This window comes from Phaseolus vulgaris, chromosome 11, assembly GCF_000499845.2.
Source record: "Phaseolus vulgaris cultivar G19833 chromosome 11, P. vulgaris v2.0, whole genome shotgun sequence".
NCBI lineage: Eukaryota > Viridiplantae > Streptophyta > Magnoliopsida > Fabales > Fabaceae > Phaseolus > Phaseolus vulgaris.
The window spans coordinates 52035115-52107203 of NC_023749.2; the positions used below are offsets into that span (position 1 = coordinate 52035115).

The 72089-nt window shown below is 33.0% G+C and overlaps 5 protein-coding genes and 1 pseudogene across 6 annotated transcripts; 2 read left to right on the top strand and 4 right to left on the bottom strand.

Annotated features, from left to right (window-relative positions):
- Nucleotides 1-7135: 7135 nt before the first annotated feature.
- LOC137824173 (albumin-1-like) lies at nt 7136-49754 on the bottom strand. 2 transcript variants are annotated; one of them, XM_068629667.1, is made up of 2 exons: nt 49672-49754; nt 7136-7557 (listed from the first exon to the last, which is right to left on the bottom strand). In XM_068629667.1, the coding sequence occupies exons 1-2, from the start codon at nt 49721-49723 to the stop codon at nt 7223-7225; spliced, it is 387 nt and encodes a 128-aa protein (XP_068485768.1). In that variant the 5' UTR covers nt 49724-49754; the 3' UTR covers nt 7136-7222. The 2 variants fall into 2 exon arrangements, with proteins under 2 accessions (XP_068485768.1, XP_068485759.1); XM_068629658.1 differs by lacking the exon at nt 49672-49754 and adding an exon at nt 7668-7803.
- LOC137821508 (uncharacterized) lies at nt 20857-23439 on the top strand. Its single transcript, XM_068626134.1, has 4 exons — nt 20857-20970; nt 21080-21412; nt 22822-22995; nt 23095-23439. The coding sequence occupies exons 1-4, from the start codon at nt 20919-20921 to the stop codon at nt 23424-23426; spliced, it is 891 nt and encodes a 296-aa protein (XP_068482235.1). The 5' UTR covers nt 20857-20918; the 3' UTR covers nt 23427-23439.
- LOC137824025 (albumin-1-like) lies at nt 26977-27593 on the top strand (annotated as a pseudogene).
- Nucleotides 49755-51689: 1935 nt separating the features above from the next.
- Nucleotides 51690-52319, bottom strand: LOC137830935 (albumin-1-like). The gene is made up of 2 exons (XM_068638351.1): nt 52223-52319; nt 51690-52118 (listed from the first exon to the last, which is right to left on the bottom strand). The coding sequence occupies exons 1-2, from the start codon at nt 52272-52274 to the stop codon at nt 51784-51786; spliced, it is 387 nt and encodes a 128-aa protein (XP_068494452.1). The 5' UTR covers nt 52275-52319; the 3' UTR covers nt 51690-51783.
- Nucleotides 52320-59504: 7185 nt separating this feature from the next.
- On the bottom strand, nt 59505-60120 carry LOC137830945 (albumin-1-like). Its single transcript, XM_068638378.1, has 2 exons — nt 60035-60120; nt 59505-59930 (listed from the first exon to the last, which is right to left on the bottom strand). The coding sequence occupies exons 1-2, from the start codon at nt 60084-60086 to the stop codon at nt 59593-59595; spliced, it is 390 nt and encodes a 129-aa protein (XP_068494479.1). The 5' UTR covers nt 60087-60120; the 3' UTR covers nt 59505-59592.
- Nucleotides 60121-65446: 5326 nt separating this feature from the next.
- LOC137809962 (albumin-1-like) lies at nt 65447-70487 on the bottom strand. The gene is made up of 2 exons (XM_068611036.1): nt 70350-70487; nt 65447-65764 (listed from the first exon to the last, which is right to left on the bottom strand). The coding sequence occupies exons 1-2, from the start codon at nt 70469-70471 to the stop codon at nt 65539-65541; spliced, it is 348 nt and encodes a 115-aa protein (XP_068467137.1). The 5' UTR covers nt 70472-70487; the 3' UTR covers nt 65447-65538.
- Nucleotides 70488-72089: the final 1602 nt, after the last annotated feature.

A 72089-nucleotide genomic window follows, 5' to 3' on the forward strand; every position in this document is an offset into this window, starting at 1 on the left:
ATAGACACACTGACGAACGTCTGGTAAAACTTTCAGACCAAAATACCCAATGAGTGAGGCGCAGTAAGTCCCAGACCGAGAGTGAACAACACTGGTTTTCCGAAAAGAAAAGGTCTCGTCTTTTCTTCCCCGTATCTTCTTTTTGTGATTTTTTTACGGACGTGCCTCTTTACCTGGGTGCAAACGACATATGAAAGTGCTTGGTTGACTTTTTTCAGCGCAATAGGGACGCAGAATAAAATTTCAGAAAGTAGGGCGAAATTTCACAAGTTTTGGTAGAGGATATAGCCTTGGTTTGCACAAAATTTCTGAAAAATTCTCTGGAAATAGTTTTTTCCTGAAATTCGACATAAGAATCTCCACTGAGTTTGGGAAAAAATGCGAAAATTTCAGGTCAAACGAATGAGTATTCACCGACGAAAAAAAAATCAAACATTTTCACACACAAACGAATCTTACTTTCAGCCATGGCAGTGATCGATAAAAAATTAATTGTGAATCTTGTGGGACTAATCTGGGGCTCAAATCTCAGCCAAAACTTAATAGACACCGTGACGAACGTCTGGTATAAATTTCTAACCAAAATACCCGAGGAGTAAGGCTTAGTGAGTCCTAGATCGAGAGTGAACAAAACTGGTTTTCCGAAAACAAAACGTCCTGGCTTTTTTTCCCCATATCTTGTTTTTGTCATTTGTTTATGGAAGTGCCTCCTTACCTGGGTGCAAACAATATATGAAAGTACTTGTGTGAATTTTTTCAGCACAATACGGACCCAGAATAAAATTGCAGAAAGTAGGGCGAATTTTCACATATTTTGGTAAAGGATAGCCTTGCTTTACACAAAATTTCTGAAAAATTCTCCTGAAATAGTTTTTTCCTGAAATTCAACGTAAGAATCTTCACTGAATTTGGGACAAAACGAGACAAATTACAAGTCAAACGGGTGAGTATTCACCCATGAAAAAAATAAAACAATTTCACACACAAACGAAGGTTCTTTTCAAACCTAGCAGTGATCAGTAAAAAATTTAGTGCCAATCTATTGGGAAAAATCTAGGGCTCAAATCTCAGCCAAAACTCATTAGACACAGTGTCGAACGTCTGGTAAAAACTTCCGACAAAAATACTCAAGCACTAAAGTATAGTATGTTCAAGACCGAGAGTGAACAAAATTGGTTTTTCAAAAACAAAAACGTCCTGGCTTTTCTTCCCCGTATCTTCTTTTTGTGATTTTTTTATGGACGTGCCTCCTTACCTGATTGCAAACAACATATGAAAGTATTATTGTGAATTTTTTCACCGCAATACGGACCCAGAACAAAATTGTAGAAAGTAGGGCGGAATTTGACAAGTTTTGGTATACAATAGCCTTGGTTTGCACAAAATTTCTGAAAAATTCTCCCGAAATAGTTTGTTCCTGAAATTCCACGTAAGAATCTCCACTGAATTTGGGACAAAACGCAATAAATTGCAGGTCAAACGGATGAGTATTCACCCACGAAAAAAATGAAACAGTTTCACACACAGACGAAGTTTCCTTTCAACCCTGGCAGTGATCGATAAAAAATTTATTTCCATTCTCTTGGAACGAATCTGGGGCTCAAATCTCAGCCAAAAGAGAATAGACACAGTGAAGAATATATGGTAAAAATATCCGACCAAAATACTCAAGGAATAAGGTATAGTAAGTCCAAGACCGAGAGTGAAAAAAATTGGTTTTCGGAAAACAAAATGTCTTGGCTTTTCTTCCCCCTATCTTCTTTTTGTGATTTATTTATGGACGTGTCTCATTACCTGGGTGAAAACAACATATGAAAGTACTTGTGTGAATTTTTTTAGCGCAATACGGACCCAGAACAAAATTGTAGAAAGTAGGGCGGAATTTCACTAGTTTTGGTATACGATAGCCTTGGTTTGCACGAAATTTCTGAAAAATTATCCTGAAATATTTCAGTAGTTTGTTCCTAAAATTCCACCTAACAATCTCTACTGAATTTGGGACAAAACGCGATGAATTTCAGGTCAAACGGATGAGTACTCACCCACGAAAAAAGTCAAACACTTTCACACACAAACGAACCTTCCTTTCAGCCCTGGCAGTGATGGATAAAAAATTTATTGCCAATCTTGTGGGACGAATCTAGGGTTTAAATCTCAGCCAAAACTCGATAGACAGAGTGACGAACGCCTTGTAAAAATTTCCGACCAAAATACCCAAGGAGTAAGGCGTAGTAAGGTCAAGACCGAGAGTGAACAAAACTAGTTTTCCAAAAACAAAATGTCCTGGCTTTTCTTTCCCGTATCTTCTTTTTGTGATTTGTTTATGGACATGCCTCCTTATCTGGGTGCAAACAACATATGAAAGTACTTGTGTGAATTTTTTCAGCGCAGTACGAACCCAAAACAAAATTGTAGAAAGTAGGGCGGAATTTCACAAGTTTTGGTAGAGGATAGCCTTGGTTTGCACAAAATTTCTGAAAAATTCTCCCGAAATAGTTTTTCCTGAAATTCCACGTAAGAATCTCCACTAAATTTGGGACAAAACGCAACAAATTTCAAGTCAAACGGATGAGTATTCATCCTCGAAAAAAATCACACAGTTTCACACACAAACAAAGCTTCCTTTCAACCCTGGCAGTGATCAATAAAAAATCTATTTTCAATCTCTTGGGACAAATCTGGGGTTCAAATCTCAGCCAAAAGAGAATAGACACAGTGACGAACGCCTAGTAAATTTTTTTGACCAAAATACTCAAGGAGTAAGGCATAGTAAGTCACCAAGAGTGAAAAAATTGGTTTTCCGAAAACAAAACATTCTGGCTTTTCTTCCTCGTATCTTCTTTCTGTGATTTGTTTATGGGCGTGCCTCCTTACCTTGGTGCAAACAACATATGAAAGTACTTGGGTGAATTTTTTCAGCACAATACGGACCCAGAAAAAATTTGGAGAAAGTAGGGTAGAATTTCACAAGTTTTGGTAGAGGATAGCCTTGGTTTGCACAAAATTTCTGAAAAATTCTCCCGAAATAGTTTTTTCCTGAAATTTCACATAAGAATCTCCACTGAATTTGGAACAAAATGCAACAAATTTCACGTCAAACAGATGAGTATTCACCCACGAAAAAAATCAAACAGTTTCACACACAAACGAAGCTTCATTTCAACCCTCTGCAGTGATCGATAAAAAATTCATTTCCAATCTCTTGGGACGAATCTGGGGCTCAAATATCAGCCTAAGCAGAATAGACACAGTGACGAACATCTGGTAAAAATTTTCGACAAAAATACTCAAGGAGTAAGGCATAGTAAGTCCAAGACCGAGAGTGAATAAAACTGGTTTTCCGAAAACAAAAATGTCGTGGTTTTTCTTCCCCCTATTTCTTTTTGTGATTTATTTATGGACGTGCCTCCTTACCTGAGTGCAAAATTGATATGAAAGTACTTGTGTGAATTTTTTCAGCGCAATACAGACCCAAAACAAAATTGTAGAAAGTTGGGCGGAATTTCACAAGTTTTGGTAGACGATAGCCGTGGTTTGCACAAATTTCTGAAAAATTCTCCCGAAATAGTTTTTTCCTGAAATTGTACGTATGAATCTCCATTGAATTTGAGACAAAACGCGACGAATTTCAGGTCAAACAGACGAGTATTCACTCATGAAAAAAAATTAAACAGTTTCACAAACAAACGAACCTTGCTTTCAATCCTGGCAATGATCGATAAAAAAAATTATTATTAATCTTTTGGAACGAATTTGGTACTCAAATCTCAACCAAAATCTAGAGTACAAAATTGTTTTTGGTTTCTTATTCTAAGTATATATTCATTTCACATATACCCTTACTAGGTGATAAATTCCCTTTTGCCTGAATCATGTGGTACATACAAAATAAAAACAAATATCTATCTCTAATACATTGATTTTCACAATCTAAGTGGGGATATCATATACCTAACATCATAATTATGTTATAAGGTTACAATTAATTGTCATAAGTTTTCTCATTTTATATATGTCATTGGAGTCATTAGATGTATTCAATTAATTGTTTCCATTATTTTACATGCATAATCAAATTGGAGATTTGATATTGAAAGTTAATTTAAAACTGAAAATGGAATTGATTTGAAAATTAAATTAGAGGCTATAACCAATGTTTCCACTTAAAGTTAATTATTTATTTTACAATTTATAATGTGGAAGTTAAAATAGTATTAATTAATATTTTATTTAACTAGTGTCAATCCCATCAACACTATATCTTAATAATTATTTAAATTTATATTATTTAAGATTATTTAGTCCTTAAATTTGATGAATATTTAAATTTTTTTATATATAATATCACTTAAGTCGATGCTATTAGTGGTAATTGTTCTTAAAATCAACTCGTGCTCAAACTCAATGTCTAGCATTGACTATTTTTTTTATTTGCATCAATCTTGTACTAATACTAAAATTACTTTTTTTTTGATATAAATTAAAATAAAAGTATAATTTTTATGTTATTAATAAAATAAGGAAAAAAAATATTTATTGTGATAACGTTTTTTAGGTTATCTTTGTACTATAATGTTCCTAGTCTAACAAGTTTTAACACATAATAAAGGATGAGTACGAATTTATACTATATATAATCTATTATATGTTAATATCATTTAAAGAATACATGCAAAGATCACTAACAAAATATATATATATATATATATATATATATATTTAGTGGAGGTTTTTCAACAAAGGTTAGTATAACTCCATAATTGGGTTTAATTACTAGAGATTTTAAATTCTAAAGATTTATTTTAAATCTCACTAAAATAATCTATATTTATTTTAAATTTTCTTTTTTCTTTTTTTATCACTTTCCTCTTCTCTTTCACTTAATTTCTAATTCTTTAGTTTCCCTCCTCACTTCCCTCTCCCTCCGATCCTTCCATGTCGTAATCATACAGTCTATGGTAAGGATTGTTATACGGGAAACCTGAAGGGAAAAGTACATTATTTTAAATTTTTTTATCAATAATAAAAAATAAATAAATAAATAGAGATCATTTCAGGGGTAGTCCAACCTTTATACCTAAATACTTAATACTAATCTCCTATTAGAACGTCTAGATGAATACTTCATTTAATATCATGTTAACTAATTAGGGTTGTTGATTCACTATAGGTTATCACGGGTCTTTTGTGATTTTTGGTGGCAGAAGATATAAAAGAAATTTATCGCTGTGAATTTTTTTTATAAGGGTTAAGACATTTTTTAAATATTTTTATTTTTTTTTTCTTGATAAAAAACTATAATACGATAAATTTATTCAATAAGACAGTGGTACAAATAAGGAGGATGAAACATCCTCTAAAAATATATTAAAAAAGGAAAAATTAGAACCAAAGTATCAAATCATGTAGAAACACACAACAATCTTTCTTGAAACAACATGAACATAACACCACTAGACATTATAAAAAACGAATGAACATTTATACTCCTATAGTTTTTCTTTCACAATGAAGTTATCCATTATAGAAATAGAAATAAAAATAACAGGACTCATAAGAAGGCATACGATTTGGAAATAGTAACCAATCATATAAATTTGATCCTTAACAAAAAAAAACCGATGGGAACCATATAAATCCAAAAAGAATTTCCCAATCCGAAACTATATATAACAAGATTCATCCAATGTATCATATGAAACAATGAAACTAGTAACCGTGTAGAACTGTTAATATATTTAATTTTTTATTTTTTATTATTATTGGGCTTTGTTTGTTTGACCCAACTTTCCTTTTTCTGTTTCAGCTAGATCTTAATCTTTTTCTTATATATACACCATGTATTTTACTCTCTAATAGACAAGTGAATAAAAGTTTCTTTTATATTTATTTTTCTCTACAATTAGGGTTCATCAAAACCCCTCTTTCTTCATTACGATTACGTGCGATTACGTACGCTACACTAAAGCATCACATCAGACAAGAAATATTCATCTTCATTTACTGTAATAAGAATCATAAACAATTTCGTAAAAATAATAATCCATTATTTACTTAAAACAACAACATAATGAACTATGGACAAAGTATAATCAATTATCAGTAAAAAAGGTGATGATTGATTATGTGCCAAGTATATGTGAATCATAATCGATTATCAATTCAAAAAATTCACAAAATCAATTAAATTCCAAGTATAATTCATTATAAACTAAAAAAACTCATATAATCGATTATGTGCTTCTCATACACACAAATCCAAACACGAAACACACCTTCAAATTCATCTTAATCTACATTTAACGGGTATGGAACCTTTTTCACAATGCATCGTGTAGAATAACAGATAATCGATGAAGAAATTGTTTGCATTAAATACAGTACCTAAGAACACGGTACTATATTCATAATAGTTTTAATAAAAATAAGAATAATTAATTAATAAGTTTTTAATAAATTTAAATTAGTTTACATCAATTATTTAATATGTATCTTGCGGCCTTGCAATAAAAAGAGAGCAATTATTTAGCTTCTTTGAAGCAAAATTATTTCGGTCAATTATGATTGCATTGGGACAAAAAGGAACCCCAACACAAAATCACTTTCACGGGGAACTATTTACTAATGTAGATAAACTATGATATTTATTGAGAAGAACTTTTGGCGTTAGAATTTGGATAGAACTGTTTTCACATCTCATTTTCATCAAAATTTGAAATAAATAGTTATTCGTCAATATCTTGAAAAGACATATAAAATATCAATATCTTCCAAAAGAATGAAGAAATTGTTCACGCAGAGTACGTAGTGAACATGTGCAATTTGGATGTTTGAGATTTCATACAAACACAGTATGATGAGCAATGCTACATAGGATGCAGGAGGCAATGGCGTGCTGGTTTTGAGGCCTTCACCACTGTTAATTCAACCTTCTGCTGCTGCTCCTTAAGCAACTCCATTATTATTTATGGGGCTAAGCTTTTTGTTATGCAGGTCCATTATTTTTCTGGGTTTCTAAGCGTATTGGGATCTCTTTATTAGTTTAAGAATGTGAGTTATGTGTTACTTTACAAAATATGCTATGAACTGACAACAGAAAATATCACAACATTTTCATTTCTTAAGTAAGTATGAGTAGGATGAAACACTTTCATTTTATTTATAGCAATAGATGCATCATGCATGCATGACTATGCATGACCACTTTTCACAGGCATACACATTACTTGGAGATTGCTCTAGGCATGGCCAAGAAGCCTTTAAGTTGATCAGAATCAGAGTTAAAGCACCAACCATAATCCATATAGTCATTGGGATAACGAGCACAGAAGTTTCCACTTCCTTTCTTCATGCATTCTTCATCTGACTGACATATGTTGGGATGTTCATCTATCATCTTTGCCACTGATGATGAAAGATGAACTGGATAAATGCAGAAACCAGCAACTAGTGCAACAGGGACACAACGACAGTCACGTGACCCGCATGGTGGCATCTCAAACGGTGAACAAGCACCTGAACAGTCTGCAGCTTCTATGTTCTTCATCGAAAACATTACTAAAAATGAAATTTTAAAAGTCAGAAGAAATGAAGTATGTATAATAATTTTGTGTAGATCTCAAATATATAAACAGAAATGAAATGATGAAGAATGGGAAGTTACATACAGGAAGTTGCAAGGAAGAAGAGAACCAGAGGAGCAAGCCTAAGAAAAGCCATTATTTGATTTTGCAGTTGTTATTCTGAGTTTGTGGTGTGTTACTGTGCCTTCTTGCATGTAACAATTTATAGAAATTAGGCCACTGTTCTTGGCAGTAAAAAAAAATATTTGATACTATTTATAATAACATGATAATATTTTTAAATTAAAAATGAATAAAATATTAATTTATTTTTACTTTTTCTGAGTTTTAATATATCAGCACACACAAAATTATTTTAAGCAGCAATTATTTCAGAACCAATCACGGAAAATTTATTGGTACAATTTTGTTTCGTTTGTTATAAGAGTATCAATTTTTTGATAATCAAAGAAATGGATGTGTCAAAGAATCAGTTGCTGATGAGGTAGTAATTTTAAAAAAATTAAGATTTGAAAGGATAACTTTTGCTAGAAATAGATTCAAACTATTCTTTTATAAGCTCTAGTTTTAATTCAGGTTTATATTTTAGACAGGTGCTCATAAACACATTTAATAGATTCAAAAGCTAAAAAAAAAGGATATTTGCCATTCGATATATAAACATTTTAATGAAAAACTTATCATAATATTAGAAAACTAGAGCTTAATTATAAAAACCCAACACAAAATTACGTGAGATTATATATTATGGGTGGTCCGATAAATAGCGGGTGGGATGATAGACCCAACACAAACACTCGTTAGGTTTGAAAATGACTCTGATACCATATTACGAAGTGGACTTTAAGTCTAACTCAGTCCTATAAAACCGACTCAGGAGATTGATGTTTGCACCCACTTATATATAATCTCTAGTCGACGTGGATCTCCAACAATATTAACTCTAGTTTTAATATATAAGTTATATTATTATTATTATTATTATTATTATTATTATTGCAAAAGTACAATGTATACTTTAAGTCTTTAGCACTCTAAAATATTTTAAGGTAAACTTATTCTCTGATCAAACTTTTCAGAAAATTTGCAAATATTTAAAATTATATAAAAAATATATATTTTAAAATATTATATAAAAAATTATAAACATATTTATATTATGTTTATATATTTATTTTGATATTTCATATACTTGTAAAACAACTCTTAGTTCTATACAGCTGACCACTTTTGGTTTATTTTGATATATATTGCCTTCATTCATTATTGCTTTCTCTATAGATTTGATAGTTGCTCCTCCATAAAGTATATAAAAGACTATTCTACAATGTATATGGTAAAGAAGATCAAGAGTTATTCTACATTGTAAGGATTTTTTCACATGCAAGTATTACAACTCTTATCAGATAACGTTAAACCTATATGTGGTATAGCATAGAATCTGTTGATAAATGGTTGGCATTAAATACAGTACCTAAGAAAACTTTACTCTCTTCATAATAGTTTTAATAAAAAAAAGAATGAAAAAAAGTTAGAAGTCATTTAAAAAAATATTTAAAAGCCATTTTTAGGAGAATGACTTCTTATTTTTTTTATCAAAATAAAATTTCTCAAATTAAAAACTTCCTGTCTATTTTTATGATTTTTTTTAAAATTGAATATTTCAACTTAATTTCAGTTTAAATAAAATACGTTCTCAGTACATTTTGGCGAATTCCATTTGAAAATAAATTAATTAGTAGATTTGTGGGTGTAATTAAAATCGAATATATATATATATATATATATATATATATTATTAATATAAATATTTAATAGAAAATTTTAATAATTTTATATGTGAGGAATCGATGTAAATAGTTTTTTTTATATGTATATCAATATATATTCAGTTAGAATATTGTTTGTTTGTGTTAATTCCAAATACAAACAAGTAAGAAGGATTAATCCTATTCTCAATTTTCTCAATTTAATTATCTTAATAATTTATTTTGTTTTCATACAAACTTAATCAGTCTCTTTTAAATTAAATTAATGTACACATTTTTATACTTAGTGAATGTTATAATTAAGATTTTAAATAACTATTCTTTAACGGTTCAACATAGTCTCTTGAGACAAATGATTATTTGTAACTCGGTACATTTGTCGAAAGAAGTCAACGAGTTTTTGACATCATTTCTAAGAAACAGTTTTATTTAAAATTTGAAATATAATTTACTAAGTTCTGTGAATATTTTGAAGTTTTTATTTATTTATTTTGATTAGTATAATTATTTTATTTAGCTTTTGTTTTTTTATTTGTTTTATTTAGTTTTTGTTTTTATTTTTTTATTTAGTTTTTTTAGTGTATTTATTTTGTTTAGTTTTTTTATTTTAGTTTTTAGTTTAGGTAGTTAGTTTTTTTCATTTTAGTTATTTATTTATAATTATAAATTTCTGTTTTAGTTTTATAGTCAGTTAGTTATTATTATAAGTTTCTGTTTTATTTTTTTATTTAGTTTTATTTTATTCTTAGTATTTTTTATTTGAAGTAAGTTTTTTTTTTATTTTATTTTGTAATTTTTATTTGAAGTAAGTTTTTGTTTTTATTTTTTTATTTTGTAATTTTTATTTTTCATAATTTTTATTTTAATTAGCTTTTTTATATTTCTTATTTTTTCTGAATATTTTTGTTATTTCTTTTTTCTTAGCGTCTATTTAGTGTTTTATTTTATTTAGTTTTTGTTTTATTTTATTTTATTTTGGTTTTAAGTTTTAATTTGTAATTTAGTTAGTTATTTATAATTATAAGTTTCTGTGTTATTTTTGTTTTAATTTTTTATTCTTAGTTTTTATTTTAAGTAAGTTTTTATTTTTGTTTTGTACTTTTTAGTTTTTATTTTTTTGAATATTTTTCTCATTTTGTTTTAATTTTTTTTTGTTTTAGGTAAGTTTTTGTTTTTGTTTATATTTCTTTTTTTTCTTCTTCTTCTTCTTCTTGTTTTTTTTTTTTTTAAAGATTAGTTATTAGTCCATGTTTTTCTCATTCTCGCTATGACACTAAGCTTATGTTTTCTTTTGGGGGTGGCACGGTAGCCGCAAACGGATGAGAGGTTCCATCCCTATTTGCCTCTATGCAAGGTTGAGGCTGAGGGTGTGGGTGAAGGGAAAGATGGGGTGTTTAAGATTTCTCTAATAAGTGAAGAGAAAGGAGAGGAGATTAAGATGAAAGCCACGTAGGATAGTGTGAAAGACGTTGGTATCCTTGCTTTTGCTGAACTTTATCTTACACACGAGAGCCTTACATGACATGCACGACACCATGAACAGTGGCACATCAATGGCACCAGATGCACATGAGATTCCTGACTTTGGTTCAGGAATCTCTTTGACCAGAGAGTTGAATGCGAATTTGACCCGAGTTGAATGTGAATTCAATGCATAATTCAGTTGGTGAGAGAGTAGATGCGTCCTCATTCACGTATATAATATGCTTGTGCGAAGCTAAGAAACCACAGAACAAATTCAAATCACCCTACAGACTTGAGCATTGGTTTAGGGGGCTTGGAGAGGCTCGTGAGTAAGCATAGTGATAGGAGAGTGAGTTTGGTTGTTCATCTGTGACCTCAGGTTAGGTTTCTGTGACTTTAGTTTCGTCCCTAACCGATTATCATTGAAAAACAATGCACACCATAATCGATTATGTGGTTAAAATTAGTGGATAATCGATTATGCCGATGACATAATCGATTATCTGTAATTTTGGCTGAACATAATCGATTATGGGGGTTGTCTAAATTTCAACATAATCGATTATCCTGGAGCATAATCGATTATGTTGAATTTATAACTGCAACCAAAGTCGGTTATGTTAAATGTTTTTTCAAATTTTTTATTTTCAGATTTTTGTTTTTATTTTTAATGAAATTTGTTTGAGGCACAGTTTGATTTTTCTTACAGTTGCATTGTGTTGTGGTGGTCTTCTTTCTCGCAGTTCAATTATCGTTTTGTTATGCTCTCTTTATGTATGTGTTTTTGTTTTTATAATGTATATTTTATTTTTGTTGGAAGGTTTAATAATATGTGTAGATAGTTATTATGTTTTGAACATTTAACTCTTTATAAGAAATAAATTATTTTATTTGAAAATAATATTTTTACATAATGGATATCGAAATGTTTAATGTTGAGTTTTTTTAGATTTTACATAAATTATTAATGTTATAATAAAGAAGATTATAAAAAATGTTATAGTAATTAAAAAAAAAAGAAAAATTTAGAGAAGAAATTTGAATTTTTAATACTATGCGTATATAGTTATTATTTTTTTATCATTTAACTGTTTATAAGAAATATATTATTTTATTTTAAAATAATATTTTTACAGAGTGGAAATAGAAATTTTTAATGTTGAGGTTTTTTTTTAGATTTTACATAAATTATTAATGTTATAATAAAGATTAAAAAATATGTTGTAGTAATTAAAAAAACATAAAATAAAAAGTTTAGATAAGAAATTTGAATTTTTATTAATATGTGCAGATAGTTATTATTTTTTGAACATTTAACTGTTTATAAGAAATATATTATTTTATTTAAAAATAATATTTTTACATAATGGAAATAAAAAAATTTAATGGTTGAGGTTTTTTTTTTGAGATTTTACATAAATTATTAACGTTATAATAAAGAAGATTAAAAAAAATGTTGCAGTAATTAAAAAAAAAAGAAAAAAGCTTAGAGAAGAACATTCAATTTTTATTAATATGTGTAGTAGTTATTATTTTTTGAACATTTAACTGTTTATAAGAAAGATATTATTTTATTTAAAATTAATATTTTTCCAAATTGGAAATAGAAATTTTTAATACTTAGTTTTTTTTTAGATTTTACATAAATTATTAAGGTTATAATTAAAAAGATTATAAAAAATTATTAATTATTAATTATAAAAAAGGTTTTACATAAATTATTAATTTTATGTAATTGTTAATTTTTTTTCTATTTATTTGTTGTTTGATTAAATTATAATATTTAAAAATTGAATTTTTTATATATTTATGTCATTTTTATATTACATAAATAAAATGATAGAGTGATTTATAATAAAAGTTTTATTATAATTAATTAAAATTAGGTTTTAGGGTCACTATTGATGTACTTTACACTGAAACGTTAACCGCATTCGGTATGTTGTATTGACACTTATCCGTAATCATAGTTTTGGATGAAAGTTAAAGATTTCATGGATAACATTATGAATTCGGGAAGGCATTATGGCGAGGCAGAGATGATACATTTTGGAAAAACAGTTACAATTTATGACAATCTTGTTGCGACGAACATGAATTTAATTTCACAAGTCCAATAACAAATTAAAAATAATACTAAAGGTGCATTAGTGATGATCCTTTGCATGATTGCTTTTAGATTGAATTTGTTACGCACAGAGCGTATTAGAAGCAATATGAGTGAGTTCAAACCACAAAAAAGCGTCGTAGACAAGAATTGATGGAGTACTTGGTTCACACTGAACAATGTTGTGATATTATGTGCATGTGACCAGAAGCTTTCCTTCAATTATGTCAACGAATACGGGAAATTGGACTTGTTAAAGACGCATATCGATCAATCGTGAAAGAACAAGTTGCAAAATTTCTGCACATTATTGGGCATAATATGAAGAAATCGAAGTGTGTCATTCTTTTTCCATTGGTCCGGAGAAATAGTTTCTCGTCACTTTCATAATGTTTTGAGTGCAATTTTAAGGTTGGAGGGGGAATTCTTAATTCAACCAAATGGAATGGTTGTAGAACTGCACATCCTTACCCCTACTTTAAGGTTTGCTTATGAACACATTATTTTAAATTATATATAATATTTTATTTAATTTGTGTTTAATTAAAGTTATGAAATTTGGTTTACATTAGGATAGTTTGGGGGCCATAGATGAGTCTCATGTATGTGTTAAGGTTGAACGTGCTCATGCGCCTCGTTTTCGAGGGAGAAAAGATTGGCCAACCCAAAACATATTTGAAGGTTGTGACTTTGACTTGAAGTTCACATATGTCCTGGCTGGGTGGGAAGGAACTGCCTCCGATTCAAGGATATTGAAAGATGCTTTGGAACGAGACGATCATTTGGTAATTCAAGAAGGTTAGTTTTAGGGGATTGGGTGTGCAGAACAATAAATAGGTTTTAGTAGTATATACTAAAGAAACTTTCCACAATCTTTGTAGGAAAATACTATCTTGGTGAAAACATTATGCTGACAAATTGCAGAAGCTTTGAAAAGTAAAATCCATCAATTTTGTACTCCAAAGTTATTAGTCACCATATTTGTAACTGACTCATAATATATTGTAGGCAAAAACAATTTTAGTTCTACTCTGGTACACTCAAATACCAACACTTTTTTTTTATCAGCAATGAATAAATAAAATTAAAGGGATACTTCAGGGGTATCCCAACCCATATACAGTAACCAGAAGTGGACTTCCTATATCATCCACAAAAGAAGCTCTCCTTTATGGTTGGAGCAAAACAACCTTAAAGTGAGAAAACCGTACCCAAAATTATAACCAGCAGGTTACCTCTAAGCAACACCCAACTTTACCGGAACTCCCAGGACCGAGGCCACCTACATTCACCTCGCCACGCGACTACACACATATGGAGGACGCCGCTACCTCGACCGGCGATCTTGATTGACCTTTGCATTGCTTCGGCGACCACTGACTACACACATCTGGAGAACGCCGCTTCATCGATCGCGATCATGTTGAACCATGGTGAACGCTGCTTCATCAACCGACGATCATGTTGAACCATGGTGAACACTGCTTCATCAACCGACGATCATGTTGATCTTTGCGTACCTTCGGCGACCACCGACTACGCGCGCTTGGAGATTGCCGCTTCTTCAACCGGCGATCATGTTGACCTTTACATTCGACGACCACCGACTACGCACGCATCTGGAGAACGCCGCTTCATCGATCTCGATCACGTTGAACCAAGGTGAACGCCGCTTCATCAACCGCCGATCATGTTGATCTTTGCGTACCTTCGGCGACCACCGACTACGCACGCATGGAGATCGCCGCTTCTTCAACCGGCGATCATGTTGACCTTTACATTTGACGACCATCAACTACGCACACATCTGGAGAACGCCGCTTCATCGATCGCGATCACGTTGAACCAAGGTGAACGCCGCTTCATCAACCGTCGATCATGTTGATCTTTGCATCCCTTCGGCGACCACCGACTACGCGCGCATGGAGATCGCCGCTTCATCAACTGGCGATCATGTTGACCTTTACATTCGACGACCACCGACTACGCACGCATGGAGATCGTCGTTCCATCGACCGACGATCATGTTAACCTTGTATATCTTCGATGACCACCAACTACATACATATAGGGAACGCCGTTTCATCGATCGGCGATCATGTTGACCTTTGCATACCTTCGGCGACCACCGACTACGCATGCATGGAGATCGTCGTTTCATCAACCGGCGATCACCAAAACCTACGAACAGGGATTCAACTGTCAGATAACTGTGGAGAGACAGTGATTGGGATTCAGGAGCCAATCTGAGAACGCATGTGAAACCATTTGTCTTGTGTTTTAACCACAACCAAGACCATAGCTGAGCATTTTGAAAAACTTCGTCTGCGTCGGGGATCCCTCCTCTAAAGACTACCTGATTACGCTGTTCCCAAATGCTTCTAACAATTGCTGCCCATAATCCTCTCCATACCTGGTTTTGTGTACTGGATAGGTAGACTAAAGAGAAGTTTACGAAGTGACTCCTTATGTCCTTGTTATTGGCCCCCAAAATGCCGATCCAACGATAGCAACAGGACCATACTCGTTGTGCCTGTGCACACTCAAGGAAGACATGTTGAGATGATTCGTCTGACAAACCACACAGAGCACATAATGGCGAATTCACCTGTATCCCTCTCCTTATAAGGTTATCATTGGTAGGTAGTCTGTTAAGAAGGATTCTCCAAGCAGTAACAAGTATTTTTGGCGTGGCCTTCGACTGCCATAAGAGGCCAAAAACATTATCCGTAGCTTCATGAGTTTGATGCTGAACTAGAAGGGAGTATGCTGATTTCACCGAGAACATTCCTTTTGGATCTTCCTTCCAGAAAAGATAATCTTGGGCATCCTGGTATAAACTTCCCAAAGACAACGATGAAATTAGCTCCTTCTCCATATTCCCTTCCCATTCAAATCTGTCCCTCCTCCAACTTAACCTCCATCGCCACCTATCATCCTCCTAGCTCCCCCACCGTCTTACCTTAGTCCAGCGACAGAGTGTATAGTCTTGGATATAGGGATTTAAGGTTGCTATCCTTTAGCCACACATCTTCCCAGAATCTGGCTTTACCCCCGTCTCCTACTTTCCATCGAACAGCTTTCTGGAACCACCCTTCCTCCTCACCTTCACCACACACTTTGGCTAAGTCCCTCCTCCACCAGGATTGATATTTCAGACCAACTTGTCTACCGCCTGGTTCTAAAGCATATTTGGACTTAAGGATGTCTTTCCATTTTCCTTCCTCGTGATTCACAAGTCACCATTTCCATTTTGCCAATAAAGCTGAGTTAAACCTCCTAATTTCTTTGATCCCCAACCCGCCTTCTACAGGAGGCTTGCAGATGTTGTCCCAGCTTACCCAAGAGATGGGTTTATTCTCTCTCCCCCAGCCCCAGAGGAATCTTCTTTGTATACTTGTAATTCTGTTACAAACTACTACTGGCGCTTTATAAATGGATAGATAGAAGAGCGGGATGGTGGTGAATTCCGATTTCAGCAAGCAAATGCGGCCTGCCATAGATAAGGATCTGCCTTTCCAGGAACTGAGTCTAACTTCTAGTTTTTTCACCACCGGCTCCCAAAACTGTTTCTTCCTTGGATTACCACCAACTTCTACCCCCAAGTATTGAAAAGGAAGTTGCATAGTATGACAATTAAGCGTTTTCGCATAGGTGTTCAGGACATAGCTGTCCATACTTATTCCAACCAGCTTTGATTTGTGAAAGTTGACTTTCAAACCTGAAGCAATTTCAAAGCAACGGAGAATGGCCTTAATAGCGAAGATATTATTGAAGGAGTCTTGGCAGAGAAAGAGTGTGTCATCTGCAAACTGTAGTAAACAACACTCAGTGTTGTTCCTTCCTACCTTTATCCCCGTGAGCTCCCTCGTACTCAACGCTTTGCGCACAATCCCAGCTAGCCCTTCCGCCACCACTAGAAACAGAAAAGGGGCTAGAGGGTCTCCCTGTCTTAAACCCCTAGATGGTTTAAACTCCTCTGTAGGACTTCCATTAACCAAAACAGACACTGAAGACGAGACCAGGCACCCTTTAACCCACATAATCCACTTTTCATGGAATCCCAGCCTTCGTAACATGTCAAATAGGAAGCTCCACCTGACAGAATCATACGCCTTTTCGAAATCCACCTTAAAACATACACCTCTCCTCCGGGTCCTCCTACACTCCTCAAGAACTTCATTAGCCATAACCACACTATCCAAGAGACCTCTGTCGCTAAGGAAGGAAAATTGGCTATTATCAATGACCGTAGACATTACTTCCTTCATCCGAATTGACAGGACCTTTGTAATAATCTTGTATATGGCTCCAACAAGAGATATGGGTCTAAAATGTTCAAGCGACGATGGGTCTCTTACCTTAGGGACAAGGGCAATGAAGGATGCATTACAACCCTTGGGAAAAGACCCCGTAGCCTGAAAAAATCTCACAACTTCCATAAGATCCATTTTTAAGACGTCCCAACATTTCTTGATGAAATTACTTAGATGTTGGAGATTGTTGTTTCAGGTGCATCTCTTCTCATTCCATCAGTACCCTGATAACCCAACAAACACTTTACAAGATCCCAACTACTAGATGTACATCTTAGGTTAAGGTAAAATATTTAATGTTTGAATATTTCTATGAAGAAATATACTAATGAATAAAGAGTGGTTGCTCCTAATATTACACATAAACCATTAGCATCCAAATTTTCTTCTCTATTTCACAAATTTAAGAGCAAGTCAAACATTATTCAACCAAGATTGAGAGAAGAGAGGAACCTACGGTAGAGGAAGGAGTTCAATGATGCCTCTTCTCTTGGGTGAAAGTTTTTCCTTTTCCGATTGGTGTCTAGAACCTTTGTTGTGCATGAGGTTAATTACTTAAGTGTGTTAGATATAACTTGGGCAATGTAAGTTTTTGTTAGTTTGAGAGGCTTTAGGCAGGAATCGGTAGTTGGGTACCATGTATAAGGGTTGAACCACCCCTGAAGTGGTTCTTATTTATTTATTTTTTATTGCCGATAAAAAAAAATAAAAAAAATGATGCCTCTTCTCCCCCAATTTTACTTTTAGGGTTTCTCACTTAATTTTATTTTTACTTTTTTAATGGGCTGCAACACATGGCCCAATTAGAAAAAAAGTTCTAATAATTCTAATTGGACTTAGATGGAGGCAATTAATATGAAATATTATTATTGATACTAATATTTATATTTTTTTTAATTTTTTAATTTCTTTTATAATTTTAATATATTATAAAATTTTCTTTAATTAAAATAAAAATTAACTAAACTTAAATTACTTTTCTAATTTAATTCCCACAACGTAATAAATCTTAAAATTATTTCAATTCCCTATAACCTACTTTTATATTTCCATTTTTAATTTCATTTTGTTTTAGTTTGTTTATTGCTTTTAATTCCCATAAAAAACTATACGAATTCGAATCCATATGTAAAAATTCATATGTAACGCTCACTTTACATACGACTAGATCCGTATGTAACATTTACTTTACATACGGATCTGGATCCGTAAGTAAAAATTCGTATGTAATGCTCACTTTACATACGGATCTGAAACAAAAACTAAGAATAAAATAAAAATAAATAAAAAATAAAACAGAAACTTATAATAATAACTAACTAACTATAAAACTAAAACATAAATTTATAATTATAAATAACTAACTAAAATGAAAATAAAACTACCTAAACTAAAAATAAAAATTAAAAACTAAATAAAATAAATACACTAAAAAAACTAAATAAAAAAATAAAAACTAAAACTAAATAAAGTAAATATACTAAACTAAAAAAAAAACTTTAAAATATTCACAAGACTTAAAAAATTATACTTTCAAATTTTAAATAAAATTGTTTCTCGGAAACTACACCAAAAACTTGTTGACCTGTTTCGACAAGTGTACGGAGTTTAAAATAATAATTTGTCTCAAGAGAGCGATGTTGAACCCTTAAGAAACAGTTATTTAAAATCTTAATTATAACATTTACTAAGTATAAGAATATGTACAATAATTTAATTTGAAAAAGACTTAATTGAGAAAATTGAGAATGATATTAATCCTTCTCACTTGTTTGTATTTGGGATGAACAAAAACAAACAATATTCTAAACTGATTGATATTGATATACATATAAAAATTATTCATATGGATTCCTCACATATAAAATTATTAAAATTTTCTATTAAATATTTATATTGACCATATATACGACTTTAATTACACCCACTAATCTGTTAATTAATATTTTTAAATGGAATTAGCCAAATGTATTGAGAACTCTATTTGAACTTAAATTCGGTTGAAATATTTCTTTCCTTTCAAAATCATGAATAATACATTTAAAAATAAAAATATGTATATAATAATATAAAAATTGTTTAATTACTGAAAAATAATGTTGTAAAATTTTGTACTTTTTAGATAATATCAAAAATTTAATTTTGTTTTGTTTAAACAAAATCATATATAAAATTGAAGAATTAAAACTAAAAATTTGTTTGACTAAAAAAAACTTATCCTAAATAAGTTTTGATATATTAAAAATATATATGAAGTATTTAAAATAAATTAGATTAAAAATAAGTTGTTTTATAAATTAAAAACATTTAGTACTATTTTAATTTTAATTTTCATTTATAAGAATTGATAAATCAACAGTGAGTCCTTAAACCCGTGACCAGCATCAATTCTCATTGTTATACTCTATCGTGTACACAAACAGACAGAAGAAGCAATGCACTCAACCCTAATTTTGGAGAAGCAACTACCAAATCTGAGGAGAAATCAAAGAATGAGAATTGAAAAACAGAAAAATTGAAAAACGAAAAAATGAAAAACCAAAATTATGAATAGAGTACCATGTTCTTAGGTACTGTTTTTTGTTTTATGTGTAGCTCATTACTGTTTTATTGGTCACTGGAAACTCTCTTTTTGTTATCATAATCGCTTACAGTGTAGAATAGTCTTTTATATACTTTATGGAGGAGCAACTACCAAATCTCAAGAGAAAGCAATAATGAATGAATGCAAGATATATCAAAATAAACCAAAAGTGGCCAGCTGTATTAGCACTAAGAGTTCTTTTATAATCTATTTCAAATATCAAAATAAATATATAAACATAATAAAAATATATTTATAATTCTTTTATATGATATTTTAAAATATATCTTTTTTTATATAATATTTGCAAATTTGTTGAACGAGTTTCGTCCAAAGAACAAGTTTACTTTAAAATATTTTAGAGTGCTAGATACTTAAAGTATACATTGTACTTTTGCTAGAATAATAATAATTGCTGCTTAAAATAAATTTTTGTGTGCTGATATATTAAAACTCTGAAAATGTAAAAGTAAATTAATATTTTATTCATTTTTAATTTAAAAATATTATTATGTTATTATAAATAGTATCAAATAAAAAAAATTTACTGCAGCAAGATACATATTAAATCGCTTGCATGAAAAAAGAAGAACCGAAAAGAGTGGAGAAGAAGCAGAGGAATCAATGAACCAAATAGGCAATTGGATTAGGGATGAGAACTGAGAATTCCAGAAACGTTTCTGAGAAAAATATGAAAATAGTTAATATTGTCTGGATTAAAGCAAATAAAATGATTTTGTGAAATTTTTTTATTAAAATTTATAAATGATGTAATGTAGAAAAGAATTTTTAACTTTTTCTAAATGTTAAATAGGTAAACATATATATATATATTATCTTTCGAACTAATTAATTATAAAATAAAAATATTTTTTTAAAAATTTTAGTTAATTAAAGTTTTTTTATATTATTTTCGGTTGAATAATAAAAATGTTACATTTTTTACATTTATATTATGTTATTGATTTATTTTTGTTTTAGTGACTCAGCGAACATGAGAAGAAAAGAACAGTGACCTAATGTCTATAAATTGTTACATGCAAGAAGGCACAGTAACACACCACAAACTCATAATAACAACTGCAAAATCAAATAATGGCTTTTCTTAGGCTTGCTCCTTTGATTCTCTTCTTCCTTGCAACTTCCAGTATGTAACTTCCCATTCTTCATCATTTCATTTCTGTTTATATATTTCAGATCTACACAAAATTATTATACATACTTCTTTTCTTCTGACTTTTAAATTTGATTTTTAGTAATGTTTTCGATGAAGAAGATAGAAGCTGTAGACTGTTCAGGTGCTTGTTCACCGTTTGAGATGCCACCATGCGGGTCACGTGACTGTCGTTGTGTCCCTATTGGACTATTTGTTGGTTTCTGCATTTATCCAGTTCATCTTTCATCATCAGTGGCAAAGGTGATAGATGAACATCCCAACTTATGTCACTCTCATGAAGAATGCATTAAGAAAGGAAGTGGAAACTTTTGTGCTCGTTATCCCAATCACTATATGGATTATGGTTGGTGCTTTAACTCTGATTCTGATCAACTTAAAGGCTTCTTGACCATGCCTAGAGCAATCTCCAAGTAATGTGTATGCCTGTGAAAAGAGGTCATGCATAGTCATGCATGCATGATGCATCTATTGCTATAAATAAAATGAGAGTGTTTCATCCTACTCATTACTTAAGAAATGAAAATGTTGTGATATTTTCTGTTGTCAGTTCATAGCATATTTTGTGAAGTAACACATAACTCACATTCTTAAACTATTAAGAGATCCCACTACGCTCACATTCATAAGAACAAGCTTAGCCCCCATAAATAATAATGGAGTTGCATAAGGAGCAGCAACAGCAGAAGGTTGAATTAACAGTGGTGAAGACCTCAAAACCAGCACGCCATTGCCTCCTGAATCCTAGTAATTGTAGATTAAGATGAATTTAGAGGTGTGTTTCGTGTTTGGATTCGTGTGTGCAAGGAGGAAAGGATGACGAGAAAAGGTGTGAAACACCTTAAGTAGGTGTCTCCCTAAAAAGCGATGATAAAGATAACGTGACAAAATTAATTTTATTCTATTTTCCTTCAATTTATGTAAGTCATGCATGAAAATAGAAGTTAGAATTCCTACTAAATAAAAAGTCCATTATGAGAACCACATAAAGATTATGTGAGTTTTTTTTTGAGTGGATAATGAATTATACTTGGAAGCTAGTTGATTTTGTGATTTGTTGAGTTGATAATCGATTATGCTTTCTATATACTTGACACATAATAATCATGTCGTTTTTTACTTATAATTAATTATACCTTACTCATAGTTAATTATGTTGTTGTTTCAAGTAAATAATCGATTATCACTTTCACGAGATTGTTTATGGTTCTACGCGGCTACTAGTTTCATTGTTTCATATGATACAATGTATGAATCTTGCTATATAGTAAGTTTCAGATTGGGAAATTCTTTTTGGATTTATGTGGTTCCTATCGTTTATTTTGTTAAGGATCAAATTTACATGATTGGTTACTATTTCTCAATCGTATGCCTTCTTGTGAGTCTGTTATTTTTATTTTTATTTCTATAATGGATAACTTCATTGTGAAAGAAAAACTATAGTAGTATAATGTGAAGGAAAAAACGCACGCAGAAGTAACACACACAATCGCGAATCAGCTGTAGAAAATAAATGACACAAGATTTAACGTGGTTCGGTCGCCAATTTGCAACCTACGTCCACCGGCAACTAATTAAGTTTTCATTCTGTTTATTACAATTTTATTACAAGCAAAAGATCTCTTAAATAGATATTATAAAGGGGACAGAATGATTAAGCTCACTCACTAAAACATAGAGTCTAGTAAGTCCATCCCAATTGTTCCTAGCTTCACACTCAACAATCTCCCACTTGAAGTCACGGAACCATGTTCACCTGCGCTTCAACTGTGTACATGTACTTCTTTTGTAATTTGTCAACGGAACTCAATGTTCCACCACTAGTTGCCACCAGCCTTCTTAATCATTTTGAAGACTTCGTTGAAACTCCCCTGAGTTTCAACACGTTCGTCATGACTGAAACTGCCACTGACTCGCGACACAGTAACGTACCACAAAATCAAAGAATGGCTTCTGTTAGGCTTGCTCCTTTGGTTCTCTTCGTGCTTGCAACTTCCAGTATGTAACTTCCCATATCATTTCTGTTTATATATTTTAGATCTACACAATATTATTATGCATACTTCATTTCTTCTGACTTTGAAATTTCATTTTTAGTAATGTTTTCGGTGAAGAACATAGAAGCTGCAGACTGTTCAGGTGCTTGTTCAGTGTTTGAGAAACCACCATGCAGGTCACGGGATTGTTTCTGCATCCCTATGGGAATATTTGTTGGTGTCTGCATTTCTCCATTTGGACTTTCAGCTGCGGCAAAGATGATAGATGAACATCCCAACTTATGTAAGTCTGATGAAGAATGCATGAAGAAAGGAAGTGGAAACTTCTGTGCTCCTTATCCCAATCACTATATGAATTACGGTTGGTGCTTTAACTTTGGTTCTGATGAACTTAAAGGCTTCTTGGCCATGGCTAGAGCAATCTCCAAGTAATGTGTATGCATGTGAAAAGTCTTCATGATGCATGATGCATATATTTCTATAAATAAAATGAGAGTCTTTCATCCTACTCATACTTAATGAAGAAATGAAAACGTTGTGATACTTTTTGTTATTAGAAATATATATATAAAAAAAGACAACAACTACCTCAATTTTATACAGGAAACCTCTTCATAGTATTAAGAATGCCTAGACCACGAGCATCTCTAGGCTCGCACACCTTATATTAGATACTCAGGCAATTTTCCTCCATTCGGAACTTCAATCCACAAAAATTTCCTCTGTAAAGACATGTTCTTCTTCAACATAGTAGAAGGTATCTTGAACAAAGACAAATAAAACAACAGTATAGACAAAAGGGCAAATTTGATCAAACAAATCCTCTCAACCATCGAGATGAATCTACCTGCTTCCATTTGCTCGATCTATTCCTAATTGTGTCAACTGCACCATCCCAAAACACACTCTTCTTATGACACCCTCCAACCGACAACCCTAGGTAAATCAACGGAGTTTTCGTCACTCCGCAATTGAGAATAGTCACAAATCGAGAACAACAGTTTGATTAACCCTGACCCCTCGTAATATGATTTTCGAGAAATTCACCTTAATACCAGAAGCTAATTCAAAACAATACAAAATAACCTTCAAGTTAAACACGCTTTTGATGTTAGCTTCTCAAAAGAACAAAGTGTTGTATACAAACTAAAACATATTGACCTTAACCTTCCTGTGTCCAACCTCCAGACTCTCAAACAAATTCTTCTCGACAACTTTCTTTTAAACCCCGACTAGACCTTCTGCCACGATAAGAAACAAGAACGATGCTAAAGGATCTCCTTGCCTCAAACCCTTCTTCGGGATAAACTCGTTAGTCGAGCTCCCATTTACTAAAACAAACACTGAAGCAGATTCCAAACAGGATTTAATCCAGAAGATCCACTTCTCATAAAACCCAAGCATGCCTAACATGTAATAGATAAAATCCCATCGCACTGAGTCGTAAGCCTTCTCATAATCCACCTTAAAAAACACACAGTTTTTCTTCTTTCTCTTCACATCCTCTAGTACTTCATTGGCCACTAAAACGTTGTCCATTATACCCCTTCCTTCGAGGAAGGTTGATTGCCTAAAATCAATGATTTTATTCATCAACTTCTTCAATCTGTTAGACAGAATCTGAGATATAATCTTAAAACAACACCCCACCAACGAAATAGGTCTTAAATAACACAACTGTTACGAATTATCGGATTTAGGAATCAGACATATAAAAGACGCGTTTCACCCCCTAGGCTATTTTCCACTAATTGCGAAGTCATACACAACCGCAAGAATACCATCCTTTCAACAATCCCAACAAAATTTAATAAAACTAAAATAAAAAACATCTCGCTCAGGACTTTTCGAATAGTCACAACTCGAAATTGCATTCTTAACTTCCTCCTCTGAAAAGGCACCTACCAACATTACGTTGTCAGCACTTGAAATAGTGTTAAAACCTATGTTATTGAAAAAAATATGTTACCTTAGCTTTAACCACATCATTCTTCACACCAATGACCATTCAAGTTTTAGACCCAAAGTAAAGGTACGCTTTTTTGAATACTTTAAGTTGAAACAAATTTTATAGTTTGAATGCTCTCGCTGACTTGATCATTGAAGTGTGATCAGCAGGTAGAGCTCCCTTTTTGTCATCAAGCAACAACATCTCGGAACATCCAGGGAAGACAAGTCAAAGTTGAGTTCACTATCCAGTCCAACCGAGGTCAATCGGCAAGAACAAATCCTAAATTATTTAATGTTCTATTTAAATAAAAATATAAAATAAATAAAAATTTTAAATTATTCAAAATCCTAAATAAATACAAATATAATAAATTATTTAATGTCCTATTTTAAAAAATCTAAAATAAATCAAATTTCTAAATTATCTAAAATCTTAAATAAATAGACCAATATTGATTATGGGTGCACCAAACATCAATTATCCATAAAAAAAAAATAGGCCATCATCGATACTGAATGCACCAAACATTGATCATCTAACAAAAAATAAGTCAATATTTATTATTGACACACAACATTGATTGTACACAAAAAAAAAAGACAAAATCAATTATGGAAAACACAACATCATGTGAGTACATTCTTTTTCACAAATAAGTTCACCATAATATCAGCTCGTTTTTCTTACTCTCAGCGGTTCATTGATCCTATGACTTGTATGTTTTCAATTAAGTGAGCTTTTGTAAGGTTTGATCGTTTAGTTGGATTGTTTGTTGTTCTAAATTTGTGAGGGTTAAATTGTTTAGAAGGGGTGTGGGGACTTATTGTGTTATGGTTTATATAAGGGTTGAATCACCCCTTAAGTAGTTCATATTTATTTATTTTTTCTTGTCGATAAAAAGAAGAAGTTAACCATAACATCTCACTCATCATAACTAAAGAAATATATCAAATATGTGTGCGTGCAAGATGTACTATCTTCCTTATTTATGATAAACTTAATGAAATGTGAAAGTGCAATCTCTCATGTATATAGGAAATAAGTATATCTTCAATTCTTCTGAGTTAATTTTAATATTTCTTTTGCTTTTAAAAAAAATAGAAAACTCCACACTTTCTTGCTATCCCTTTGTTCAACAAAAAAAAAATTGTATTAATTAATTCTGAGACAAATTTTTACGCAAAATTTCTTTTTTCGTAACTAATTCCGTAACTAAGAAGTACCGTATGAATCAATTCTGCAGTGAAATCTGAACCACGTAAAATTGTCATTGGTTAACTTTGAATCAATTGAAAAATAATTTTATTCGATTAATTTTGAGTCAAATGAACGAAAGATGAATGTAATAAAGATAGTATTCAATAGTATTTATGAACAAAATAAATTTTATTTACTCAAGAAATTCTCTCGTTAAAACCTTATTCGATCAAATTCTCCTTAAAAATAAAATTGGAGCTAAGGAAAGAAATTACATCGTTCTTCTTTCACAAATTTTTGTACAATGAAATTAATTAAAAAGAAACTAAGATGAGTAGCGTTTCACGTATGGGTTATGAGTTTTGAAATTATAATAATAAATTATATTCAATTACAAACAATTAAATACACAATTTTAAAAATAAATAACATAAAATATTAAATGTAATTTATACTATTTAACTAAAATTAAAAAAAATGAAAAAACAAAAAATAAATTGAAAAATGAAAAAAAAATAGAAGTGGTGCTTACTCACGATTTCTTTTCACATCTCTATAATTTTTTTTTTTTGAAATTTATCCGTTGATGAATAAACGAAACAAAATTGTGCCAATAAATTTTCCATTGCATGAAAAAAGAAAAAACTGAAAAAGACTGGAGAGAAGCAGAGGAATCATTGAATCAGAATAGGCCAACTGTATAGTACAATAGTGTTGTTTTATTATGTGTTTCATTAGAATGAGATCTGTGAATTTGAAAGAGTAATGAATTATCAAAATTGGTACCAAAATGAGCAAAATGAACAGTGGCATATAAATTCTTACCTAGAAGAAGGCACACTAACACACCACAAACTCAGAATAGCACATCTGCAAAATCAAAGAATGGGTTATGTTAGGGTTGCTCCTTTGGCTCTCTTCTTGCTTGCCACTTCCAGTATGTAACTTCCCATTCTTCATCATTTCTGTTTATATATTTGAGATCTACACAATATTATTATACATGCTTCATTTCTTCTGACTCTGAAATTTCATTTTTAGTAATGTTTTCGATGAAGAAGATAGAAGCTGTAAACTGTCCAGGTGATTGTTCAGCGTTTGATACGCCACCATGCGGGACACATGATTGTCCCACATGATCCATTTACTGGTTTCTGCGCTGGACTATCATCTGTGGCAAAGATGATAGATGAACATCCCAACTTATGTCAGTCTGATGAAGAATGCATGAAGAAAGGAAGTGGAAACTTTTGTGCTCGTTATCCCAATCACTATATGGATTATGGTTGGTGCTTTAACTCTGGTTCTGAAGAACTTAAAGGCTTCTTGGCCATGCCTAGAGCAATCTCCAAGTAATGTGTATGCCTGTGAAAAGTGGTCATGCATAGTCATGCATGCATGATGCTATAAATAAAATGAGAAATAGTTGTGACTGTTTCTATATCGTTGTCTTAGACCTTGTCTCAATCCATAAACAACTTTCTTTAGTTGTTCATATGTTCAACCACAAAACCTTTAGGTTCTTGGGCACACACCTCACACCTCTTTCTGTTCACCATTCAAAAATTAATGATGTGATATTCAATTATAATAGTTTAGATTCTAAATTTGGTAGCAAAAATTTTTGGTTGCTAATTAGATACCAATTTAGAAATCATTTAACAATAATAGAAATTAATTTAGAAACTAAATTTTTGTAGTCTCTAAAATGTGTTGGAGATCCCACATCGACTAGAGATTATGACATTTCATTGTATATAAGTGGGTGCAAACCTCACTCAATGAGCCGGTTTTATGGGGTTGAGTTAGGCTTAAAGTCTACTTTGTAAGGAGATCCCACATCGATTAGAGATTAAGACATTTCATTGTATATAAGTGGGTGCAAACCTCACTCCATGAGCCGGTTTTATGGGGTTGAGTTAGGCTTAAAGTCCACTTCGTAATATGGTATCAGAGCCATTTCAAGCATATCCTAGCGAGTGTTTGTTGGGTTTATCAGGCCACCCGCTATCGAGCCGTTATCGGACCACCCATAATATGTTATCCCACGCACGGGGGTGTGTTGGAGATCCTACATCGACTAGAGATTAAGACATTTCATTGTATATAAGTGGGTGCAAACCTCACTCCATGAGTCGGTTTTATGGGGCCTTACTCCTCGGGTGTTTTGGTCTGAAACTTTTACCAGACATTCGTCATTGTGTCTATTGAGTTTTGGCTGAGATTTGAGGCCCAGATTCGTCCCAAAAGATTGGCAATAAATTTTTTATTGATCACTGCCAGGGCCGAAAGGAAGGTTCGTTTGTGTGTGAAACTGTTTGATTTTTTTCGTGGGCAAGTACTCATCCATTTGACCTAAAATTTTGTCGCGTTTTGTCCCAAATTCATTGGATATTTATATTTGGAATTTCAGGAAAAAACTATTTCGGGAGAATTTTTCGGAAATTTTGTGCAAATCAAGGCTTTCAAAACTTGTGAAATTTCGCCCTACTTTCTGCAATTTTTATTCTGGGTGCGTATTGCGCTGAAAAAGTTCACACAAGTACTTCCATATGTTGTTTGCACCCAGGTAAGGAGGCACGTCCATAAAAGAATCACAAAAAGGAGATACGGGACAGAAAATCCAGGATGTTTTGTTTTCGAAAAACCAGTTTTGTTCACTCTGGGTCTGGGACTTACTACGCCTTACTCCTCGAGTGTTTTGGTCTGAAATTTTTACCAAACGTTCGTCACTGTGTCTATTGAGTTTTGGCTGAGATTTGAGGCCCAGATTCGTTCCATAAGATTGGCAATAAATTTTTTATTGATCACTGCCAGGGCCGAAAGGAAGGTTCGTTTCTGTGTGAAATTGTTTGATTTTTTTCGTGGGCGAGTACTCATCCGTTTGACCTGAAATTTGTCGCGTTTTGTTCCAAATTCAGTGGAGATTCTTAGGTGGAATTTCTGGAAAAAAACTATTTCGGGAGAATTTTTCGCATATTTTGTGCAAACCAAGGCTATCCTCTACCAAAACTTGTGAAATTTCGCCTTACTTTCTGCAATATTTATTTTCGGTCCGTATTGCATTGAAAAAGTTCACACAAGTACTTCCATATGTTGTTTGCACCCAGTTAAGGAGGCACGTCCATAAAAGAATCACAAAAATGAGATACAGGGAAAAAAATCCAGTACGTTTTGTTTTAGGAAAGCCAGTTTAGTTCACTCTCGGTCTGGGACTTACAACGCCTTACTCTTCATGTGTATTGGTTTGAAATTTTTACCAGACGTTCGTCACTGTGTCTATTGATTTTTAGCTAAGATTTGAGGCCCAGATTCGTCCTACAAGATTGGCAATACAATTTTATTAATCACTGCCACGGCGGAAAGGAATGTTCGTTTGTGTTTGAAACTGTTTGATATTTTTCGTGGGCGAGTACTCGTCCGTTTGACCTGAAATTTGTCGCGTTTAGTCCCAAATTCAGTGGAGATTCTTACGTGGAATATCATGAAAAATACTATTCCAGGAGAATTTTTGGGAAATTTTGTGCAAACCAAGGCTATCCTCTTCCAAAACTTGTGAAATTTCGCTCGACTTTCTGCAATTTTTATTCTGGGTATCTATTGCGCTGAAAAAGTTCACAAAAGTACTTCCATATGTTGTTTGCACCCAGGTAAGGAGGCACGTCCATAAAAGAGTCACAAAACGGAGATATGCGGAAGAAAATCAAGGACGTTTTGTTTTCGGAAAACCAGTTTTGTTCACTCTCGGTCTGGGACTTACTACGCCTTAATGCTTGGGTGTTTTGGTCTGAAATTTTTACCAGACGTTCGTCACTGTGTCTATTGAGTTCTGGCTGAGATATGAGGCCCAGATTCATCCCACAAGATTGGAAATAAATTTTTTATTTATCAGTGTCAGGGGCGAAAGGAAAGTTCCATTGTGTGTGAAACTGTTTGATTTTTTTCGTGGGCTAGTACTCATCCGTTTGACCTGAAATTTGTCGCGTTTTGTCCTAAATTCAGTGGAGATTCTTATGTGGAATTTCAGCATAAAATTATTTCGGGAGAATTTTTTGGAAATTCTGTGCAAACCAAGGTTATCAAAATTTTTGAAATTTCACCCTACTTTCTGCAATTTTTATTCTGGGTCCGTATTGCGCTGAAAAAGTTCACACAAGTACTTCCATATGTTGTTTGCACCCAGGTAAGGAGGCACGTCCATAAAATAATTAAAAAAAGGAGATACGGGACCAAAATCCAGGACGTTTTGTTTTTGGAAAACCAGTTTTGTTCACTCTAGGTGTGGGACTTATTACGCCTAACTCCTCGGGTGTTTTGGTCTGGAATTTTGACTAGACGTTCGTCACAGTGTCTGTTGAGTTTTGGCTAAGATTTGAGGCCCAGATTCATCCCACAAGATTGGCAATAATTTTTTTATTGATCACTGCCAGGGCCGAAAGGAAAGTTCGTTTGTGTGTGAAACTGTTTGACTTTTTTCGTGGGCGATTACTCATCCGTTTGACCTGAAATTTGTCGCGTTTTGTCCCAAATTCAGTGGAGATTCATACGTGGAATTTCAGGAAAAAACTATTTCGGGAGAATTTTTCGGAAATTTTGTGCAAACCAAGGCTATCCTCTTCCAAAACTTGTGAAATTTTGCCCTACTTTCTGCAATTCTTATTCTGGGTTCGTATTACGCTGAAAAAGTTCAAAGAAGTACTTCCATATGTTGTTTGCACCCAGTTAAGGAGGCACGTCCATAAAAGAATCACAAAAAGGAGATACGGGGAAGAAAATCCAGGACGTTTTGTTTTCGGAAAACCAGTTTTGTTCACTCTCGGTCTGGGACTTACTACGCCTTACTCCTCCAGTGCTTTGGTCTGAAATTTTTACCAGACGTTCGTCACTGTGTCTCTTGAGTTTTGACTGAGATTTGAGGCCCAGATTGGTCCCACAAGATTGGAAGTAAATTTTTTATTGATCACTGCCAGGGCCGAAAGGAAGGTTCGTTTGTGTGTTAAACTGTTTGATTTTTTTCATGGGCAAGTACTCATCTGTTTGGCCTGAAATTTGTCGCATTTAGTCCCAAATTGAGTGGAGATTCTTACGTGGAATTTCAGGAAAAAACTATTTCGGGAGAATTTTTTGGAAATTTTGTGCAAACCAAGGCTTTCAAAACTTGTGAAATTTCGCCCTACTTTCTGCAAATTTTATTCTGGATCCGTATTGCGCTGAAAAAGTTCACACAAGTACTTCCATATGTTGTTTGCACCCAGGTAAGGAGGCACGTCCATAAAAGAATCACAAAAAGGAGATACGGGGAAGAAAATCCAGGACGTTTTATTTTTGGAAAACCAGTTTTGTTCACTCTCGGTCTGGGACTTACTATGCCTTACTTCTCTGGTGTTTTGGTCTGAAATTTTTACCAGACGTTCGTCACTGTGTCTATTGAGTTTTGGCTGAGATTTGAGGCCCAGATTGGTCCCACAAGATTGGAAGTAAATTTTTGATTGATCACTGCCAGAGCCGAAATGAAGGTTCGTTTGTGTGTGAAACTGTTTTATTTTTTCGTGGGCGAGTACTCCTCCGTTTGACCTGAAATTTGTCGCGTTTTCTCCCAAATTCAGTGCAGATTCGTACATGGAATTTCAGGAAAAAAACTATTTCGGGAGAATTTTTCGGAAATCCTGTGCAAACCAAGCCGATCTACCAAAACTTGTGAAATTTCGCCCTACTTTTTGCAATTTTTATTCTGGATCCGTATTACGTTGAAAAAGTTCACACAAGTACTTCCATATGTTGTTTGCACCCAAGTAAAGAGGCACATCCATAAAAGAATCACAAAGAGGAGATAAGGGGAAGAAAATCCAGGACGTTTTGTTTTCGGAAAACGAGATTTGTTCACTCTCGGTCTGGGACTTACCAAGCCTTACTCCTCGGGTGTTTTGGTTTGAAATATTTACCAGACGTTCGTCACTGTGTTTATTGAGTTTTGGATGAGATTTGAGGCCCAGATTCGTCCCACAAGATTGGCAATAAATTTTTTATTGATCACTGCTAGGGTCGAAAGGAAGGTTCGTCTGTGTGTGAAACTGTTTGATTGTTTTTCGTGGGCGAGTACTCATCCGTTTGACCTGAAATTTGTCGTGTTTTGTCCCAAATTCAATGGAGATTCTTTCGTGGAATTTCAGGAAAAAACTATTTCGAAAGAATTTTTCGGAAATTTTGTGCAAATCAAGGCCTCTACCGAAACTTGTGAAATTTCAACCAACTTTTTGCAATTTTTATTCTGGGTCCGTATTGCGCTGAAAATGTTCACACAAGTACTTCCATATGTTGTTTGCACCCAGGTAAGGAGGCATGTCCGTAAAAGAATCACAAAAAGTAGATAGGGGGAAGAAAATCAGGGCCTTTTATTTTCGGAAAACCAGTTTTGTTCACTCTTGGTCTGGGACTTACTACGCCTTACTCCTCGGGTGTTTTGGTTTGAAATATTTACCAGACGTTTGTCACTGTGTCTATTGACTTTTGGCTGAGATTTGAGGCCCAGATTTATCCCACAAGATTGGAAATAAATTTTTAATGATCACTGCCAAGGCCGAAATGAAGGTTCGTTTGTGTGTAAAACTGTTTGACTTTTTTCGTGGGCGAGTACTCATCTGTTTCACCTAAAATTTGTCGCATTTTGTCCCAAATTCAGTGGAGATTCTTACGTGGAATTTCAGGAAAAAACTATTTCAGCTGAATTTTTCGGAAATTTTGTGCAAACCAAGGCTATTCTCTACCAAAACTTGTGAAATTTTGCCCTACTTTCTGCAATTTTTATTCTGGGTCCGTATTGCGGTAAAAAAGTTCACACAAGTACTTCCATTGTTGTTTGCACCCAGGTAAGGAGGCACGTCCATAAAAGAATCACAAAAAGGTGATACGGGGAAGAAAATCCAAGACGTTTTGTTTTCGGAAAACTAGTTTTGTTCACTCTCGGTCTGGGACTTACTACGCCTTACTCCTCGGGTGTTTTGGTATGAAATTTTTACCATACGTTCGTCACTGTGTCTATTGAGTTTTGGCTGAAATTTGAGGCCCAGATTTGTACCACAAGATTGACAATAAATTTTTATTGATCACTGCTAGGGCCAAAAGGAAGGTTCGTTTGTGTGTGAAAGTGTTTGATTTTTTTCGTGGGCTAGTACTCCTCCGTTTGACCTGAAATTTGTTGCGTTTTGTCCCAAATTCAGTGGAGATTCTTACGTGGAATTTCAGGAAAAAACTATTTCGGGAGAATTTTTCGGAAATTTTGTGTAAACTAGGGTTATCCTCTACAAAAACTTGTGAAATTTCCCCCTACTTTCTGCAATTTTTATTCTGGGTCCGTATTACGCTGAAAAAGTTCACACAAGTACTTCCATATGTTGTTTGCATTTAGGTGAGGAGGCACGTCCATAAAAGAATCACAAAACGGAGATACGGGGTAGAAAATCAGGGATGTTTTGTTTTTGGAAAACTAGTTTTATTCACTCTCGGTCCGGGACTTACAACCACTTATTCCTCGGGCGTTTTGGTCTGAAATTTTTTCTATAAAAGAATAAAAAAAAGGAGATACGGGGAAAAAAATCCAGGACGTTTTGTTTTCAGAAAACCAGTTTTGTTCACTCTCGGTCTGGGACTTACTACGCCTTACTCCTCGGGTGTTTTCGTCTGAAATTTTTACCAGACGTTCGTCACTGTGTCTATTGAGTTTTGGCTGAAATTTGAGGCCCAGATTTGTCCCACAAGATTGACAATAAATTTTTATTGATCACTGCTAGGGCCAAAAGGAAGGTTCGTTTGTGTGTGAAACTGTTTAATTTTTTTTGTGGGCGAGTACTCATCTGTTTGCCCTGAAAGTTGTCGCGTTTTGCCCCAAATTCAGTGGAGATTCTTACGTGGAATTTGAGGAAAAAACTATTTCTGGAGAATTTTACTGAAATTTTATGCAAACCTACCAAAACTTGTGCAATTTCGCCCTACTTTCTGCAATTTTTATTCTGGATCCGTATTGCGCTGAAAAAGTTCACACAAGTACTTCCATATGTTGTTTGCATTCAGGTGAGGAGGCACGTCCATAAAATAATCGCAAAGAGGAGATACGAGGAAGAAAATCAGGGACGTTTTGTTTTCAGAAAACCAGTTTTGTTCACTCTCGGTCTGGGACTTACTACCACTTACTCCTCGGGGGTTTTGGTATGAAATTTTTTCCTGACGTTCATCACTGTGTGTATTGAGTTTTGGTTGAGATTTGAGGCCCAAATTCGTCCCACAAGATTGGCAATAAATTTTTTATTGATCACTGCCAGGATCGAAAGGAAGGTTCGTTTGTGTGTGAAACTGTTTGATTTTTTTCGTCGTCGAGTACTCATCCGTTTGCCCTGAAATTTGTTGCGTTTTGTCCCAAATTCAGCGGAGAATCTTACGTGGAATATCAGGAAAAAACAATTTCGGGAGAATTTTTCGGAAATTTTGTGCAAACCAAGGTTATAACTCTACCAAAACATGTGAAATTTAGCCCTATTTTCTGTAATTTTTAGTCTTCGTCCGTATTGCGCTAAAAAAGTTCACACAAGTACTTCCATATGTTGTTTGCACCCAGGTAAGGAGGCACGTCCATAAAAGAATCACACAAAGAAGATACGGGGAAGAAAATCAGGAAGTTTTGTTTTCGGAAAACCAGTTTTGTTCACTCTCAGTCTGGGACTTACTACAACTTACTCCTCGGGGGTTTTGGTCTGAAATTTTTACCAGACGTTCGTCACTGTGTCCATTGAGTTTTGGCTGAGATTTGAGGCCGAGATTCCTCCCACTGGATTGGCAATAAATTTTTGATTGATCATTGTCAGGGTCGAAAAGAAAGTTCGTTTGTGTGTGAAACTGTTTGATATTTTTCATGGGCGAGTACTCATCCGTTTGCCCTGAAATTTGTCGCGTTTTATCCTAAATTTAGTGGAGATTCTTATGTGGAATTTCAGGAAAAAACTATTTCGGGAGAATTTTTCAGAAGTTTTGAGCAAACCAAGGCAACTACCAAAACTCTAGAAATTTCGCCCTACTTTCTGCAATTTTTATTCTGTCTCCGTATTGCGCTTAAAAAGTTGACACAAGTTCTTCCATATGTTGTTTGCACCCAGGTAAGGAGGCGCGTCCATAAAAGAATCACAAAAAGGAGATACGGGGAAGATAATCCAGGACGTTTTGTTTTCGGAAAACCAGTTTTGTTCACTCTCGGTCTGGGACTTACTACGCCTTACTCCTCGGGTGTTTTGGTCTGAAATTTTTACCAGAAGTTCGTCACTGTGTCTATTAAGTTTTGGCTCAGATTTGAGCCCCAGATTCGTTCCACAAGATTGGCAATAAATTTTTTATTGATCACTTCCAGTGCCGAAAGGAAGGTTGGTTTGTTTGTGAAACTGTTTGATTATTTTCGTGGGCGATTACTCATCTGTTTGCCCTGAAAGTTGTCGCGTTTTGCCCCAAATTCAGTGGAGATTCTTACGTGGAATTTGAGGAAAAAACTATTTCTGGAGAATTTTACTGAAATTTTATGCAAACCTACCAAAACTTGTGCAATTTCGCCCTACTTTCTGCAATTTTTATTCTGGATCCGTATTGCGCTGAAAAAGTTCACACAAGTACTTCCATATGTTGTTTGCATTCAGGTGAGGAGGCACGTCCATAAAATAATCGCAAAGAGGAGATACGAGGAAGAAAATCAGGGACGTTTTGTTTTCAGAAAACCAGTTTTGTTCACTCTCGGTCTGGGACTTACTACCACTTACTCCTCGGGGGTTTTGGTATGAAATTTTTTCCTGACGTTCATCACTGTGTGTATTGAGTTTTGGTTGAGATTTGAGGCCCAAATTCGTCCCACAAGATTGGCAATAAATTTTTTATTGATCACTGCCAGGATCGAAAGGAAGGTTCGTTTGTGTGTGAAACTGTTTGATTTTTTTCGTCGTCGAGTACTCATCCGTTTGCCCTGAAATTTGTTGCGTTTTGTCCCAAATTCAGCGGAGAATCTTACGTGGAATATCAGGAAAAAACAATTTCGGGAGAATTTTTCGGAAATTTTGTGCAAACCAAGGTTATAACTCTACCAAAACATGTGAAATTTAGCCCTATTTTCTGTAATTTTTAGTCTTCGTCCGTATTGCGCTAAAAAAGTTCACACAAGTACTTCCATATGTTGTTTGCACCCAGGTAAGGAGGCACGTCCATAAAAGAATCACACAAAGAAGATACGGGGAAGAAAATCAGGAAGTTTTGTTTTCGGAAAACCAGTTTTGTTCACTCTCAGTCTGGGACTTACTACAACTTACTCCTCGGGGGTTTTGGTCTGAAATTTTTACCAGACGTTCGTCACTGTGTCCATTGAGTTTTGGCTGAGATTTGAGGCCGAGATTCCTCCCACTGGATTGGCAATAAATTTTTGATTGATCATTGTCAGGGTCGAAAAGAAAGTTCGTTTGTGTGTGAAACTGTTTGATATTTTTCGTGGGCGAGTACTCATCCGTTTGACCTGAAATTTGTCGCGTTTTATCCTAAATTTAGTGGAGATTCTTATGTGGAATTTCAGGAAAAAACTATTTCGGGAGAATTTTTCAGAAGTTTTGAGCAAACCAAGGCAACTACCAAAACTCTAGAAATTTCGCCCTACTTTCTGCAATTTTTATTTGTCTCCGTATTGCGCTTAAAAAGTTGACACAAGTTCTTCCATATGTTGTTTGCACCCAGGTAAGGAGGCGCGTCCATAAAAGAATCACAAAAAGGAGATACGGGGAAGATAATCCAGGACGTTTTGTTTTCGGAAAACCAGTTTTGTTCACTCTCGGTCTGGGACTTACTACGCCTTACTCCTCGGGTGTTTTGGTCTGAAATTTTTACCAGAAGTTCGTCACTGTGTCTATTAAGTTTTGGCTCAGATTTGAGCCCCAGATTCGTTCCACAAGATTGGCAATAAATTTTTTATTGATCACTTCCAGTGCCGAAAGGAAGGTTGGTTTGTTTGTGAAACTGTTTGATTATTTTCGTGGGCGATTACTCATCTGTTTGCCCTGAAAGTTGTCGCGTTTTGCCCCAAATTCAGTGGAGATTCTTACGTGGAATTTGAGGAAAAAACTATTTCTGGAGAATTTTACTGAAATTTTATGCAAACCTACCAAAACTTGTGCAATTTCGCCCTACTTTCTGCAATTTTTATTCTGGATCCGTATTGCGCTGAAAAAGTTCACACAAGTACTTCCATATGTTGTTTGCATTCAGGTGAGGAGGCACGTCCATAAAATAATCGCAAAGAGGAGATACGAGGAAGAAAATCAGGGACGTTTTGTTTTCAGAAAACCAGTTTTGTTCACTCTCGGTCTGGGACTTACTACCACTTACTCCTCGGGGGTTTTGGTATGAAATTTTTTCCTGACGTTCATCACTGTGTGTATTGAGTTTTGGTTGAGATTTGAGGCCCAAATTCGTCCCACAAGATTGGCAATAAATTTTTTATTGATCACTGCCAGGATCGAAAGGAAGGTTCGTTTGTGTGTGAAACTGTTTGATTTTTTTCGTCGTCGAGTACTCATCCGTTTGCCCTGAAATTTGTTGCGTTTTGTCCCAAATTCAGCGGAGAATCTTACGTGGAATATCAGGAAAAAACAATTTCGGGAGAATTTTTCGGAAATTTTGTGCAAACCAAGGTTATAACTCTACCAAAACATGTGAAATTTAGCCCTATTTTCTGTAATTTTTAGTCTTCGTCCGTATTGCGCTAAAAAAGTTCACACAAGTACTTCCATATGTTGTTTGCACCCAGGTAAGGAGGCACGTCCATAAAAGAATCACACAAAGAAGATACGGGGAAGAAAATCAGGAAGTTTTGTTTTCGGAAAACCAGTTTTGTTCACTCTCAGTCTGGGACTTACTACAACTTACTCCTCGGGGGTTTTGGTCTGAAATTTTTACCAGACGTTCGTCACTGTGTCCATTGAGTTTTGGCTGAGATTTGAGGCCGAGATTCGTCCCACAAGATTGGCAATAAATTTTTTATTGATCATTGTCAGGGTCGAAAAGAAAGTTCGTTTGTGTGTGAAACTGTTTGATATTTTTCGTGGGCGAGTACTCATCCGTTTGACCTGAAATTTGTCGCGTTTTATCCTAAATTTAGTGGAGATTCTTATGTGGAATTTCAGGAAAAAACTATTTCGGGAGAATTTTTCAGAAGTTTTGAGCAAACCAAGGCAACTACCAAAACTCTAGAAATTTCGCCCTACTTTCTGCAATTTTTATTCTGTCTCCGTATTGCGCTTAAAAAGTTGACACAAGTTCTTCCATATGTTGTTTGCACCCAGGTAAGGAGGCGCGTCCATAAAAGAATCACAAAAAGGAGATACGGGGAAGATAATCCAGGACGTTTTGTTTTCGGAAAACCAGTTTTGTTCACTCTCGGTCTGGGACTTACTACGCCTTACTCCTCGGGTGTTTTGGTCTGAAATTTTTACCAGAAGTTCGTCACTGTGTCTATTAAGTTTTGGCTCAGATTTGAGCCCCAGATTCGTTCCACAAGATTGGCAATAAATTTTTTATTGATCACTTCCAGTGCCGAAAGGAAGGTTCGTTTGTGTGTGAAACTGTTTAATTTTTTTCGTGGGCGAGTACTCATCTGTTTGCCCTGAAAGTTGTCGCGTTTTGCCCCAAATTCAGTGGAGATTCTTACGTGGAATTTGAGGAAAAAACTATTTCTGGAGAATTTTACTGAAATTTTATGCAAACCTACCAAAACTTGTGCAATTTCGCCCTACTTTCTGCAATTTTTATTCTGGATCCGTATTGCGCTGAAAAAGTTCACACAAGTACTTCCATATGTTGTTTGCATTCAGGTGAGGAGGCACGTCCATAAAATAATCGCAAAGAGGAGATACGAGGAAGAAAATCAGGGACGTTTTGTTTTCAGAAAACCAGTTTTGTTCACTCTCGGTCTGGGACTTACTACCACTTACTCCTCGGGGGTTTTGGTATGAAATTTTTTCCTGACGTTCATCACTGTGTGTATTGAGTTTTGGTTGAGATTTGAGGCCCAAATTCGTCCCACAAGATTGGCAATAAATTTTTTATTGATCACTGCCAGGATCGAAAGGAAGGTTCGTTTGTGTGTGAAACTGTTTGATTTTTTTCGTCGTCGAGTACTCATCCGTTTGCCCTGAAATTTGTTGCGTTTTGTCCCAAATTCAGCGGAGAATCTTACGTGGAATATCAGGAAAAAACAATTTCGGGAGAATTTTTCGGAAATTTTGTGCAAACCAAGGTTATAACTCTACCAAAACATGTGAAATTTAGCCCTATTTTCTGTAATTTTTAGTCTTCGTCCGTATTGCGCTAAAAAAGTTCACACAAGTACTTCCATATGTTGTTTGCACCCAGGTAAGGAGGCACGTCCATAAAAGAATCACACAAAGAAGATACGGGGAAGAAAATCAGGAAGTTTTGTTTTCGGAAAACCAGTTTTGTTCACTCTCAGTCTGGGACTTACTACAACTTACTCCTCGGGGGTTTTGGTCTGAAATTTTTACCAGACGTTCGTCACTGTGTCCATTGAGTTTTGGCTGAGATTTGAGGCCGAGATTCCTCCCACAAGATTGGCAATAAATTTTTTTATTGATCATTGTCAGGGTCGAAAAGAAAGTTCGTTTGTGTGTGAAACTGTTTGATATTTTTCGTGGGCGAGTACTCATCCGTTTGACCTGAAATTTGTCGCGTTTTATCCTAAATTTAGTGGAGATTCTTATGTGGAATTTCAGGAAAAAACTATTTCGGGAGAATTTTTCAGAAGTTTTGTGCAAACCAAGGCAACTACCAAAACTCTAGAAATTTCGCCCTACTTTCTGCAATTTTTATTTTGTCTCCGTATTGCGCTTAAAAAGTTGACACAAGTTCTTCCATATGTTGTTTGCACCCAGGTAAGGAGGCGCGTCCATAAAAGAATCACAAAAAGGAGATACGGGGAAGATAATCCAGGACGTTTTGTTTTCGGAAAACCAGTTTTGTTCACTCTCGGTCTGGGACTTACTACGCCTTACTCCTCGGGTGTTTTGGTCTGAAATTTTTACCAGATGTTCGTCACTGTGTCTATTGAGTTTTGGCTGGAATTTGAGGCCCAGATTTGTCCCACAAGATTGACAATAAATTTTTATTGATCACTGCTAGGACCAAAAGGAAGGTTTGTTTGTGTGTGAAACTGTTTAATTTTTTTCGTGGGCGAGTACTCATCTGTTTGCCCTGAAAGTTGTCGCGTTTTGCCCCAAATTCAGTGGAGATTCTTACGTGGAATTTGAGGAAAAAACTATTTCTGGAGAATTTTACTGAAATTTTATGCAAACCTACCAAAACTTGTGCAATTTCGCCCTACTTTCTGCAATTTTTATTCTGGATCCGTATTGCGCTGAAAAAGTTCACACAAGTACTTCCATATGTTGTTTGCATTCAGGTGAGGAGGCACGTCCATAAAATAATCGCAAAAAGGAGATACGGGGAATAAAATCAGGGACGTTTTGTTTTCAGAAAACCAGTTTTGTTCACTCTCGGTCTGGGACTTACTACCACTTACTCCTCGGGGGTTTTGGTATGAAATTTTTTCCTGACGTTCATCACTGTGTGTATTGAGTTTTGGTTGAGATTTGAGGCCCAAATTCGTTCCACAAGATTGGCAATAAATTTTTTATTGATCACTGCCAGGATCGAAAGGAAGGTTCGTTTGTGTGTGAAACTGTTTGATTTTTTTCGTCGTCGAGTACTCATCCGTTTGCCCTGAAATTTGTTGCGTTTTGTCCCAAATTCAGCGCAGAATCTTACGTGGAATATCAGGAAAAAACAATTTCGGGAGAATTTTTCGGAAATTTTGTGCAAACCAAGGTTATAACTCTACCAAAACATGTGAAATTTAGCCCTATTTTCTGTAATTTTTAGTCTTCGTCCGTATTGCGCTAAAAAAGTTCACACAAGTACTTCCATATGTTGTTTGCACCCAGGTAAGGAGGCACGTCCATAAAAGAATCACACAAAGAAGATACGGGGAAGAAAATCAGGAAGTTTTGTTTTCGGAAAACCAGTTTTGTTCACTCTCAGTCTGGGACTTACTACAACTTACTCCTCGGGGGTTTTGGTCTGAAATTTTTACCAGACGTTCGTCACTGTGTCTATTGAGTTTTGGCTGAGATTTGAGGCCGAGATTCGTCCCACAAGATTGGCAATAAATTTTTTATTGATCATTGTCAGGGTCGAAAAGAAAGTTCGTTTGTGTGTGAAACTGTTTGATATTTTTCGTGGGCAAGTACTCATCCGTTTGACCTGAAATTTGTCGCGTTTTGTCCAAAATTCAGTGGAGATTCTTACGTGGAGATTCAGGAAAAAACTGTTTTGGGAGAATTTTTCGGAAATTTTGTGCAAACCATGGCTATCTATCTTCTACCAAAACTTGTGAAATTTCGCCCTACTTTCAGCAGTTTTTATTCTGGGTCCGTATCGCGCTGAAAAATTGACACACATACTTTCATATGTTGTTTGCACCCAGGTAAGGAGGCACATCCATAAACAAATCATAAAAAGAAGATACATGGAAGAAAAGCCAGGACGTTTTGTTTTCGGAAAACCAGTTTTGTTCACTCTCGGTCTCGGACTTACTACGCCTTATTCTTTGGGTTTTTAGTCTGATAACTTTATCATAAATTCGACATTGTGTCTATTGAGTTTTGGCTGAGATTTGAGCTCAAAATTCGTCCCACAAGATTGGCAATAAATTTTTTATTGAGCACTTCCAGGCCTTACAGGAAGGTTTGTTTGTTTGTGAAACTGTTTGAATATTTTCGTGGGTCAATACTCATCCGTTTGACCTGAAGTTTGTCGCGTTTTTGTCTCAAATTCAGTGGAGATTCTTACGTGTAATTTCCGGAAAAAATTATTTCGGGAGAATTTTTCAAAGGTTTTGTGCAAACCAAGGGTTTCTGTCCTCTACCAAAACATGTGAAATTTCACCCTACTTTCTACAATTTTTATTTTGGGTTCGTATCGCGCTGAAAAAATTCACACAAGTACTTTCATATGTTGTTTGCACCAAGGTAAAGAGGCACTTCCATAAACAAATCATAAAAAGAAGATACGGTGAAGAAAAGCCAGGACGTTTTGTTTTTGAAAAACCAGTTTTGTTCACTCTCGGTCTGGGACTTTCTACGCTTTACTCCTTGGGTGTTTTGGTCTGAAATTTTTACAAGACGTTCGAGACTGTGTCTATTGAGTTTTGGATCATATTTGATACCCAGATTCGTCCCACAAGGTTGGAAATAAAATTTTTATTGCTCACTTGCAGAGCTGAAAGGAAGGTTTATTTGTGTGTGAAACTGTTTGATTTTTTTTGTTAGTTAATACTCATTCGTTTGACACGAAACTTGTCACGTTTTTTCCCAAATTTAGTGGAGTTTCATACACTGAGTTGTAGGAAAAAATATTTCGTGAGAATTTTTCAGAAATTTTGTGCAAACCAAGGCTATCCTCTATCAAAACTTGTGAAATATCGGCCTTTGTTCTGCAATTTTAATTATGGGTCAGTATCGCACTACAAAAATTAACACAAGTACTTTCATATGTTGTTTGCATACAGATAAGGAGACATGTCCAAAAAAAAATCACAAAAAGAAGATATGGGGAAGAATAGCCAGGACGTTTTGTTTTCGAAAACCAGTTTTGTTCACTCCTTGGGTGTCTTGGTTTGAAATTTTTTCCAGAAGTTCGACACTGTGTCTACTGAGTTTTGGCTGAGATTTGAGCTCCAGATTCGTCCCACAAGATTGCCAATAAATTTTTTATTGATCACTACCAGGGCTGAAAAGAAGGTCCATTTGTTTGTGAAACTGTTTGATTTTTTGTGTGGGTGAATACTCATCCGTTTGACCTGAAATTTGTCGTGTTTTGTTCCAAATTTAGTGGATATACTTACGTGCAATTTCAGGAAAAAACTATTTCGGAAAATTTTTCAGAGGTTCTATGCAAACCAAGGTTATCTATCCTCTACCAAAATTTTTGAAATTTCGCCCTACTTTCTGCAATTTTTCTTCTAGGTCCGTCTCACGCTGGAAAAATTCACACAAGTACTTTCATATGTTGTTTGCACCTAGGTAAGGAGGCACGTCCATAAAAAAATCACAAAAAGAAGATGCATGGAAGAAAAGCCAGGACGTTTTGTTTTCGGAAAACCAGTTTTGTTCACTCTCAGTTTGGGACTTACTACGTCTTATTCTTTAGGTTTCTTGGTCTGATATTTTTACCAGACATTCGACACTGTGTATACTGAGTTTTAGCTGAGATTTGAGCTCTAGATTCGTCCCACAAGATTGGCAATAAATTTTTTATTGAGCACTTCCAGGGCTTATAGGAAGGTTTGTTTGTGTGTGAAACTGTTTGGATTTTATCGTTGGTGAATACTCATCTGTTTGACCTGAAATTTGTCGCGTTTTGTCCCAAATTCAATGGAGATTCTTACGTGGAATTTCAGGAAAAAAAAACTATTTCGGGAGAATTTTTCAGAAATTTTGTGCAAACCAAGGCTATCCTCTATCAAAACTTGTGAAATTTCGCCCTACTTTCTGCAATTTTTATTCTGGGTTCGTATCGCGCTAAAAAAATTCACACAAATACTTTCATATGTTGTTTACACCCACGTAAGGAGGCACGTCCATAAACAAATAACAAAAAGAAGATACATGGAGGAAAAGCCAGGACGTTTTGTTTTCGAAAAACCAGTTTTGTTCACTCTCGGTCTGGGACTTACTACGCCTTACTCCCTGGGTTTTTTGGTCCGATATTTCTAACAGACATTAGACACTGTGTCTATTGAGTTTTGGCTGAGATTTGAGCCCCAGATTCTTGCCACAAGATTGGTAATAAATTTTTTATTGATCATTGCCAGGGCTGAAAGGAAGGTTCGTTTGTGTGTGAAACTGTTTGAATTTTTTCGTGGGTGAATACTCATCCGTTTGAGCTGAAATTTGTCGCGTTTTGTCCCAAATTCAGTGGAGATTCTGTCTTACAATTTCAGGAAAAAACTATTTAGGCAGAATTTTTCAAAAATTTTGTGTAAATCAAGCCTATCCTCTACCAAAATTCGTGAAATTTCTCCATACTTTCTGCAAATTTTTTTCTGGGTCCGTATCCCGCTGAAAAAATTCCCACAAGTACTTTCTTATGTTGTTTGCACTCAGGTAAGGTGGCACGTCCTTAAACAAATCACAAAAACAAGATACGGGGAAGAGAAGCCAGGACGTTTTGTTTTCGAAAAACCAGTTTTGATCACTCTTGGTCTAGGACTTACTACGCCTTATTCCTTGGGTGTTTTGGTCTGAAATTTTTACCAGACGTTTGGCACTATGTCTATTGAGTTTTGGCTGAGTCTTGAGCTCCAGATTCGTCCCACAAGTTTGGCAATAAATTTTTTATTCATCACTGGCAGGTCTGAAAGGAAGGTTCGTTTGTGTGTGAAACTGTTTGATTTTTATCGTTGGTGAATACTCATCCGTTTCACTTGAAATTTGTCGTGTGTTGTCCCAAATTCAGTAGAGATTCTTAGGTGGAATTTCAGGAAAAAACTATTTTGGGAGAATTTTTTCAGAAATTTTGTGCAAACCAAGGGTATCATCTACCAAAAGTTGTGAAATTTCACCCTACTTTCTATAATTTTTATTTTGGGTTCATATCGCGCTGAAAATATTCACACAAGTACTTTCATATGTTGTTTGCACCCAGGTAAGGAAGCACATCCATAAACAAATCACAAAAAATTCACAGAGGTACTTTCATATGTTGTTTTACCAGACATTCGACACTGTGTCTATTGAGTTTTAGCTAAGATTTGAGCTCCAGATTCGTCTCAAAATATATGCAATAAATTTTTTATTGAGCACTTCCAGAGCTTATAGGATGATTTGTTTGGGTGTGAAACTGTTTGAAAGAATTATACAGATTTTTTTTCTATATCTCTCTCTCTTATGAGATAATTCTCACTCAAGTGAGAATATAATGAACAATGGGATGCTCCAAGTTCGTTTTCGTCCAAACGAGAAGAAATTTTGTCTAGACGAGACTTGGGATGAAATTTTAAGTGCTCTCAGATTCAATCTCGCTTAAGTAAGAGAGAACCCTCTCTACGATGACAAACACTCGACTTAAACCTCAATAATGAAAGTTTATTGGTCGGCCTAAACCTGTTCATCAAGCTTAGAGATAAAAGCAGAATAAGGAAAGAGATATCTTTTAAAGACAAAACCGTGATGGAGCTGAAAACTCCAAAGTTGACAATACCTTATGTGGTAGGATTAATCCTAGTAATGTCGTTGAGGTCGGAACATCTTTCCTAACTAATATATTTTCTAAAGTAATTGAATCGGACAAAAAGTTAATAAAGTTTAATTACTTAGAATTATTTTTTATATTTCTTCTATTTTGATGATTTAAAAAGTTAATTAATTACTTAGAGTAACTAAATATTTATTGAAATTATAATAATAAATTATATTCAATTATACAAATAATTAAATACACAATTTTAAAAATAAATAACATAAAATATTAAATGTAATTTATGTTATTTAAAAAATATGAAAAAACAAAAATAAATTGAAAAATGAAAAAAAAAATTATAGAAGTGGTGCTTAATCACGATTTCTTTTCATATCTCTATATTTTATTTTATTTTGAAATTTATCCGTGGCATGAAAAAAGAAAAACTGAAAAAGACTGGAGAGAAGCAGAGGAATCATTGAATCAGAATAGGCCAACTGGATAGTACAAGAGTGTTGTTTTATCATGTGTTTGATTAGTATGAGATCTGTGAATTTGAAAGATTAATGAATTATATATTATTCTACTTTAATAATATTTTATATTTCTTGGTCTAATAATTATTATAATTGCTATATGTATTAAGTGCAAGCCTCTCAAGTGTTGTTTTTAATTTTATTTCATTCTTAGTTCATAAAAAAAATTAATTATCATTTTTACTAGTTAATTTCAGGTATTTAATTATAAGAAAATGAGGTATGCCTATATCATATATGATTTATGATTGCAAAATATAACTCATAATTAAATAGCAGTAGAAGAATAAGCAGAAGAATAAACTACACACTTGGTTTCGTAACGAGTGGATCACTAAAAGAAAATTATGTAATAGAAACCAATTTTTAGATACCAAAATAATTAGTTACAATAGAAACTATAATAGAAACCATTTTAGAAACTTTAAAAAAAAATGATTTCTAAATTAGTTTCTATTATTTTTTATTATTGTTAAATAGTTTCTAAATTGGTATCTAATTAGCAACTAAGGTTTTAACTACCAATTATTTAGTTTCTAAATCCTTGATTGCTAATTAGATATCAATTTAGAAACTATTTAACAATAATAGAAACTAAATTTAGAAACCAAATTTCTTTTTAGTTTCTAAAATGGTCTCTAATTTAGTTACTATTGCAACTAATTATTTTGGTTTCTACAAATTGATTTCTATTTCATGATTTTCTTGTAGTGGATTATTAGTGTAGTCTTTGTATTAAAACTGAATTAATATATTTATTAAATATATTACAGTATCACTAACATTAAGATTATTATTAGTTTTAATGCTTATGTAATGATATGAGTATTTAATATGTTAATGTAGTTTTCATGAATAATTTAAATTGTATTTTTAAATATAATGAACTATTAAATTTCATAATTTTATTAATCATCATATAAGTTTATTAAAGATATGGATACAAGACTTTTAGAAGGAAGCTAATATCAATTGTGTCTTTTGTAAATCTTACTTGTTTCTCCTTATAGAATTGTGTAACATTTGTTTTTGTTTTTTCTCATTTTAGTATTTATTGATTGACCTTTTATTTTCAATTCTCTATGTAATATCCCAAAAACACCTATAACTATTATAATACAAGTTTTATAGATTTCTATAAAGGCTTAAGAGTTTTTTTTTTTTTTAAATTCTTAATACATGATTAGAGCTAATAGAAATACAAATATTTACAATTCATAGTTCAAAACAAACTCTAAAGCCTTTCAGACTCTCATGCACCTGTATCATCATCTGCTCGTGTACAAACTACAATCATCATATTTCAAACACAACAAGAAAAATAAGGGTAAACTAAAAATAAAGTTTTATAATATACACAACTAAACTAAAAGAGAAAACCAAATTACATGGATCGATTTCTTAATTATTCAATCTTCTTCAAATTCCAACATAAAAATCACATAGATCTCACACGTATCTACACATCCCAGATATTCAACAAACAGAATAACAACTTACGTCATCCGAAAGACACGTATTAAGTAAATTCTACCAGAGACTAACACATGATCCAAAGATTACTAGCAAATTCAACAGAAAGGATCAAGGCAAGCTCAATACAACACAAGTCGTGTATCTCATATGTCACAGTGTGCATGAACTCCCCCCATCAGCTTCTCACCACCTGATGTCTAGTCTATCTCACTTACATCATCAATGAAGCTTGGAGATCTCTATTACCACATAGGCATCAATACTTAATACACAAACAAACATCAGTCCATACATTATCCCAAATGTATGAATTCAATTCCATACAATTTTCATCATACAATATAATTCAAAACGCAATCCACAATATTTAAAATCTTATTTAACATAAAAAAATAACACTTACATCAAAATCTAATATTTTTAAGTTTAAACCGTATATAAACAAACAATACAATATATAAGCAAACAACATCCCTGCAAGATAAATTGAATATTGGGACCACGTCCCCTGCATATCTAGATCTTCTAGCCTAGGTACTATTAAAAATTAAAGTTAGTTTCCCTTACCAGAAATTCGACTGATGGAAATTCTACCTCAAATAGGGAACCACTCCAAAATTTAGGAACCTATAACAAGTTATTCAAATATTACAAAACTTTAGTATATGGTAAAATAAGTTGAGAGGAACATTTTTCTCAACTGTTCTCATCAAGATTGATGAACAAATCATAGAGAAAAACATAGAATAAGGGATGTTTAGGGTAAAAATAACTTACTCTGTTTGAAAATCTAATCGGATAAAAATGTACCCTGACTCCCCAGTTACAACATGGCGTGATCAGATTTTGAAATAGATGAGTTATGGGAGAGAAATTGAATAGATAAGAGAGAGAGAGAGAGAGAGAGAGAGAGAGAGAGAGAGAGATGGACTTTAGAGAAAGAGAAAGCACCGTAAGAAAAGAAAAAGAGGAGGTAGGGGTGAGGTAAGCACCCCACAACATAAAATTTCGTCCTCAAAAATTAGCTTATCAAGAAATATTAGAATATGATTAACTTATCTTCTCTTTTATTTTTCAAGTGGAATTACATCATATCAGATTTCGCAACATTTTGACTATATCGATATTTTTATCATGAAGTTACTTTACTTGAGAACTCATTTGTGTTTAACTGACCTCATATCAAGAGACAAATATTTTATTTAACTAAATCAAATACTAGAAGATGATTGTGACCAACTATATATATTTTCTTAGTTACGATACACGAAGGAGATAATTCTGAGAAATTTATTTAATTGACGGAGGATTTTTTAATCTTCGTTAAGTTCCAAAGGTTATTTTAAAATCTCAGCAAAAGAACAAAGGTTTTTTTAACTTACATTAAATTCCAAATGTTTATTTTAAAACCTCAGTAAAATAGCAGAGGTCTTCTTAACCTTCGCTAAATTCAAAAGGTTTATTTAAAACATCAACAAAATAACAAAGTTTTTTAAACCTTAGTTAAATTTCAAAGGTTTTTTTAACATTCATTAAATTTCAAAAGATTTATTTTTAGAGATGCCAATATGGACTAACCCGTCCCACATAGACCCGCTCGTGTTTGGTCAATCCCACACAAAAAGTGCAAACTCATTTTACTAACCTGTCCCATAAAAAGTAATCTACAGACCTACAAGCCATTCCACGTCATCTAAATTCTTTTTAGTTACGGTGTTCACTATAATTTATAGATGTAGGTTCTTTTAATAACTTTAATAGTTAATAGTTATTAAAGTCTGTTTCAATATTTAAATTTAAAAACAATAGAACTGTTTTAAGAGATTTTGCATGAATTACCTTTTTACTGTATTTATTTTTGTATTGTATAATGTTTTTTTAACTTATTATTATTATTATTCCTCTTTTACTATGGGAAAACCTACCAAAGGTGTTGGCATACAATGTTGAATAACATGTTACAAAATTCAATGCAAAGTTTAAAGTTTAATGGAGATTGAATGGGTATTGAAGGTCCATTATGAGCATTTAGTAGTACTCTGTGACTCTATATGTGTAACAACGGTTAAAACACTGTTATAAAATTCTAAGAGTTATTTCAAAGTCAGAACAAACCAAATATGTATAATAATTTTGTGTAGTTCTCAAATATATAAACATAAATGATAAAGAATGGGAAGAATGGAATGGTACATACTGGAAGTGGCAAGCAAGAAGAGAGCCAAAGGAGCAACCCTAACATAACCCATTCTTTGATTTTCCAGATTTCTTATTCTGAGTTTTGTGGTGTTATTCTGTTCTTGCATAACAATTTATAAACATTAGTCCACACATCTAATGCATTATCCCAACACACCATAAAGAAACTCTTGTTGTATACACTTGGCCTATTCTTGTTCACTGATTCCTCTGCTTCTCCTCGTACAAAGATTCCTCTGCTTTTTCAGTCTTTTCAAAAACAAAATTTCTTCTCCTCTTCATTCATTGATTTCTCTGTCAGATTTGTTGCTTGCTCCTCCATAAATGTATGTAAAAAACTATTTAATACCTATCTTTCTGTCTTTGTGCTTCAATAAGAATTATTTTCGGCGGCAATTATTTAAGAAGCAATCACGAAAAAAAAATTGGTACAATTTTGTTTCTTTGTACATAAATGGATACATTTCAAAAAAAAAAACAAATTATAAAAATGGGTAACTAGAGGAAAGAAGTCGTGATTTAGCACCACTTATAATTTGTTGATTTTCCATTTTTACCATTTTTTAATTTTAGTGAAATAACATAAATTATATTTAATTTTTATGTTATTTATAAATCACCACTTTTTTAACATATTTACGATTAGTCTCATAAAATTTTAGAACAGAGAAAATGACAAGACTACAAATAATGATAGCAGGGCAGACCATGATTAGACCAAACAGTGAAAACTACTACAAAGTAGATTCTTCCATTTAGATTTAATAATTGAAAATGTGTTTGTTGGTTCATGTTTTTTATATATACAATGTAATAACTTTGCAGAACAGAATAATGTTGTGTAAAAGATTCTGCTGACTGTGTACCCATCAAATCCAAGAGCATAAAAAGTTCATTCTCACCAAGTGCATTGCTTCTCATCAACTTGGTTTGTTGTTTCTATTTGAGTGTTGTTTTAAATATTAGCTTATAAATAGAGAAGCTTGGAATGAAAACATATTATATCTTTTAAAAAAGACGAAGGAACATTTATACTACTACCAAAGTTTTTCTTTTGATAATGAAGTTATGCATTATAGAAATAGAAAATAAAAATAACAGTAATAACAAGAAGGCATAAGATAGGAAATAGTAATCAATCATGTAATTTTGATCCTAAAAAAAAAAGAAGGGAACCACTGTCAATGATTATCTCAATCAATTCTTTTGTAGAGATTATATGCTTCATTAATTCATTTTCTAACTCATGTTTAATCAATGCTAATTATGAAAATTAGTACTTATCTTGATTAATATGCTATTGGTTTTACTAATTGTATGTCTCTCTACCTTTCTTTTCTTAATTATACAAAATCAAATCTTTGATGTTAGTTGCTTGTTCAACCTATGGGCCTACAATTGAACTTGTTAATACCAAATTCAGCTTAAACAATTAGTCAAAATTTTAAATACAACCAGTATACTAAAATACTTTATAACAACCATAATTTAGTTAGATTTTATGAAAGAATATAAAATACATTAGATTCATTTAGGATTATGAATAATTTATTCAAATTCTAATATATATTGGTAATATTTATATATGAATTTTGTTTCTTTTCATATTGGTATTGTCATTTTTACATAAAACTAATTTTTTTCATGATTTTGATTGTTGGATTTATCTGAAAAGTACTTGTGAAGATTTCACTTAAATAATAATGTTTGATATATTTAAATAATAGAAATAAATTTGAAATGATAATTATTTTATGACATTTATCAAAATGTTTTTATATAAATAATATTTAGTTACTTTGAATAATAAAGTAATTAACGTTTTAAACTGTGCATTTAATTATTTATAGTTGGTTACAATTTATGTGATTTATTATTATAATTTAAACAGAGATTTAGTTAATTTAATTAATTAAATTTAAATAAATATTTTTGAAATTAGAAAAATTAAAATGTTGAAACTGTGTATAGTTTTGACTTTGTTTGGTAGAAGCCAATGTTTTGAGGCTCTTAATCTGAGTAGGATGGAACACTCTTTTTATTTAAAGCATAGATGCATCATGCATCACAATGCACGACCATACATGGCCACTTTTCACAAACATACACATTACTTGGAGATTGCCCTAGGCATGGCCAAGAAGCCTTTAAGTTCATCAGAACCAGAGTTAAAGCACCAACCATAATCCATATAGTAATTGGGATAAGGAGCACAGAAGTTTCCAGTTCCTTTCTTGATGCATTCTTCATCAGATTCACATAAGTTGGGATGTTCATCTATCATCTTTGCCATAGATGATGAAAGTCCACTTCGACTAATGCAGGTACCAGTAATCATTCCATGAGGGAAACACTGACACTCACTTGACCCGCATGGTCGCGTGTCAAACACTGAACAAGCACCTGAACATGCTGCAACTTCTATGTTCTTCATCGAAAACATTACTAAAAATGACATTTCAAAGTCAGAAGAAATGAAGTATGTGTAATAATTTTGTGTAGATCTCAAATATATAAACAGAAATGATGAACAATGGGAAGTTACATACTGGAAGTTGCAAGCAAGAAGAGAGCCAAAGAAGCAACACTAACAAAACCCATTCTTTGATTCTGCAGATGTGTTATTCTCAGTTTGTGGTGTGTTATTCTCTTCTTGCATCTAACTATTTATAGCCATTTTGTTTTTGCTCAGCTATATCACTAAAAGAAAATAATAATAATAATATAAAGGTAAAAGTTATAAAATTTTAATTATTCAACCGAAAATAATATGCAAAATTTTAATTAACTAAAATTTATTAAAAATTATTTATTTTTTAATTATTTTTGTTAATAAAGATAAATTTATGAATTCATATTTTTATCATTTTAAAAATATTAAAAAAAATTAATATCTATTATATCACTTACAAAATTTAATAATTGTTTTTATAAAAATCTAGAAATTTTATCATTTTAAAAAAATTAAAATTTTCTAATATCTATTATATTCCTTACAAATTTTAATATATTTTTCTTACAAATTTACTTTTACTATCTTTCAATTTTTCTATATAAAACTATTTCATATTCATTCCCTCTTCGGTCATCTCATCCATAATCTTAACAGACTGTAAAATAACTCTGGTAGGGTAGATGACTAAAGACATATCGGTGGTGAATCGTCCCTGTCATGCTCATTGGTTTGGAAGCTGTTGTCACAGCCATACTTGCGGGGGATGGTGCCTCTAATTCACCTATGGAAGGTTGCAATGCAGCTGACTACAGTGGGCGAACCTGAGCAAAGGAGTACCTTAGGGTTCTCCTTGGAAGGGTGGTGTCAATTGTTAGTGTAAGTAGCGGAAGGCAAGGGTTCTGGCTCTGGAGCATCTGAAGGACTGTTATGTGGAAGGATGATATTACAGTCGGTGATCGTCGAAGGTATGCAAGTCAACATGATCGTCGGTCGGTGAAGTGGTGCTTTACATAGGTTACCTTGATTGCCGATCGGTGAAGCGGCATGACCCATTGTATGTAGTCGGTGATCGCTGATTGTGCAAAGCTCAACATGATCGCCGGTAATTGAAACGGCGATTTCAACATGATCGCCGGTTGATGAAGCGGCGCTTTCCACTTCTGTGCAGACGGCGATCGTAGATGGCAGCGCTCAACATGATCGCCGGTTATAAAAAACGGCGATGGTCAATATGATCACCGATCGAGGAAGCGGCGTTCCTCATATGTGAGTAGTCGGTAATCGCCGTAGCTACTTGAAACGGCGTGCTCCATATGATCGCCGGTCGGTGGTGGTCGATAATCGCCGGTCGGTGGTGGTCGGTGATCGCTGGTCGGTGGTCGTCGAAGTTATGCAAAGATAATCGCTGGTCGAGGAAGTGGCGTGCTCTTTATGGACGTAGTCGGTGGTCGCCGAAGGCAATGTGAATGGGTAACCCGTTGCGTGGTGAGGTGAATGTAGAGGGCATCGGTAGTGGGCGTCTCGAGCTGTGTCTTATTCAAAGCACAAGATGTTAAGCAGGTTCCCTATACGTATCCACTGTTCCTGGATGAGTAGCTGTGTGGTTGGTGTGCGGTAGTTACAGGGGACTGTTGAGTATAGAGCCTGCGGTGGAGAACGTGTGTTACTCAACACCGTTAACTTAGCGTACCTTTTCTGGCGTGGAGGGAGCTGGTGGTTTAATAGAGTGTTGATATGGTGTGCTGTCGAGGTTTTCGTGGTCTCCTATAAGGGTTAAGTTTGGTTCTGTCTTAGGTGGTGAGTGAGGGTCTTTGTGGTGTTTTTGTCTGTTGAGGTAAATGGGTAAACCATATTTGAGGTTGGTTCTTTATGTCTAGCAGAATCGGTTTAGTTTATGCGTACAGTCTGGACTTTAAGATCTGATGTATACGGGTTGGGACACCCCTAAAGTGTCTCTTTTAATTTTTATTAATTCATTGCTGATAAAAAAAAAAACTCCGGTAGGGTAGAGTTGGCCTATTCTGGTTTTGCTTCGCTGTGTCACTAAAAGAAAATAAATTAATAATATAAATATAAAAATTATAAAATGCTAGTTATTTCATCAAAAATAATATAAAAAAATTATTTCACTTTTTAAATACTTTTTAAAATAAAAATAAATTTATAAACTCATATTTTTAATATTTTAAAAAAATTAAAAATTCATTCACATTTTATAAATTTCCTACAAATTCATTCTCCATATCTTAATCTAAATAATTTTGGATTAACTTAATTTTCTTCTCACTTTTTTTTCTCAAATTAATAAAAATTCATTTCTCTGTTCATAATGCATAATCCCAACACACCATCATTTTGTCGTAAACACTTGGCCTATTCTTGTTCACTGATTCCTCTGCTTTTTTCAGTCTTTTTTCTTTCTGTCTTCGTGCTTCAATAAGAATTATTTTCGGCAGAAATTATTTCAGAAGCAATCACGGAAAATTTATTCGTACAATTTTGTTTCTTTATACATAAAGGGTACATTTCAAAAAACAAATTATAAAAATGGGTAACTAGAGGAAAGAAGTGGTGATTTAGCACCACTTATAATTTGTTGATTTTCCATTTTTTTCATATTTTAATTTTAGTGCAATAACATATATTATATTTAATTTTTATGTTATTTATTTTTAAAATTGTGTATTTAATTATTTGTAATTGAATATAATCTATTATTATGATTTAAATAAATTTATTGGTACAATTTTGTTTCTTTGTACATAAATGGATAAATTTCAAAACACTAATTATAAAATTGGGCATTACTGCACTGTTGTTTTTGTTCATCTTCCCATTAATGCGGTGTTTTCACGTGAAATACAATTTTTGCCTCTTTGCACGTGAAATACAATTTTGCAGATTTATATATGCTATTGTGTTCTTTTCTTATATGTTTTGTTTCCTGTGTATTTTCTTTTTTTGTTTTGTTCTGGCTTGTTAGGATTAAAAAATTATTTTAGAATAAAAGTGATATAATTGGATATCTAAATAATTTATTATTAAAATAAAAATAATATATAAATAAAAAATTTAGTTATTCAGGTTTCATTTCAAAAGAATCATCAATTTTTAAATTTTTTTTCCTACTCTGTAAGATTCTAACTTCCTCACACATCAGTTTGATGATTGAAGTCAGCCATAAGACTTCTCGCAATGAGATCTACAAGACTATCCGATCAGAATATCTGATAGAGTAAGTTCAATTTTACTCTTCTCTTTCAGTTAAATTTTGAATTTGTAGGTCTGTCTCAATCTAAGTTTATGCATGTGCCTCTTTTAGTTATAAAATTAGTCTTTGTTAGATCAGAGTCCTAGTGTTATAATTAAATTTTTTATTAGGAATCTGTGGTGCAGGTTAAACTACTCTTAAAGCTTTTGGTAGGTTTAAAGCTCTTCGTGAGCATCTACTAAGGTAAAGGTAAGGAAAGCTAGTTTAAATTTTCAAAAGAACCCTAAACTAGAAGATCTGGATGTGAAGGTGACATGGTCACCAGTTCAAAACTTTTGTTTACAGGATTTCTTGTTTTGAGTTGATTGGAAACCATTCAAAAAGTAATGACCTGATATTGATCAGTTATAATAATTTTCAATTAAAAGGGAAGTATTTTGGAAAATATTTTATGTTTTTTGAGAAAAACTAATACCTCCAAAATAATTTTATTATTCTACTTTAATAATATTTTATATTTCTTGGTCTAATAATTATTATAATTGCTATATGTATTAAGTGCAAAACTCTCAAGTGTTCTTTTTAATTTTATTTCATTCTTTGTTCATAAAAAAAAATTAATTATCATTTTTACTAGTTAATTTCAGGTATTTAATTATAAGAAAATGAGGTATATGCCTATATCATATATGATTTATGATTGCAAAATATAACTCATAATTAAATAGCAGTAGAAGAATAAGCAGAAGAATAAACTACACACTTGGTTTCGTAATGAGTGGATTATTAATGTAGTCTTTGTATTAAAATTGAATTAATATATTTATTAAATATATTACAGTATCACTAACATTAAGATTATTATTAGTTTTAATGCTTATGTAATATAATATGTAATGATATGTGTATTTAATATGTTAATGTAGTTTTCATGAATAATTTAAATTGTATTTTTAAATATAATGAACTATTAAATTTCATAATTTTATTAATCATCATATAAGTTTATTAAAGATATGGAAACAAAACTTTTAGAAGAAGCTAATATCAAGTGTGTCTTTTGTAAATCTTACCTGTTTCTCTTTATAGAAGTGTATAACCTTTGTTTTATTTTTTCTCATTGACCTTTTGTTTTCAATTCTCTACGTAACATCCCAAAAACACCTATAACTATTATAATACAAGTTTTATAGGTTTCTATAAAGGCTTAGAGTTTTTTTTAAAAATTCCTAATACATGATTAGAGCTAATAGAAATACAAATATTTACAATTCATAGTTCAAAACAAACTCTAAAGCCTTCCAGACTCTCATGCACCTGTATGATCATCTGCTCGTGTACATACTACAATCATCACAGTTCAAACACAACAAGAAAAACAAGGGTAAACTAAAAATAAAGTTTTATAATATACACAACTAAACCAAAAGAGAAAACCAAATTACATGGATCAATTTCTTAATTATTCAATCTTCTTCAAATTCCAACATAAAAATCACATAGATCTCACATGTATCTACACATCCCAGATATTCAACAAACAGAATAACAACTTACGTCATCCGAAAGACACATATTAAGTAAATTCTACCAGAGACTAACACATGATCCAAAGATTACCAGCGAATCCAACAGAAAGGATCAGGGCAAGCTCAATTAAACACAAGTCGTGTATCTCATATGTCACAGTGTGCATGAACTCCCCCCATCAGCTTCTCACCACCTGATGTCTAATCTATGTCACTTACATCATCAGTGAAGCTCGGAGATCTCTATTACCACATAGACATCAATACTTAATACACAAACAAACATCAGTCCATACATTATCCCAAATGTATGAATTCAATTTCATACAATTTTCATCATACAATATAATTCAAAACGCAATCCACAATATTTAAAATCTTATTTAACATAAAAAAATAACACTTAAATACTAAACCATCAAAATCTAATATTTTTAAGTTTAAACAGTATATAAACAAACAACACAATATATAAGCAAACAACATCCCTGCAAGATAAATTGAATATTGGGACCACGTCCCCTCCACATCTAGATCTTTTAGCCTAGGTACTATTAAAAATTAAAGTTAGTTTCCCTTACCAGAAATTCCACTAATGGAAATTCTACCTCAAACAGGGAACCACTCCAAAATTTAGGAACCTATAACAAGTTATTCAAATATTACCAAACTTTAGTATATGGTAAAATAAGTTGAGAGGAACATTTTTCTCAACTGTTCTCATCAAGATTGATGAACAAATCATAGAGAAAAACATAGAATAAGGGATGTTTAGGGTAAAAATAACTTACTCTGTTTGAAAATCTAATCGGATAAAAATGTACCCTGACTCCCCGGTTACAACATAGCGTGATCAGATTTTGAAATATATGAGTTATGGGAGAGAAATTGAATAGATAAGAGAGATAGGGACTTTAGAGAAAGAGAAAGCACCATAAAAAAAAAAAGGAGGTAGGGGTGGGGGAAGGTGTCTGACAGGTCTTACAATTATCCCCAACAACAAAAAAAAATTTCCTCGGATATTTGCTTATCAAGAAATATTAGAATATGATTAACTTATCTTCTCTTTTATTTTTTTAAGTGAGATTTCGCAACATTTTGACTATATCGATATTTTTACCACGAAGTTACTTTACTTGAGAACTCATTTGTGTTTAACTGACTTCATATCAAAAGACAAATCTTTTATTTAACTAAATCAAATACTAGAAGATGATTGTGACCAATTATATATATTTTCTTAATTACGATACACGAAGGACATAATTCTAATAAATTTATTTAATTGACAGAATTTTTTTAACCTTCCTTAAGTTCCAAAGGTTATTTTAAAATTTCAGCAAAAGAACGAAGGTTTTTATAACTTACATTAAAATCCAAATGTTTATTTTAAAACCTCAGTAAAATAGCATAGGTCTTCTTAACCTTCGTTAAATTCAAAAGGTTTATTATAAAACATTAACAAAATAACAAAGTTTTTTAAACCTTTGTTAAATTTCAAAGATTTTTTTATCATTTATTAAATTTCAAAAGATTTGTTTTTAGAGATGCCAATATCGACTAATCCGTCCCACATAGACCCGCTCGTGTTTGATCAATCCCACACAAAAAGTGCGAACTCATTTTACTAACCTGTGTCGCATAAAAAGTAACTTACAAACCTGCCGGCCTTTCCACGTAACAAAATCATCTAAAGTTTTAATCTTTTCAGTTACGGTGTTCACTATAATTCCTCTTTTACTATGGCAAAACCTACCAAAGGTGTTGGCTGACAATGTTGAATAACATGTTACAAAATTCAATGCAAAGTTTAAAGTTTAATGGAGATTGAATGGGTATTGAAGGTCCATTATGAGCATTTAGTAGTACTCGGTGACTCTTTACATGTGTAACAACGGTTAAAACACTGTTATAAAATTCTAAGAGTTCTTTTTAGTCTATAAGATAAGTTTGAATAAATGCGATATAGGTGGATCTCAAGTCAGGAAAAAATTAATAATGATTTCCATTTTTTATATAATTACGATATAACTCTCAATATTATTACTTTAATATATTTTTATATTATTTAATTTCAAACTTATTTTTATTATATATATTTATTTTAAAACCAATCTATAAAAAAAAAAATTGAGAGAAAAAATGTGTATTAGGGTTGCAGATTCTTCCAAGAGCTTGTCGATTCCTACCCAAAGAAACAAAAGTGAAGACTCTAACATTCAGCAACCCATTTACAAAAGTTGTTTTATTTGAAGGAGAAAATCATGATTTTTGGGTTCCTACACAAAGAAACAAAACTGAGGACTCTAACATTCAGCAACCCATTTATAAAAGTTCTTTTATTTGAAGAAAATTATAATTTTTGGGTTGTAAAAAAGGAAACTTCATTCACATATTTGGATGTTTCAGATTTCATACAAACACAGTAGGATGATGAAGCCATTGAAGCCACTGTGAAAAGAAAATTAAGTTTTCAACACGAGTTTGAAGGAAATTTAAAGGTGAAAATTAACAATACCGTGTTGATTTTGAAGAGACATTTATTCCTGTGATAAGTTTAAACGCCATTAGAACTTTAGTTTCCCTTACTATTGAAAATGAAGTCAGCATTTTCAAATCGTGAACACGGAGTAGGATGAAATACTCTCATTTTATTTATACCAGTAAATGCATCATGCATGACAACGCACGACCATACATGACCACATTTCGCAGGCATGCACATTACTTGGAGATTGCTCTAGACATGGCCAAGAACCCTTTAAGTTCATCAGAATCAGAGTTAAAGCACCAACCATAATCGACATAGTGATTGGGATAAGGAGCACAAAAGTTTCCACTTCCTTTCTTGATGCATTCTTCATCAGATTCACATAAGTTTGGATGTTCATCTATCGTCTTTGCCACAGATGATGAAAGTCCACTTCGATAAGCGCAGAAACCAGCAAACAGAGCAGCAGGGACACAGCTGCAGTCACTTGACCCGCATAGTGGTTGCATATCAAACGGTGAACATTCACCTGAACAGTCTACAGCTTCTATCTTCTTCATCGAAAACATTACTAAAACTGAAATTTCAGAGTCAGAAGAAATGAAGTATGTATAATCATTTTGTGTAGATATGAAATATATAAACATAAATGATGAACAATGGAAAGTTACATACTGGAAGTTGCAAGCAAGAAGAGAGCCAAAGGAGCAACCCTAACATAACCCATTCTTTGATTTTGCAGATTTCTTATTCTGAGTTTTGTGATGTGTTTTAGTTTGTGCTTGCAGACCAAAACACCCAAGGAGTAAGGCGTAGTAAGTCTCGAAACCGAGAGTGAACAAAACTTATTTTCCGAAAACAAAATGTCCTTGCTTTTTTTCCCCATATATTCTTCTTGCGATTTGCTTATGGACGTGCCTCCTTACCTAGGTGCAAACAACATATGAAAGTACTTGTTTGAATTTTTTCGGCACGATACGAACCCAGAATAAAAATTGCATAAATTAGGACGAAATTTCACAAGTTTTGGTATAGGATAGTCTTGGTTTGCACAAAATTTCTGAAAAATTCTTCCGAAATAGTTTTTTTCTGAAATTCCACGTAGTAATCTCCACTGAATTTGGGACAAAACGCGACAAATTTCAAGTCAAACGGATGAGTAATAACCCACGAAAAAAAAATCAAACAGTTTCAAACACAAACTAACCTTCCTTTCTGCTTTGCTAGTTCTCAATAAAAAAATTTATTGTCAATCTTATGGGACGAATCTGGGTCTAAAATATCAAGAAAAACTCAATAGACACAGTTTCGAACGTCTGGTAAAAATTTCATTCCAAAACACCGAAGGAGTAAGGCGTAGTAAGTCCTAGACCGAGATTGAACAAAACTGGTTTTCCGAAAACAAAACGTACTGACTTTTCTTCCCCGTATCTTCTTTTTGTGATTTGTTTATGGACGTGCCTCCTTACCTGGGTGCAAACAACATATGAAAGTACTTGTGTGAATTATTTAGCGCAATACGGACGCAGAATAAAAACTGCAGAAAGTAAGGCGAAACTTCACAAGTTTTGGTAGAGGATAGCCTTGGTTTGCGCGAAAATTTCTGAAAAATTCTCCAAAATATTTTTTTTTTCAGAAATTCCACGTAAGAATCTCCACGGAATTTGGGACAAAACGCGACAAATTTAAGGTCAAACAGATGAGTATTTACCCACGAAAAAAATCAACAAGTTTCACACACAAACGAACCTTCCTTTCAGCTCTGGCGGTGCTAAATATAAAATTTATTCTCAATCTTGTGGGACGAATCTGGTGCTCAAATATTAGCCAAAATTTAATAGACACAGTGTCGAGCGTCTAGTAAAAATTTCATACCAAAACACCCAAAGTGTAAGGCGTAGTAAGTCCCAGACCAAGAGTGAACAAAACTGGTTTTGCGAAAACAAAACGTCCTGGCTTTTCTTCCCAGTATCTTCCTTTTGTGATTTTTTTATGGACGTGCCTCCTTACTTGGATGCAACCAACATATGGAAGTACTTGTGTGAATTTTTTCAGCGCGATACAGACCCAAAAGAAATATTGTAGAAAGTAAGGCAAAATTTCATAAGTTTCGTGGGTTAATACTCATCCGTTTGACCTAAATATTTTCGCGTTTTGTCCCAAATTCAGTGAAGATTCTTACGTGGAATTTCAGGAAAAAACTATTTTGGGAGAATTTTTCAGAAATTTTGTGCAAACCAATGTTATCCTCTACCAAAACTTATGAAATTTCGCCCTACTTTCTGCAATTTTTATTCTGGGTCCGTATCGCGCTGAAAAAATTCACACAAGTACTTTCATATGTTGTTTGCACCCAGGTAAAAAGGCACGTCAATAAACAAGTTGCAAAAAGAAGATACGGGAAAAAAAAGTTAGGACGTTTTGTTTTCGGAAAATCAGTTTTTTTCACTCTCAGTCTGGGACTTACTACGCCTTACTCCTTGGGTGTTTTGGTCTGAAATTTTTACCAGACGTTCGACACTGTGTCTATTGGGTTTTGGATGAGATTTGAGCCCCAGATTCGTCCCACAAGATTGGCAATAAATTTTTTTATTGAGCACTGCCAGAGCTGAAAGGAATGTTCGTTTGTGTGTGAAATTGTTTGATTTTTTCGTGGGTGAATACTCATCTGTTTGACCTGAAATTTGTCGAGTTTTGTCCCAAATTCAGTGGAGATTCTTCCATGGAATTTCAGGAAAAAACTATTTCGGGAGAATTTTTGAGAAATTTTGTCCAAACCAAGGCTTGCACTAAAATTTGTGAAATATCTCTGTACTTTCTGCAATATTTATTCTGGGTTTGTATCGTGCTTGAAAAAATCACACAAGTACTTTCATATGTTTTTTGCACCCAGTTAAGGAGGCACGTCCATCAACAAATCACAAAAAGAAGATACGGGGAAGAAAAGCGAGGACGTTTTTCTTTCGAAAAACCTGTTTTGTTCATTCTGGGTCTGACACTTACTACGCCTTACTCCTTGGGTGTTTTGGTCTGAAATTTTTACCAGACGTTCGACACTGTGTCTATTGAGTTTTAGCTGAGATTTGAGCACAGATTCGTCCCATAATATTAGCAATAATTTTTTTGTTGAGCACTCTCAGGGCTGAAAGGAAGGTTCGTTTGTGTGTGAAACTGTTTGATTTTTTTCGTGGGTGAATACTCATCTGTTTGACCTGAAATTTGTCGCATTTTGTCCCAAATTCAGTGGAGATTCTTCCATGGAATTTCAGGAAAAAACTATTTCGGGAGAATTTTTGAGAAATTTTGTCCAAACCAAGGCTTGCACTAAAATTTGTGAAATATCTCTGTACTTTCTGCAATATTTATTCTGGGTTTGTATCGTGCTTGAAAAAATCACACAAGTACTTTTATATGTTTTTTGCACCCAGTTAAGGAGGCACGTCCATCAACAAATCACAAAAAGAAGATACGGGGAAGAAAAGCGAGGACGTTTTTCTTTCGAAAAACCTGTTTTGTTCATTCTGGGTCTGACACTTACTACGCCTTACTCCTTGGGTGTTTTGGTCTGAAATTTTTACCAGACGTTCGACACTGTGTCTATTGAGTTTTAGCTGAGATTTGAGCACAGATTCGTCCCATAATATTAGCAATAATTTTTTTGTTGAGCACTCTCAGGGCTGAAAGGAAGGTTCGTTTGTGTGTGAAACTGTTTGATTTTTTTCGTGGGTGAATACTCATCTGTTTGACCTGAAATTTGTCGCATTTTGTCCCAAATTCAGTGGAGATTCTTACATGGAATTTCAGGAAAAAACCTATTTCAGAAGAATTTTTCAGAAATTTTGTGCAAACCAAGGCTATCCTCCGCCAAAACTTGTGATATTTCGCCCTACTTTCTGCAATTTTTATTTTGGTTCCGTATCACGCTGAAAATATTCACACAAGTACTTTCATATGTTGTTTGCACCTAGGTAAGGAGGCACGTCCATAAGCAAATCACAAAAAGAAGATACGGGGAAGAAAAGCCAGTACGTTTTGTTTTCGAAAAACCTGTTTTGTTTACTCTCGGTCTGGGACTTACTACGCCTTACTCCTTTGGTGTTTTGGTCTGAAATTTTTACCAGACGTTCGACATTGTGTCTATTAAGTTTTGGCTGAGATTGGAGCCTCATATTCGTCCCACGAGATTGGCAATAAATTTTTTATTGAGCACTACAAAGGATGGAAGGAAAGTTTGTTTGTGTGTGAAACTGTTTGATTTTTGTCGTGGGTGAATACTCATCCGTTTGACCTGAAATTTGTTGCATTTTGACGAAGGTTTTTTTAACCTTCGTTAAGTTCCAAATGTTATTTTAAAATTTCAGCAAAACTATGAAGGTTTTTTTAACCTATATTAAATTCCAAATGTTTATTTTCAAACCTAAGTAAAATAGTTGAGATCTACTTAAACTTCGTTAAATTCAAAAGATTTATTCTAAAACATCTAACAAAATAACAAAGATTTTTTCAACCTTTATTAAATTTTAAATATTTTTTTTAATATTCGTTAAATTTTTAAATGATTTATTTTTAAAGATGACAAATATGAGCTAACTTGTCTCACATAGACCCTTTCACGTTTGGTCAATCCCACACAAAAAGTGCAAGCTCATTTTACTAACCTATCTCGCATAACCTAGAGTCATGTAGGCCTTTCCACATAACAAAATCATCTAAAGTTTTAATCTTTGAATCTTTTCAGAAGTTGTTCTAATATAATTTATAGATGTAAGTTCTTTTAATAACTTTAATAGTTAATGGTTTTATTTTTAATTTTTTTTAACTGATCATATGATGACTTATTTTATAAATAGTAAACATAATTTTATGTTGTTAACAACAAAGCTTTGAAATCAAATACTTTTACACTGCTTATTTGTTTTATTTAATTTTATTTAATTATTATTATTATTATTATTATTATTATTATTATTATTATTATTATTATTATTATTATTATTATTATTACTTCTTTATTTGGGTGTTACTAGAAACTAAAAATAATTTACTGAGTTATAAAAAAATAAATCTCACTCTCTCTCAATTATTAAAGTCTGTTTCAATATTTAAATTTAAAAATAATAGAACTGTTTTAAGAGATTTTGCATGAATAACCTTTTTACTGTATTTAATTTTGTATAATGTTTTTTTAACTTACTATTATTATTATTATTCCTCTTTTACTATGGCAAAACCTACCAAAGGTGTTGGCTGACAATGTTGAATAACATGTTACAAAATTCAATGCAAAGTTTAATAGAGATTGCATGGGTATTGAAGATCCATTATGATGTGACTCTTTATATGTGTAACAACGGTTAAAACACATATAAAATTCTAAGAGTTATTTTTAGTCTATAAGATAGTTTGAATAAATGTGGTATAGGTGGATCTCAAGTCAAGAAAAAATTAATAATGATACATCGAAAACCCCATTTTCTATATAATTATAATATAACTCTCAATATTATTATTTTAATATATTTTTATATTATTTAATTTTAAACTTATCTTTATTATATTTATTTATTTTAAAACCAATCTATAAAAAAAAATTGAGAGAAAAAAATGTGTATTAGGGTTGCAGATTCTTCCAAGAACTTGTCGATTCCTACCCAAAGAAACAAAGTGAAGACTCTAACTTCAGCAACCCATTTACAAAAGTTGTTTTATTTGAAGAAGAAAATCATGATTTTTGGGTTCCTACACAAAGAAACAAAACTGAAGACTCTTAACATTCAGCAACCCATTTATAAAAGTTCTTTTATTCGAAGAAAATTATGACTTTTGGCTTGTAAAAAAGGAAACTTCATTCACATATTTGGATGTTTCAGATTTCATACAAACACAGTAGGATGATGATGAAGCCACTGAAGCCACGGTGAAAAGAAAATTAAGTTTTCAACACGAGTTTGAAGGAATTCAAAGGTGAAAAATAACAAGCCATGTTGATTTTGAAGAGACATTCATTCCTGTGATAAGTTCAGACACCATTAGAACTTTAGTTTCCCTTACTATTGAAAATTATTCTAATTGAACAAGAAGTCACCATTTTCAAATCGTGAATTGAAACACTGTTTTTATTTAAAGCAGTAGATGCATCATGCATGACCATACATGACTACATTTCACAGTCATACACATTACTTGGAGATTGCTGTAGGCATGGCCAAGAAGCCTTTAAGTTGATCAGAAGCAGAGTTAAAGCACAAACCATAATCCATATAGTGATTGGGATAAGGAGCACAGAAGTTTCCACTTCCTTTCTTGATGCATTCTTCATCAGACTGACATAAGTTGGGATGTTCATCTATCATCTTCGCCGCAGCTGAAACTCTATTTTGAGAGGCGCAAATACCCAAAAGACAGACACAATTAGGTTACATGCATGGCACAAACGCTGTCTAAAGCTGAAATGGACATTCATCTGCTTCTATCTTCTTCATCGAAAACATTACTAAGAATGACATTTCAGAGTCAGAAGAAATGAAGTATGTATAATAATTTTGTGTAGATCTGAAACATATAAACAGAAATGATGAAGAATGGGAAGTTACATACTGGAAGTTGCAAGCAAAAGAGAGCCAAAGGAGCAACCCTAACATAAACCATTCTTTGATTTTGCAGATGTGCTATTCTGAGTTTTGTGGTGTGTTATTCTGTTCTTGCATAACAATTTATAAACATTAGTCCATACATCTAATGCATAATCCCAACACACCATCAAGAAACTCTTGTCGTATACACTTGGCCTTTTCTTGTTCACTCATACCTCTTTCAAAAACAAAATTTCTTCTCCTCTTCATTCATTGATTTCTCTGTCAGATTTGTTGCTTGCTCCTCCATAAATGTATGTAAAAACTATTTAATACCTATCTTTCTGTCTTCGTGCTTCAATAAGAATTATTTACGGCAGCAATTATTCCAGAAGCAATCACGGAAAATTTATTGGTACAATTTTGTTTCTTTGTACATAAATGGATAAATTTCAAAACACAAATTATAAAAATGGGCATTACTGCACTGTTGTTTTTGTTCATCTTCGCATTAATGCGGTGTTTGCACGTGAAATACAATTTTTTCCTTTTGCAGGTGAAATACAATTTTGCAGATTTATATATGCTGTTGTGTTCTTTTCTTATATGTTTGGTTTCTGTGTATTTTTTGTTGTGGGCTGTAAAGATCTAAAAATTATTCTAGAATAAAAAGTGATATATTTTGAATAATATCTAAATAATTTATTATTAAAATAAAAATAATATATAAATAAAAAATTTAATTATTCAGGTTTCATTTTAAAAGAATTACCATCTATCTAAAGATTTTTTTTATTTTTCTACTCTCTAAGATTTTAACCTCCTCACACATCAGTTTGACGATTGGAGTCAGCCATTAGACTTCTGGCAACGAGATCTACAAGACTATCCGATCAGAATATCTGATAGAATAAGTTCAATTTTACTCTTATCTTTGAGTTAAATTTTGAACTTGTAGGTCTGTCTCGATCTAAGTTTATGAATGTGCCTCTTTTAGTTATAGGATTAGTCTTTGTTAGATCAAAGTCCTAGTGTTATAGTTAGATTTTTTATTAGGAATTTGTGGTGCAGGTTAAGCTACTCTTAAAGCTTTTGGTAGGTTTGAAGCTCTTCGTGAGCATCTACTAAGGTAAAGGTAAGGAAAGCTAGTTTAAATTTTCAAAAGAACTCTAAACTAGAAGATCTGGATGTGAAGGTGACATGGTCACCAGTTCAAAACTTTTGTTTACATGGTTTCTTGTTTTGAGTTGATTGGAAATTGATTGAAATTGAAATGTGAAATGGTAGATATAGTATATGTTGTAGAATGTATTTGAATACTTTGTAGAATCAAGTTAAATGAAATGTTTGATGAGAATTGGTTGTTGATTTTAAATGATTTTGATTTAGAAATCATATATATGTATAGATTGACATAAAAGCTCAATGACTCAATGAGGGTGTTTGTATAATTCTGAGTAGGAAGTGTCTATGTAATGTGTAGATTTTATAAAATTATAAATTGAATGAAATGTGGATTTAAAATCTAACAAGTATATTAGGTTATGCACAATTTTTCTGCATATCTCGCTCAGGCTTGATAATTCTAGCTCAAGTTAGAATAAAAATGAAATTTTGGGTGTTCTCGAGTTGATTCTAGCTCAAGCTAGACTCTAAAATAATAATAATTTATTTTTAAAATATTGGTTTATTTATTTCTGTATAGTTTTACTTATAAATTATGTAAACTTTTATTAAATGTATATTTAATTGAAAATCTCTTTAATTAGACCTTTATATGATTACTAAATGAATTATTGTGTATTTTGGAAATTCTAAACATTGGTATGAGTTGATTGTTTGATGTTGGAAATTGTGAGATTTAAAATATGTATTTTAATCAAAACATAGTATTTTCAGAAAAGAAAACACCGCTTAAAATAATAGAATCATATAGATCAAAATCCGTATATAGTTTTGGCGCCATAAAACGGAGAGTAAAATAAAATCTAATGGATAGGATTCAAAATCAAGTTCATTGAGTGATTAAAGAACTTTAACTACTACATTACATATGAGAAATTCTTTAGAACTTAGATTTTGCATGAACTAGGTTCTAGTGCAAATTTGGAAAGCACATTTGTTATGAGTACTTTAGTTAAACTAGAACCAAATTATCTCAAATATATAAACAGAAATGATGAACAATGGGAAGTTACATACTGGAAGTTGTTTCGAAGATTTTGTCTATCAGGTTGAAAAGAGTAATCAGTAAAGTTATTGACGTTAGACAATCTGCTTTTCTGGAAGGAAGGGGGTTATTGGATAGTATTTTGGTAGCCAATGAAACCTTAGAAGAGTTGAAGAGGAAGAAGAAAAGTTGTGTGTTTTTCAAAGTGGATTATAAGAAGGCTTACGACTCAGTGAGGTGGGATTTTATATATTATATGCTAGGAAGGCTTGGCTTTTGTGAAAAATGGATCTCCTGGATTAAAGCTTGTTTGGAATCAGCGTCAATGTCAATACTCGTAAACGGGAGTCCTACTAAGGAATTTTTTCCGAAGAAGGGGTTGAGACAAGGTGATCCGTTAGCTCCTTTCTTGTTTCTTATAGTGGCTGAAGGGTTAGCTGGAGTATCTAGAACTGCGGTTGAGAAAGACTTGATTGAGAGCTTGGAGATTGGGAATAAATCAGTAAAAGTGAATATGCTCCAGTATGCTGATGACACTTTGTTCTTTTGTAAGGCAAAGAGCAAAAGTGTATTTAATATAAAGGTTATGTTGAATTGTTTTGAGTTGGCATCTGGTTTGAAGGTGAATTTCTCCAAGAGTAGAATTGGTGGGATTGGGGTGAGGCAGACGGAAATTATTCACTTTGCGACTATCTTAAATTGTGAGGTGATGAGAACTCCTTTCAAATATTTGGGGATGCATGTGGGGGGTTGTCATAAGAAGAGTGAGTTCTGGGATGAAGTGGTTAACAGGGTAAAGAAAAGGCTAGGCAGGTGGAAAGGAAGATGTATTTCGATGGCGGGGAGGATATGCTTAATTAAGTCTGTCTTGTCTTCAATACCTTTGTTCTATTTGTCTATGTTCAAGATACCGTCTAATGTGTTAAAGAAGATTGTGTGTCTGCAGAGGGATTTTTTGTGGGGTTGGGGGTCAAATGGAAGGAAGGTTGCATGGATGGCATGGGATAAGATTTGTAAATCCAAGGATGCAGGAGGGCTTGGTATTATCAATATCAGGCAATTTAATTTGGCTTTATTGGGAAAATGGATTTGGCGTCTAAAAACGGAAACGGGGGGGTTGTGGAGGGATGTATTAGATTCTAAGTACGGAGGTTGGAGAGGTTTGAAGGAGCAACGAGATATTAATAGTAAGGTTTCTCTGTGGTGGAGAGATTTAAGGAAGGTCTGGAGGTCTGAGGAATGGGGAGGGAAGTTTGAAGATCGTTTGTCTTTGGAGGTCGGTAACGGGAGAGAGGTATTGTTTTGGTCAGACAACTGGATAGACTCAGAAGACTTGAGAAGTAGATTTCCAAGGTTATTTTCATTGTCTGTTAAAAAGGAGGCAAGATTATGTGATTGTGGAATATGGGGGAACGGGTCCTGGGAGTGGAAATTAAGGTGGAGAAGAGGTCTGTTTGCTTGGGAAGAGGAGCAAGAAAGTCAACTCTTAGAGCTGATCTCTAATAAGATGCTTGAGATGGAAACAGTGGATAGATGGGTTTGGAAAGATAGTGGGTCAACAGAATTTTCAGTTAAGTCTGCTTATGGGTTTTTAAGGGGAGAAGGAAGCGAGGAAGTCTCAAGAAGATATAATTTTTTCTGGAAAATTAAGGCGCTTCCCTCAGCACATGTCACAGCTTGGAGAGTGATGGAAAACAAGGTTGCTTGTAAGATTAATCTGGAGAGAAGAGGAATCGGGATTGAGAGTAATTTGTGTTGCTTGTGTAAGAGGTACGAGGAGTCAACAAATCATTTGTTTTGCGAATGCAGAGTTGCTTGATTAATTTGGAATCTTTGTTATGATTGGTTAGGAGTAAGATCTGTCGATTTTATGGATCCTAGGTCTCATTTTGAACATTTCAAGATTCTGGATGCACCCACTTCAGTTAATCTTATTATGGGTAATGTGTGGATAGCATTGATTAGTGAAATTTGGAGGCATAGGAACAACTGTTTATTTAAAGGTGGAGTGGTTGACCACATTGAGGTGTTCTCTTTGGCACAAATTAAGGCTTGGTCCTGGATCTCTTCAAAGGTACCGTCAGCTAATTTCTCATTCTCTGATTGGTGTCTTGAACCTTTGGTTTATATGCATTCAATTTAGTTTTGATATGAGGATTGATCTTTGTTATTCTTTGTTATTTTGATAGATATGGGTTTGACTGTAGGAGGTTTTGTTGGCTGATTTGTAGTTAGAAAGGTATTTTACTGTATAAGAGTTGGATCACCCCTGAAGTGATCCCTTTTAATTTCATTGCTATTTGCTGATAAAAAAAAACTGGAAGTTGCAAGCAAGAAGAGAGCCAAAGGAGCAACCCTAAGATAACCCATTCTTTGATTTTGCAGATATGTAGTCCACTGTTGTTTTTGCTCATCTCCACTGTATCATAAAAGAAAATAATAAAGATAATTAACTAAAAAATATTTCATTTTTTTTATTTCTTTTTTAAAAATAGAGATAAATTTATGAATTCATATTTTTAACATTTAAAAAAATTCTAACACCTATTATATCACTTACAAAATAAATTTTTTTTCTCAGTATCTTATCTTAATCTGAAGAACGTAACTTTCTTCCAATTTTTCTCTATAAAAATATTTCAAATTCATTCCCTCTTTAGTTTGGCCTACTCTGATTTTGCTTCGCTGTGTCACTAAAAAAAATAATAATAAAAGAAAATAAATTAATAATGTAAATATAAAAATTATAAAATTTAGTTATTCACCGAAAATATTTTAAAAAAAATTATATCACTTTTAATTACTTTAAAAAAAAACAAATTTATAAATTCACATTTTTAATATTTTAAAAATTAAAAATTCATTCTTATTTCTTACATTACTCATCAACTTTTTATGATGTTTGTGTCCATGTCATATTAATATTCCTTTCAGTGTTTATGTTACAAAAATAATTGTATATAATTTATTTTATGATTTAAATAAATATTTAGTTACTCTACCTTTTTAAAATAATTTATAGGCATTACTGCACTGTTGTTGTTGTTTTTGTTCATCTTCGCATTAATGCGGTGTTTGCATGCCAAATAAATTTTTGCAGATTTATATTTTCTTATGTGTTTTGTTTCTAGTGTATTTTCTTTTTTGTTCTTGAGAGTTGTGGAAAAAAAAATTGTATTTCTATAAAATATTTACAATAGTAATTTCTGGTTATGTTTTAAAAAAACTTAAATATTTAATGAATAAATCTTAAATAATTTATTTTAAATAAAATAAAATTGGAAACTGTGAAGATTTATGTTTTGTATACACTTCGTTTTATAATTGATTTAATTTGTTGATAAATTAATTTTTTCGTAACTTGATATTGCATAAGTGTGAGCCCTTTGCTAGTTAGTCCTAAACCATACTTTTTTTCCGTATTGTAATTAGTTATAAATTAATTTTTCTGTATTATAATTAGTTATAAATTAATTATATTATAAACATGAAACTTTTTATTTATATTTATCTTTAAAACAATATCTCCATAGGACTTAGTCAATATATTATATATTGTTTTCAATAATTTATTGAGACCTAAATTTGTATAAGTTTTTTAAGTATTTTATTATCCAGTCAGTATATACGAAACAGTTAATATTCGTTAAATAATATGAACAGTAATTATATACAGTTATTTTTATATTTTTACTAATATTGGGTGATAATTTTCACGTTTCAATTCATTTTCAGATCACCACTTTTTTCACATAATTACGATTAGTCTGTAAAATTTTAGAACAGAGAAAATGACAAGACTATAAAAAATGATAGCAGTGCAGGCCATGATTAGACCAAGCAGTGAAAGTAGATTCTCCTATTTAGGGTAAATCAATTACCCACATGAGCTAGCCACTGAAATACATTGGGTAGAATAATTTTTTTTGGATAGATTCTCCCATTTAGGAGAAAATAATGAAAATTTAAAAAAATTAAAATTGGTTTA

Excerpts from the sequence above, each read along its gene's own strand:
- LOC137821508 (XM_068626134.1), top strand. The coding sequence starts at position 20,919 with ATGGCTTTTCTTAGGCTTGCTCCTTTGATTCTCTTCTTCCTTGCAACT. Across the intron at positions 20,971-21,079 it reads CTTCTTCCTTGCAACTTCCA|TAATGTTTTCGATGAAGAAG; the intron begins GTATGTAACTTC and ends TTTGATTTTTAG. Across the intron at positions 22,996-23,094 it reads CTTCGTGCTTGCAACTTCCA|TAATGTTTTCGGTGAAGAAC; the intron begins GTATGTAACTTC and ends TTTCATTTTTAG.
- LOC137830945 (XM_068638378.1), bottom strand. The coding sequence starts at position 60,086 with ATGGGTTATGTTAGGGTTGCTCCTTTGGCTCTCTTCTTGCTTGCAACT. Across the intron at positions 59,931-60,034 it reads CTTCTTGCTTGCAACTTCCA|TAATGTTTTCGATGAAGAAG; the intron begins GTATGTAACTTT and ends TTTCAGTTTTAG.
- LOC137809962 (XM_068611036.1), bottom strand. The coding sequence starts at position 70,471 with ATGGGTTATCTTAGGGTTGCTCCTTTGGCTCTCTTCTTGCTTGCAACT. Across the intron at positions 65,765-70,349 it reads GGTGATCCAACTCTTATACA|CTGTCTTTTGGGTATTTGCG; the intron begins GTAAAATACCTT and ends ACCTAATTGTGT.
- LOC137824173 (XM_068629667.1), bottom strand. The coding sequence starts at position 49,723 with ATGGGTTATGTTAGGGTTGCTCCTTTGGCTCTCTTCTTGCTTGCCACT. Across the intron at positions 7,558-49,671 it reads CTTCTTGCTTGCCACTTCCA|TAATGTTTTCGATGAAGAAC; the intron begins GTATGTACCATT and ends TTTCATTTTTAG.
- LOC137830935 (XM_068638351.1), bottom strand. The coding sequence starts at position 52,274 with ATGGGTTTTGTTAGTGTTGCTTCTTTGGCTCTCTTCTTGCTTGCAACT. Across the intron at positions 52,119-52,222 it reads CTTCTTGCTTGCAACTTCCA|TAATGTTTTCGATGAAGAAC; the intron begins GTATGTAACTTC and ends TGTCATTTTTAG.